This window comes from Aquarana catesbeiana, linkage group LG01 (assembly GCF_042186555.1).
Source record: "Aquarana catesbeiana isolate 2022-GZ linkage group LG01, ASM4218655v1, whole genome shotgun sequence".
NCBI lineage: Eukaryota > Metazoa > Chordata > Amphibia > Anura > Ranidae > Aquarana > Aquarana catesbeiana.
In genome coordinates, this window is record NC_133324.1 from 819,759,864 (window position 1) to 819,831,952 (window position 72,089).

General features: G+C 44.0%; 1 protein-coding gene across 1 annotated transcript; it reads right to left on the minus strand.

Annotated features, from left to right (window-relative positions):
- Positions 1 to 11,387: 11,387 nt before the first annotated feature.
- TMEM165 (transmembrane protein 165) lies at positions 11,388 to 33,807 on the minus strand. Its single transcript, XM_073608432.1, has 6 exons — positions 33,505 to 33,807; positions 21,308 to 21,533; positions 20,721 to 20,896; positions 18,836 to 19,018; positions 18,185 to 18,290; positions 11,388 to 13,590 (listed from the first exon to the last, which is right to left on the minus strand). The coding sequence occupies exons 1-6, from the start codon at positions 33,646 to 33,648 to the stop codon at positions 13,514 to 13,516; spliced, it is 912 nt and encodes a 303-aa protein (XP_073464533.1). The 5' UTR covers positions 33,649 to 33,807; the 3' UTR covers positions 11,388 to 13,513.
- Positions 33,808 to 72,089: the final 38,282 nt, after the last annotated feature.

The window sequence follows — 72,089 nt, forward strand, 5'->3', positions numbered from 1 at the left end:
GAGTGAGGTAAATTCTTGCAAAGAGTTTTTACAGGAATACGATGATAAAGTTAAACCATTATTTGATTTCCTGAAACAAAAAGATGTTGTGTTTGATGAATGGTCTCAAACCCATACAGATGTTTTTGAAATGTTGAAAAAAGATTTGCAGAATGCTGTTTCATTGCATACAATCGAAATTGGAATATCTATGCCTGTTTTATTGTCTACTAAGGTATCTGAGAATTCCATCTCAGTAATTTTATTTCAGGTAAAAGATGGTGAACCGAAAATAATAGGTTTTTTCTCCAGAGGTTTGACAAATATGGAAAAGACTTTTGACACAAATATGAAGCAATTGTTAAGTGTTTATTTTGCAGTCAAAGTAACAGAAAAGATTGTGAGATCTAGGATGATCATATTACGGACACCTGATCTGTCATTAAAAATTCTTTTTAAGAGAATTCATTCAGGAGAATTATATGACAAATATTGCCCATTTTTTAAAACTTTAAAATCTAAACCCATAGAGGTAGATGTGATAACAGAACATTCTCAGCTAAATTTATTCAGAAAGCCTATAAATGGGATTGTTAGAACAAGTGCTGAGAGATGCTTTGAGACAGGATTTGTCAATAATATTAAGAATTGTTCAACAGGTCTTTCTAGGTGTTACCCAAAGAATGGTTATACTATTCAGCAAAAATTCTACAGAAAATGCTGAATTGAAAATGTTAGAAGTACAGTACAGCACGCATTACTCTGAAATATTATAGAGGAGAAGTGAATGGATAAACAATTCGCTTTTGTCTTCTGGGGTAATTTAAAATCTTTTATTTGGTTTATGAAAACAAGATTTTATATTATGACTAAAAAAAGAGAAATTGCGTCCTGTCGTTTAAATACACAGAATAATAAATTAGAGTATAGGTAATTTTAAGAAAAATAGAGCAAAGTAAGGGAATTAGAAATGTTATTAAAATATGGTTTGTATGTCATAATAAAATATTAGAATTTTGGTATGTAAAATGAATAAGTAAATGAAGGTATATTTTGCATGTATTTAAATTCTCAATAATGATACTGCATTCTTTTTTAGGATCTGACTTGTAAGTCACCAAAAGAAAGAAATGTAATATTTCTAGACCTTCCAGATGGGAACAAAATCTTGAAGTTTAAGAATATCAGTTCCTGGGAGAAGAATTGACAGAAGAGATTCATTCGTTATAATTATTGTTGTCATTTTAATGTTCAATAAAGTTTTTCCAACTTCACAGAGTGCAGGAAGAAGAAGAAAAATTCTCGAGAACCTCTGATAAGAGAGGACATTCTAAAAACAATGGACTTTTTAGTTTTTTTTGACTACTGATGAAATCATTTATCCATCAGATATATTGCAGTTTTTATATATCATTTTTATGTGACAGGACATGTTTATTATATCAAGATGAGATATTTTTTACACATCATTTTTACACTCATATATAGTGTATTTTCAGAGTTGAAAGTGTTAAACATCCCTACAATAGAGTCATTCTAGTTAGAGGGAACATCTGGTGTTAATTAAGACAGAGTACATTTTTCTTAAAGGTACATAAACAAGATAGGATTAATTTTACATTGTAATATGTATTTAGTTTTGAAATCATCTCACTTATATGAACAAACTGAAGTTAAGAACATATTTTAGGTTTAATTTTGACAAGGTTATTAGAAAGGTTTTATGGATTATAGATTTATGTTAAACACAATTTGGAGGGAAAATATGAAACAAATTTCTGAAGTGATATCTATATTTCAAAGTATTGTACAACAATGTTACATTTATGAATCATGAAATTAAGGGGATTGATTTATTTGGTAAAAGAAAAAGAAAATAAGGGTGAAAATATTTTTTATGGTATATGAAGATGAAGTGTTATGAATTCACTTTTCCTTATACAGAATCAAATTTGAAAATATATATTTAAATCAATTATCTTAAAATCTTTGAGGATGAATGAATACGAATGTGATGCGTTTGAGGTATAAATGGATTTAGAGTTAGATTCAGATTTATTTAGATTTAAAATGATAAGATTGGTTAATCAATCATTTTGAGAGGGAAATGTTAGAATATCAGAATTTATGAATGGTTGAGTTCTTGTGATAATTGAATTATATATATATAAATATATATATCTTCTGTGTATGGAAAAGGTGAAGTTATATAGGTTTTTATACTCATGAAAGTTTATGCTGGTATAGGCTTAGTATGCATTTCTTGGGAGAGATTCAACTCACATATGGATGCAATTTAGTGTCGACTAATTCACCTCCCCCATCGTAAGAGATAAAGTTACAATCTTTCCAAAGACACAAAGTTCCAATATGTTAAGAATATAAGCTGTTTCTTTACATTACTATATTTCTTGATTAGGATATTATTAAGAACACTGCATTTTACATATATGTATACTGATATGTAGGATTTTATATGTTTAAAGGAAATGTATATATTGTAAGTTAAATGATTCTTAAACGATAGCTTTTCTCACATAGTTCATAGCCCCACCCTTAGGAATGTTGGAAGGAGTAATTCAAATTTCCCGGTCTTTTCTATGGGACTATAACGAATCTTTTTTAAGCCAGCCTCTTTGGGAAAGGTGGGGGTTAATTAAAGGAGTACAGACAGGCTGTGGGGAGAGGGACACTTGCACTGCAGCTCTCCATGAAGACACACACACAGACACACATCTCAAGACATACACACAGACATATCTGATTTAAACTTCATTTTAAGAATAATCTATTTTTGTATTCTACATTTTGACATTGTTTTTGTAACATTTTGCTAATTGATCATTAAATCAATTTTGGAGGTTTTACACGAGAACTTAACGGATTTTTCTTGGAACTTTTCTCATCAATATGAATTATTGAAATATAGTTATTAATACAGTAATAACTCAATTTCTACAACTCGCCAGTTTTAGTAAAGCAACCCCTCTGTGTCATAGTTTGTAATTGAACTTCTTTACCATTCCCAAACGAAATGGAGGAGGCTGTAAATCACTGTGATAATCTGCTGCATACACTGTACATGCAGTGAGAACTGCGCTGTTCTGGCTTATGTGTGAGTGACTTCCCTTCTGCACCCTTAACGCAAGGGGTTGCTCACCCAACACCTATGCCATTCATAGCAAAAGACAAGGTGTTCTATAAATGAGGGGGATGCCACATGAGCAAAACCCTGTGTTCAGTGTGCAGAGGGAAAGCCACTCACATAGAAACCAGATGATCACGGCTAGGACACTGATTAACAGCATCCCCAGCGCCCATATGGATATCAGATATGGATACTTACACTGAGCTATGCTAGCCTAATGTAGGCATGCAAAAAACATCATTCTTGCAGCTCAGCTTTAAATCATATTGTATTACTTCATATTTTGCTAATTAATATAACGTACATACTAAAGAATTCTATGATTGTTTGCTATGCAGATATGACCAAAGGTATGGAAGATTTCAGCAAAAAGGCTGGGTTCATATGTGAACCGAATGCGGTCACAGCAGGGGTCCAGCGTGTCCTGGTTCACCATTTCAGCCCGAATTTTGGGCTGAATTCGGACCTGAAATGGACCAAAAGACGCACAGTGTTTTTGTGCAAAATGCACTGGACCCGCTGCGGAGATATGTGATCCAGCTCCAGAGAGAGCCGGTCAAAATCTCCTGCGATTGCGAATTGGATGTGGAAAATCTGCATCCAATTCGCAATGGTATGAACCCAGCCTCAACATCATACTAAACTGTGCCTCTCCTCCTGAGCTAATGGGGTGAGGAGGGGAGGAATTACTTTAGCTCTAGAGGGTTAAGACAGAATGAATAAAATTAAATGTTTGTACCCATCATAAAATCTTTTTCACTGAGTAAGTTAAGGGACACAGTTTAATGAAAATTAAGCAACCTAGGGTTACACTGCTGCCTACATGAGAAATGGATGCTAGGCACATGAAGGCCAAATCACTTGAGACTATAACGCCTCACATCTGCTCAGTTGTAGCAAGTGGCCCAAAGAGAAAGTGATAACATGAGGGGAGAGAGCTGTGTCTCAATGAACTCTGTGAAGGCGATTTTCTAGTGCGTACAAAAATCCTATTTACTTTGTCATACAGGACACAGGACCTTTTTACTCTTTACTAGGGGCTACAAGCAGCTAACTTCATGTGCTTGGACATCCCCTATATAACAAACCCCCACCTTATCGCCCTTGTAGAGTATAATCCTGTGGTCGATATCCCAGTGGACAAGCGGCTAGAAGCCCTCCTTAAAGCATATCTATAGGCAGGGCTTTTTTTCTCAGACAATAGGTGCAGGAACTCCCCTTTTCCGAGTCACCCCTTTTCCCCGCCCACCTCCGAGCACCGTCTCTTGGTTCCATCCCCTACCCACCTCCCAGTACCACCCATTTTATACAATATAGAACCAAGTATCATTTTGTGGTGCTAAGTAATTTGTATGGAATTTGGTAATGATAGCAAGAAAAGCAGTAAAATGGATCTCCTTCATCCAGCAACAATAGATCCCCCTAACATCAATGTACCACCCACAACAAAATCCCCCCCCCCCCCCGCAACAATAGACTCCCGGCAGCATCAACAGATCTCCGCACAGCCAACATTAATAGACTCTCTGGCAGCCATTAACAATAGACCCCTCCCCTAGCAGTAGATCTCCTTCAGCAACAACTGACTCCCAGCAACATAAGACCCACCCCTAGCAACAATAGGTCCCCCACCAGCAATAATAGACATCCTCACCAACAATAGATCCCCAGCAGTGAGCATCAATATCCTGCAGCACACCCCAGTACCCCTTGCCATTACATACAGTCAGTCCAGGGGGTGCCGGAACTGCGTTCCCCCTGAAAAAAAAAGCCCTGTAGGGAAAGGAGAAAAAAAAATGCTCACTGGCAGCTCCAGCACTGCAATGGTTAATTGCTTGTTTAGGTCTGGCAGACAGCAAAGAGCTGATTCTCCTCTTCCCTGGCAGTCAGTGCTCTCCTCTACTTCCCTACACTCTGCCAGTAGAATATCCTTGTGTCCTCGCATCCACTGCAGGCCTCTGGGCTCTTCATTGTACTTGATGATAGCACAGGTCCTGTGACTGCTGGAGTGTAGGGGAGAAAAGGCTTTGGGAACCAGTTTTACAGTCCAGAGGCAGGCTGTGTGATTAAAAGTGCTGTCCTAATTGTACAGAATTGTAATTGATTCTTAGACCATGAGTGATACAGTGAGGGGGGGAAAAAAAAAAAAAAAAAAAGTATTTGATCCCCTGCTGATTTTGTACGTTTGCCCACTGACAAAGAAATGATCAGTCTATATTTTAATGGTAGGTTCATTTTAACAGTGAGAGACAGTATAACAACAAAAATATCCAGAAAAACGCATTCAAAAAAGTTATAAATTAATTTGCATTTTAATGAGTGAAATAAGTATTTCATCCCTATCAATCAGCAAGAGTTCTGGCTCCCAGGTGTTTTCTATACAGGTAACGAGCTGAGATTAGGAGCACTCTCTTAAAGGGAGTGTGCCTAATCTCAGCTTGTTACCTGTATAAAAGACACCTGTCCACAGAAGCAATAAATCAGATTCCAATCTCTGCACCATGGCCAAGACCAAGGATGTCAGGGATAAGATTCTAGACCTGCACAAGGCTGGAATGGGCTACAAGACCATCGCCAAGCAGCTTGGTGAGAGGGTGACAACAGTTGGTGTGATTATTCGCAAATGAAAGAAACAAAATAACTGTCAATCTCCCTCGGTCTGGGGCTCTGTGCAAGATCTCACCTCGTGGAGTTTCAATGATCAAGAGAATGGTGAGGAATCAGCCCAGAACTACACGGGAGAATCCCCCAATGATCTCAAGGCAGCTGGGACCATAATAGCCAAGAAAACAATTGGTAACCTACTACGCTGTGAAGGACTGAAATACTGCAGCACCCACAAGGACCCCCTGCTCAAGAAAGCACATGTACAGGCCCGGCTAAAGTTTGCTAATGAACATCTGAATGATTCAGAGAACTGGGTGAAAGTGTTGTGGTCAGCTGGGACTAAAATCGAGCTCTTTGGCATCAACTCAACTTGCCAGGTTTGGAGGAGGAGGAATGCTGCCTATGACACCAAGAACACCATCCCCACCATTAAACATGGAGGTGGAAACATTATGCTTTGGGGGCGTTCTTTTGCTAAGGGGCTGGGACAACTTCACTGCATCAAAGGGACAAAGGATGGGGCCATGTACCATCAAATCTTGCGTGAGAACCTCTTTCCTTTAGCCAGGGCATTGAAAATGGGTCATGGATGGGTATTCCAGCATGACAATGTCCCGAAACACACAGCCAAGGCAACAAAGAAGTGGCTCAAGAAGAAGCACATTAAGGTCCTGGAGTGGCCTAGCCAGTGTTCAGACCTTAATCCCATAGAAAATACGTGGAGGGAGCTGAAGGTTCGAGTCACCAAACGTCAGCCTCAAAAGAGGAGTGGGCCAAAATCCCTCCTGAGATGTGTGCAAATCTGGTGGCCAACTACAGTTTTATGCTAGTGGCCTTAAGTGTAGGGCTGCAACTAACGATTATTTTCATAATCGATTAGTTGACCGATTGTTTTGATTAATCAGATAAAAACCTCAAAAAAAAAAGCGTGGCGTATAACTTGGTTAAAACTTGCCGACCAGCCGCCGTAATTATACTGCGGCAGGTCGGCACGATCCCGTGAACCGTCATAGCTGTATGTCGGTCCCTTTAAGTGGGACAGCAGACGCGCGCCTGCTGCACAACGGGGGTGCCGATGCTTGTGAGCGGTGGTCACAATGACCGCCGGCCACGAGAGGCAGAACAGGGACGCGTGTGTGTGTGTATAAACACACAAATCCCTGTTCTGTGAGATGAGGAGAGAGAGAGAGAAAGAGAGATCGTGAGTTCCTACGAGCTGGGAACCACGATCTTTCATCTCCTATAGTCAGTCCCATCCCCTACAGTTAGAACACACACATAGGGAACACAGTTAACCCCTTGATCGCCCCCTAGTGTTAACCCCTTCCCTGCCAGTAAATTTATACAGTAATCAGTGCATTTTCATAGCACTGATCACTGTATAATGAACCCAAAAATGTGTCAAAAGTGTCTGCCGTAATGTCGCAGTATCGATAAAAAAAAATAAATAAATAAATAAATATCGCAGATCGCCGCCATTACTAGTAAAAAAAAAAAAAATAATAATAATCCCTTTCATGACTAAGCCTATTTCTGACATTTAGTGTTTACAAGTTAAAATTCATATTTTCATATTTTTTGCTAGAATATTACTTAGAACCCCCAAACATTTTATATATATATATATATATATATATATATATATTAGCAGAGAATCTAGAGAATAAAATGGCGATTGTTGCAATATTTTATGTCACACGGTATTAGTGCAGCGGTGTTTTAAACTTAACTTTTTGGAAAAAAAGACACTTAAATGAATTAAAAAAAAAAAATGAAACAGTAAAGTTACCCCAATTTTTTTGTTATGTGAAAGATGATGTTACGCCGTGTAAATAGATACCAAACATGTCATTCTTTATAATTGCACGCACTCATGGAATGGCGACAAACTACAGTACCTAAAAATCTCCATAGGTAACGCTTTAAAAATGTTTTACGGTTACCAGGTTAGAGTTACAGAGGAGGTCTAGTTCTAGAATTATTACTTTTGCTCTGATGATCGTGGCGATACCTCACATGTGATATTTGAACACCGTTTACATATGCGGGCACAACTTCCATATCCGTTTTCTTTGCTGCGCTTTAAAAATTTTTTTTTCTTATTTATTTTTATATAATTAAATTGTGTTTTCAGGGAAAAAAAATTTGATCATTTTTATTGCTGTCACGAGGAATGTAAGCATCCCTTGTAATAGGTGGTGACAGGTACTCTTTATGGAGGGATCGGGGGTCTAAAAGACCCCAAATCCCCCCTTTGCACTTCAAAGTATCTTTGCCAACAACCTCATGCAAAGTCGAATGGAAGGATTCTTCTTTGCCTTGACCACCTGAATCAGTTCCTTTATGGCACTGATCTTTGCCTGGGGCAAGAATACATTTTCCTGGGCTGTATCTATGATCTGACTCAAGTATTCTAATCTTCTTGATGGTTTTAAGGAGGATTGCTCTAGGTTGAGAATCCAGCCTAGGTATTCCAGGTAGTTGACTGTGGTGATCATACTTTGGTCTAAGCGGGCTACCGACTGGTCTATCAAGAGTAGATCGTCTAGGTATGCTATAATCGTTATACCTTGGGCCCTTAATCTGGCTAAAGGAGGGGCCAGGACCTTTGTAAACATTTGAAGGTGCAGTAGCTAGACCGAAAGGCAGAGCTACAAATTGAAAATGAAGATTTTCTACCTTGAAGCGTAGATATTTCTGGTGAGCAGGGAAAATCGGCACATGGAGGTATGCATCCTTGATGTCGATTGGCGCCAGAAGTTCTCCTTGTGGGATGGAGACTACTGATCAGATTGACTTCATGCGGAAAGAGCAGATATTCAGGAACCGGTTTAGATTCTTGAGATCCAGAATGGGTCTGACATCTCCATTTGGTTTTGGCACCGTGAAAAGGTTTGAATAAAACCCCAATCCCTGCTCTTGCATGGGGACCACCGAGATCACTTTTTGAGACAAAAGACGGTCCAATGCTTGAAAGAGAGACTTCTTTTTCTCTGGATCCTTGAGAACATTTGATCTGAGAAAACGAGGAGACGGGGACCAACCCGTCATGGCTGCAGAAAAAAAAACCTCTTCAGTAATATAGGCAGGGGCTGCAGTGTTGGAAACAGTTGCAACATTTGACAGCCCTGATGGCTCACTCTGACCAGCCACCTCAGATCTCACAGGGGAGGATGCTATTGTAGAGATGCGTTTAGGCTTTTTAGCGTTTGAAGGAGTCCCTCTTGAGCCCTTTTTTGGGGTGTTTCTACCCTCCCTTCTGACCATAGCCCGATGCACAAATGCAGAGGTACTACCAGAAGAAATCGCACCCACTGCTTGAGCAAATAGTCTAGCAATTGCCGCTGCTATTAGTGCTCAGCCTGGTGCTTTAGTTTAGTTTGTGTCCCTCCAACAGTTTCAGACAGCAAAATTGAGCTTTTTAAAAGTTCTCCTGCGCTGGACGTTGCTGCACGCCAATGCCGCGATAAGCCACGCCTCCTCCATATACCCACCACGCCCCCCTCTCCTCTTTTTAAAAAAGAGCATTTCCCATGCGAGCGCGGGCCTGAGATCCGACAGGATCGGCGTGTGTGGGGTGGGGGGGGTGGCAAGGAGGCTGTGACAAACCGCCGTGCAGGCGGTGGAAAATGGAGCAGCATTGTTTCTGGCTTCTCCCTCTATCCAGAGAGTGGGGGAAAGCTTCTGTCCAGGTGGGGGGTGTTTTTAGGAAAAAATCCTCCAACACCTTACCGGAGGCCTGGGACTGCACGCCGGAGGGAAGTCTGCAGCTTCTGCTGAGTACAGAGTGATCTGAGGAAAGCATGAAAGGTACGTGCTCTATACACCTGCCAGTGGTGACTTTTAGGCATGACATTTACTTTTTAAAAGGAGACAATTCATAAGAGAATTTAAAATTCCGTAGAAATCTCCACTTACCTTTCCCGCTGCAGGGATTCTGTGGTAAAACCAACAGACCCAATCTTCACTCCTCACAGTGGGCTCCATTAAAAAACCTTCAGGAACCGGGGCCCCTTTTTATCAGGGGATCCACACTCTTGGACCCATAAAGCACCCCGCCAGGAAAACTTTATGGCTGAAAAAACCAAAGCACTGGATCCCGTGGTCCAGCTCTCTAAAAAGAGAAGCGTTACGGGCTAAACCTCGTTTCTTCCGATACGAGGCTCGGGTACCATTCAATTTGGCCTGAAAAGACACTTTGAATGGATCTGGTTGCATAGCCTGCCCCAGCAAGGAATATTCCAGTGGAGCTCAGCACAGCACATCTTTACCCGTGACCAACACTTGATACTGGCGAAAAAACTGAGGTACTCCCAGTAGTGGGAGGGGTTATATAGGGAGTGGACTTCTTGTCTTAGGGTGTGCAAGTGTCCATCACCTGAAAGGTGACTTAAAACCCACATAGTAACTACTATGGCTCTGTGTCCCGTGATGTACGATAAAGAAAAAAAGTGTACTTTTTTTCTAAATGTACAGAATATCGGCAGACAATATCAGCCTGAGAGGTGGCTGAAATATCGGTATCATAATAGCACCGAAAAACGATATTGGTTGATCCCTTCTCTTGACCATGTTCCTTGAACTGTCAAGGACTGGAGGCCCTGCCTGACAGACTAGCACCTGTTATACGAGCATTCCAGTGGTAAGGAAGGATGGACAGACTTCCCCCACTGACAGATCTGGTGTGGTGATCCATCAAGATAAGGAAGTTCTTTTATGGCTGGATAGAAGCATGGGCAAAGTCATGGGAAAGACCACTTTTCCATGCTGTTGGAGAGTTCTTGAATGAAACTGGGCAAAAGGAACTGCCTCAAAAGGTGGCATTTGTTAGGCCTATAACTCTCATGGCGAGAGGTGCCTTCCTACTCTTAGAAGTGAGGGCGCCCCTTCATTGGTAAAGTCGACTTTTGGGAAAGGCTTGATTATTTTTGTAGGCCAAGCCTTGTGCCAAAAGGAAAGGCTATACATAGGTTTAAAAGCCTGATTAAAGTGTACAGGTGCTCTGCATTTAGAAGAGCTGGCAGTCCCTGAGGAGGGTGGTTTGGGGAATGAAAGCCCTCCCACTTGTGACCCCTTTGATCAAGTACCTCAAACAGATGTCTTCCTTGAAAGGACATTTTGCAGGCAGCTTCAGCTGTCCAAGCTTTTTACCTATAATAGTCTGTGCATGTGAAGACTATTCTGCAATTTTGTCTCATGATATGTTCTAACACATCCACACAGTGTTGTGTTGATTAGAGTTCTAAGAAAAATAATAAAGAAAAATACTGGTAAAGCTTATTTCTACACAAAGGAGAAGGGATCCATTACCTTGGCTCTGTAAAGCTTTGCCAGTGTCCGATCATCTGAAGGTACACGCCTATAACCCATGGTGTAGAAATACGCCGTCTGCATCTTGTACTCCAAATTTGCAAACATAATTTTTTTTTTATGCTATACTACTGTATTTAGAATATTGTTAAGGACATACAAGGTTTTTATTTGAGATAATGTAATGGGAAAAAAACCCTGCTCTTACTTTTGGACTGATAAATGTGCAAAAATGTAAAACAAATCCATTTCTAATTTGTTTTCTATTACAATCACAATTCCAAAAAAAGTTGATACGCTGTGTAAAATCTACATTAAAAAACAGACTGCAGTGATTTGCAAATCTCATAAATCCATATTTTATTCACAATAGAAAACATATCAAATGTTTAAACTGAGAAAAACGTACCATTTTAAGAAAACTATTAGACATCATCTGGATGAGAGCATATGTTGCTCTAAAACCTGGATATATCTTTCAGAATTGATGTGCAAGCTGCCCATTCCATTTGCAGTAATGTACCCCCATACCATCAGAGATACAGGCTTTTGAACTGAGCGCTGATAACAAGCCAGAAGGTCCTTCTCCTCTTTAGTGCGGAGTACGCCCATGGTTGCATGTCAGGTTTCAATTCGTGTGATTACAGAACAGTTTTCCACTTTGCAACAAGACCATTTTCAATGAGCTATGGGCCAGAGAAGATGGCAACATTTTGGATCATGTTCAGAAATGGCTTCTGCTTTTCATGATAGAGCTTCACCTTGCATTTTTGGATGGCACAGAAAACTGTGTTCAGACAGTGATATTTGGAATTATTCCTGAGCCCACACAGTGATGTCCATTGCAGAATCATGCTTGTTTTTAATGCAGTGCCGGCTGCGGGCCTGAAGATCACATACATCCATTATTGCATTTCAGCCTTGTCCCTTGCATGGAGAGATTCTCAGAACCCCGATTTGCTCATGGTTATCTGTGGAGACCGCAGCGGCCACTGCGCAAATTGTTGGCTGCTGGTTTTGAAAGGGGGTACGTTTATTAATGTATCCCCATACATGAATAGCAAATGGTTAACAAGATTAATTCTCTACAGAAGAAAAAAGAACATCTTACAATAATTTAAATATGTCCAATGAACCAGGTCCCATGCAAGCTAATTAAGTGATTGAACCAACTGGCATCCAACCAAAACCAATTTTAGCCAGACCTACACTTACAGCTTTGTTATATTGGGCACCTTTGGTGATATGACTGACAATTCTTGAATTAAACAGCCAAATACAATTTTTAAATATGTTTATTTCCTACAGTGAAATAAAAATGTCTTCCATTCAGGAGCTTTCCCAGTATCACCAAATCTGAGCAGACATGTCAAATATTGACAACATATTTGTTGACTACTGTGCACATTAAAGGCACAATAGTAAAAGAGGAGTCACTGGGGGTGGCGGAGAACTAAAGCTTAAAGGCTATCTCCATCTTTAAAAAGCAACTCCATGCTAATCCTTCATATTGAGGCAGTTGTGGAAAGTAGGTAAGCGACATCCAAATTACTGTCAAAGATTCACAACTTGAAAATCCCAATGGTAATTACTCTGAAGTATGGATACTACAGAAAGCTCTAGGAAATAGCTCAATCTCCTCAAAAGTTTAAACAGGGAGCTTTCCTAATGCTACAGAATAACCAGATAACCAAACAAAAACTGATAAAGTGGTTTTCACAGACCATCAATACAGCAAGGTGGAAGTAGGTCCTTTGCAGCCCCTACTCTGGCATTTAGGACTTGGTAAATATCTCTTACATGGTATATGTGCTATACAATTTCTGTAGTCTAGTCTAAAGTGACTGAATCATTATGGAATACTAGTTTTCAAAAACCTAAGTCTTCTGAACCTGGAGGGGGCAGAGGCTGTGCGTTTTTAGGTTCATTATTTCTAGTTAAAATATGCAAGTACTTGTAACTAGGGATTCAGATTGCAGAATCATATAGCCAATACCATTCCAAAATAAGAGTGACAGACAGCGCCTAAAAGTTTGTTAGACCAGGACTTTCAAGCGATAAATCACCAGTTTGTAAAATTTTCTTACTTTCCTCCAAGCCATTAATTCCCACACTTACAGTACTGTGGAGCTGTCCTCTAATACTGCATATGTCCGGCCTGAATACTTCATTCTTTAAATATACGGTGGCCACGACAGAGGGGAATTAAGGTTTTGAATACAAATAATGCTGTAAAAACATTAAAGGTGGAAATAGCCTTTTCAGAAGTCTTACTAAATTCACAAAAGAAACAAACAAATGGCCCTATACAGTCAATACCTTAGCACTTAGAACATAAAAAGTCACTTGGATTGAGCAATGCTGTACAGCAGACATCTCCCCTTGCTACAATTTGTACATTATATACACACCATTACAGTACAAAAAAGGAGTCTTTTTCCATGATTTCTTATTTAACAGAGAAAAGAGCTAAAAACCAGAATCTGGACTTATAAATAAAGCAGAGAAAGCAAAAGCCAGGAACACCACTCCACCGATGATTGTCACTGAAAAATAAAAATGACAGTGTCAGAACCAAAGTTTAAGCTCTATATACTCATGCTGCATGCTTGTCACTGTTACAAAACAAAACAGAACTGAACTAGTCTTAAAAGAAATCTGTGCAAATCATGGAAGTTTCCAGCTGTTAAAATCCAAAAAAAAAAAAAAAACCCCACACACAACCACAGGAAGGACTGCTATGAAAAAAATCCACAAATTGCTCCTGGTCTACCTACTGGATGCAAGAAGTATTCCTTTTCAAGATGGCTGCTTCTGCTACCTCATGAAATGATGGTACATGTTTGCCAATATTCCTTTCATCAAAAGAATTTTTTTCCCTATACTGAGAGCAATACAGAAGTGGTCATGGCTGACTACCTTAAAAACAAATGCTAGCTGCCTCTTGCTTTATTTTTTCCTAATATGCAGACTTGATCCGGTCAGTACTCTTAATCTGCATACCTGTTCTGGGTCAGTGACAAAAGTATTAAAGTAATTGTATCAGCAATCTCAACCAGGAAAACATTTTCAAGAGGCATCAATAGCTGCCATATTATTTTACTCACTAAAAGTAAATACAAGTTTAATCCCATATATGATTGAAGGAACAACATGGATATGTGTAGAAAATCCTGTGCATGCAAATATAATCCAGCACTCCTACTTGTAAGGCGAGTATAATGCCTGAGAACATGGTACCTGAAGTGAACCTACAGTGGATATAAAAAATCTACACACTCCTGTTAAAAAGATCAGGTTTCTATGATGTAAAAAAATTACACAAAGATAAATAATTTCAGAACTTTTTCTACCTTTAAGTGTGACCTATAAACTGTACAACTCAAATGAAAAACAAACTGAAATCCTTGGGGGTGGGGTGGAGTAAAAATAAAATAAAAAACTAAAATGTGGTTGCAGAAGTGTGCATACCCACTTATAACTGGGGATGTAGCTGTGTTCAGAATTAAGAAATCACATTTAAAACTCATGTTAAATAGGAGTCAGTACACACCTGCCATCAAAGTGCCTCTGATTAACCCCAAAAATAGTTCAGCTGTTCTAGTAGGTCTTTCGTGGCATTTTCTTAGTCGCATCCTACAGCGAAAGCCATGGTCCGCAGAGAGCTTCCAAAGCATCAGAGGGATATCATTGTTAAAAGGTAACAGTCAGAAGAAGGGTACAAAAGAATTTCCAAGGTATTAGATATACCATGGAAAACAGTGAAGACATTCGTCATCAAGTGGAGAAAATATGGCACAACAGTGACATTTCCAAGAACTGGACATCCTTCAAAAATTGATGAAAAGATGAGACAAAAACTGGTCAGGTAGGCTGCTAAGAGGTCTAAAGCAACATTAAAGGAGCTGCAGGAATATCTGGCTGTGTGGTATATGTGACAACAATCTCCCGTATTCTTCATGTTTGGGCTATGGGGTAGAGTGGCAAGACAGAAGCCTTTTCCTACAACTAAAAACATTCAAGCCCGGCTAAACTTTGCAAAAACACATCTGAAGTCTCCCAAAAGCATGCGGAAAAATGTGTTGTGGTCTGAGGAAACTATGGTTGAACTTTTTGGCCATAATGCCAAAAGATATGGTTGGCACAAAAACACTGCACGCCCCCAAAAGAACACTATACCCGCTGTGAAGCATGGTGGTGGCAGCATCATGCTTTGGGGCTGGAACAGGGGTCTTAGTCAAGGTAGAGGGAATTATGAACAGTTTCAAATACCAGTCAATATTAGCACAAAACCTTCAGGCTTCTGCTAGAAAGCTGAACATGAAGAGGAACTTCATATTTCAGCATGACAACGACCCAAAGCATACATCCAAATCAAAGGAATAGCTTCACCAGAAGAAGATTAAAGTTTTGGAATGGCCCAGCCAGAGCCCAGACCTGAATCCGATTGAAATTCTGTGGGGTGATCTGAAGAGGACTGGGCACAGGAGATGCCCTAACAGATTTGGAGTGTTAATGCAAAGAAGAGTGGGCAAATATTGCCAAGATGTGCCATGCTGATAGACTCATACCCAAAAAAACTGAGTGCTGTAATAAATTCAAAAAGGTGCTTTAACAAAAGTATTAGTTTAAGGGTGTGCACACTTACGCAACATGACATTTTATTTTTACTTCCCTCCACCTAAAAGATTTCAGTTTGTTGTTCAACTGAGTTGTACAGTTTATAGGTCACATTAAAAAAAGGTGGAAAACGTTCTAAAAATGATTTACCTCTGTATAATTTTTTTTACGTCACAGAAACCTGACATTTTAACAGGGGTGTCTAGATTTTTTATATTCACTTTACAGGGAGCGAAAAAGGTATTTGATCCCCTGCTGATTTTGTATGTTTGCCCACTGACAAAGAAATGAGTCTAGAATTTTAATGGTAGATTTATTTTAACAGTAAGAGATAGAATAAAAATATCCAGAAAAATGCATTTCAAAAAAGTCATAAATTGATTTGCATTTTGATGAAAGACACCTGTCCACAGAATCAGATTCCAATCTCTCCATCATGGCCAAGACCAAAGAGCTGTCCAAGGATGTCAGGGACAAGATTGTAGCCCTACTCAAGGCTGAAATGAGCTTCAAGACCATCGCCAAGCAGCTTGGCAAGAGGGTGACAACAGTTGGTGCGATTATTCACAAATGGAAGAAACAAAATAACTGTCAATCTCCCTAGGTCTGGGGCTTCATGGAAGATCTCACCTCGTGGCGTTTCAATGATCAAGAGAACGGTGACGAATCAGCCCAGAACTACAGGGGAGAATCTTGTCAATGATCTCAAGGCAGCTGGGACCATAGTCACCAAGAAAACAATTGGTAACAGAGGCTGCAAGGTCCCCCTGCTCAAGAAAGCACATGTACAGGCCCGTCTGAAGTTTGCTAATGAACATCTGAATGATTCAGAGGAGAACTGGGTGAAAGTGTTGTGGTCAGATGAGACAAAAATCAAGCTCTATGGCATCAACTCAACTCGCCCTGTTTGGAGGAGATGGAATGCCGCCTATGACCCCAAGAACACCATCCCCACCATCAAACATGGAGGTGGAAACATTATGCTTTGGGGGCGTTTTTCTGCTAAGGACAGGACAACTTCTCTGCTTCAAAGAAACGATGGACAGGGCCATGTAACGTCAAATCTTGGGCGAGAATCTCCTTCCCTCAGCCAGGGCACTGAAAATGTGTCGTGGATGGGTATTCCAGTATGACAATGACCCAAAACACACAGCCAAGGCAACAAAGGTGTGGCTCAAGAAGAAGCACATTAAGGTCCTGGAGTGGCCTAGCCAGTCAGACCTTAATACCATAGAAAATATGAAGAGGGAGCTGAAGGTTCGAGTTACCAAATGTCAGCCTTGAAACCTTAAGGACTTGGAGAGGATCTGCAAAGAGGAGTGGGACAAAATCCCTCCCGAGAGAGGTGTGCAAACCTGGTGGCCAACTACTAGAAACGTCTGACCTCTGATTGCCAACAAGGGTTTTGCCATCAAGTACTAAGTCATGTTTTGCAAAGGGGTCAAAGACTTATTTCAGTCATTAAAGTGCAAATCAATTTATAACTTTTTTGAAATGCGTTTTTATGGATTTTTTTTGTTATTCTGTCTCTCACTGTTAAAATAAACTTACCATGAAAATTATATACTGATCATTTTTGTCAGTGGGCAAACATACAAAATCAGCAGGGGATCAAATACTTTTTTCCCCCTCACTGTATCAGGGGGTTAACAAAACCTAAAGGGTTTGCAAAGGAATTTATTTTCCTTTTTAAATAAACAGGTTATACTAACCTGCTCTGTACAGTGGGGTTTTGCACAGAGCAGACCTGATCCTCCTCTTCTCAGATATCCTGCCAGCACTCTGGGCCTCTCATCCTTGCTGAGCATCCCCATAGTAAGCTGCACTCATGCATGCACACTCCCGAGCCAGCTCTCTGTGACCATGAGACACAGAAAGCACAGCTCACCCCTGCCCCTCCTCACTGGCTGCGATTTACAGCGGGAGCCAATGTCTCCTTCATCTCAGCCAGTAAGGAGGGAGAGACCCAAGAAAGCCTGTGCTCTTGTGCACATCGCTGGATCGGGAATGGGCTCAGGTAAGTATTAGGGGGGGGGCTGTTGCACACAAGGTTTACCTGCCTGCAAAGAATGCAGGCAGGTAAAAAATCTTCAGTCTTTAGAACCACTTTAAAAAAGGTAGCACACTGATGAACCTGCCTGTCCGTCAGCCCATTTGCTAAAATCTTCACTCTAGATCAGGGATATGCAATTAGTGGACCTCCAGCTGTTGCAAAACTACAAGTCCCATCATGCCTCTGCCTCTGGGTGTCATGCTTGTGGCTGTCAGTCTTGCTATGCCTCATGGGACTTGTAGTTCTGCAACAGCTGGAGGTCCGCTAATTGCGTATCCCTGCTCTAGATCAAGGACAGAGCAGCCCACTTTAAATTTACTTCTATTGCTTACCACATTTTCAGTATGCTTTAAGTTTTTCACAGGCAAGAAACAACAAAACTGTAGGCTGTAATGTTTTTGCCAGCAGCTAAAGTTTGCACACTACAAATATACAGGGTGGTAAATCGGGATACTGATATTACTTACCAGTCCGCACTGAAATTTTTTGTGCAATCATCCTCCCTCCAATAACCGCTAATCCAGTGCATAAACAATGACCTATGGTTCCTCCAACAGCAACACCAAAAGGGTCCTGCAGCAAGGGAAAAACATTAAAAGTCCCTCCAAAGAATTCCCCCGAAAGACAGTGAATTTTTTTTTATTTATTTATATCAGGAAACTGGTCCGCAAAAGACCACAACAAAATAATCGAAATAACATTTGTACAAATAGAGGTACATATGCATGTAACACACATTTACATTATTGATTTAGGATGGAACTTTTTCCTGAGTAGGCGTGTCTGTGGGTACAGTGCAGGTGTGGAAGTGTTCCCGAGTATATCTTCGCATGGGGATGGTCCATGTGTGGGAAGTAGTAGTTCCATCTATACATCTATCTATCTATATCTATATATAAGGAATAGGCTAGAATATCGTAGCCCTGCGGGTCCAGTTCCCTTTCCTTTTCAAAATATTTTAGAATTAGAAAATGGGCAGTGCCCTACAGTGTAGAAAAAATGTAATAGTAAAAGAGTGTAAGTATGATAGCAGAGGTTAAGCGAGTGAGGGGGAAAGGGATGGGGGGGGGGGGATCCATGAACAATAGACAGTGAATTTAAGGCAGACAAACACTCACCTCTCTAGCTGCCAAGACAATGGTTGTTAGCTGTGATCGATCTCCCCATTCTGCCAAGAAGGTCAAGGTAAATGCCTGGACAAAGATTGGAGAGATGAAGTTCATCCATCTCTTTTTTGGAACAATGGGTCCCCCTCCTGTTTCCACATCTCCAGGTCCATTCAGGAGTTTAGATCTCTGAAGCTGATGGGAAAAAAGCCAACAACCAATAAAACTATTTGTAACTGTGCTAAAAAGTTATGGCTACGTGGATACTCTCACACCTCCTAGAATTATTTACGTAGCAGACGGCCCATCAGGGAAAAAAAACTTAAATACTTAACCACTTCAGCCCCAGAAGGATTTACCCCATTCCTGACCAAGCCCTTTTTTGTGATACGGCACTGCGTCGATTTAACTGGCAATTGCGCAGTCGTGCGACGTTGTACCCTAAGAAAATTGACGTCCTTTTTTTCCCCACAAATAGAGCTTTTTCTTTTGGTGGTATTTGATCACCTCTGTGGTTTTTATTTTTTGTACTATAAACAAAAAAGCGAACTTTTTTTTTGGAAAAAAAAAAAAAAAAAAAAATCGCAAAAGGCGTATATTGATTTGCGCAAAAGTTATCGCATTTACAAAATAGGGGATAGATTTGTGGCATTTTTATTATATATTTTTTTCTTTTATTAGTAATGGTGGCAATCTGCGATTTTTATCGTGACTGAGACATTGCGGCGGACAGATCGGACACTTGACACTATTTTGGGGCCATTGGCATTTATACAGCGATCAGTGTGATTAAAAATGCATTGATAACTGTGTAATTGTCACTGGCTGGGAAGGGGTAAAACACTAGAGGGTGACCAACGGTTTAACTGTGTTCCCTGGGGGTGTTCTAACTGTAGGGGGGATGGGCTCACTAGAACATGACAGATCACTGCTCCCGATCACTGGGAGCAGTAGATCTCTGTCATGCTGCTAAGCAGAACAGGGAAATGCCTTGTTTACATAGGCATCTCCCCATTCTGCCTCTCCGTGACGCGATCACAGGCCACCGCCAGACAGAGTCAGCGGGCACGCACCCGCCAGCCACCGATGACGCAGCGATGTACGGGTACGTTGTTTTGCACACCTGTGCCACTTTTCCGAAGTATAACGACATGAGCCAGTCGGAAAGTGGTTAAAGGGCTTCAACTGCCCAGATGTTGCACACAGGACGCTTAAAAAAAAAAAAAAAAAAAAAAAAGCGCCAGCGCTACTGCAGTACTAAAATTGCCCATTTTCTTCATTAGCTTTTTTTGCATTTTTGGGCGTTTTTTAATGAAAACACTATAATATAAAAACGCCTAAAAACGTCAAACGCGGCTTGACGCATTTAGCCGCGTTTTTCATTTTTACAGCTCGTTTTAACTGCTCCTGGAAGCACAGGCTGTTTTTTTACTGCCACTAAACACTTATGCCTTCAAACGACTGACAGTTTGTGTGCATGGACACATAGGGGGTTATTTACTAAAGGCAAATCCACTTTGCACTGCAAGTGCATTTGGTTGGAAGTGCAGTCGCTGTAGATCTGAGGGAGACACACAAGGAAAATAAAAAACAGCATTTTAGCTTGCACGATAAAAGCAGAGCTTCCCCTCATTTTATATCTTCCTCTCAGATCTACAGCGACTGCACTTCAAAGTACACTTGTAGCGCAAAGTGGATTTGCCTTTAGTAAATCAACCCCATAGGCTAACATGGAGGGGCTTTTGGAGGTAGAAAAAAAAAAAAAAAACCCCACCATGGTAAATGCCCCCAACAGCAGCTGTAAAAATGTCCTGTGTGCATGAGCCCTTATAAAAGAAACAATACATGAAGAAATTCATCAGTTTGCAACTCAAGACAAGGAATTGTTGATACTTACTTCTTCATCTTTTTTTTTAATTTCTGCTTGCACTTCCTCTAGCTCCTCCTGACCTTCGTCAGGACTCATCTTTAATCCCTCCCTTAACATTCGAATTCCAAATATAGCGAAGAGTGCAGTGGACACATAGTATGTATATACCCTGGGGATGACTGTGGTAGCATATCCAAACAGAACTGTGGGAAACATGAGAAGCACTATGACGACAGACTATTTTTTTTATGAGTGAAGAACTTGTATATATCAACCTTTCTACCCAATCTGATATTACAAGGCAGCACAATATATAATTAAATAAGTTTGCATATCACATTTTGTTATAACTGCAGATACACAAGACTGTATTTAATGACTGTTCTATACTATATGCAAATCTTACAGAGCAATCCCAGCTCAGAGAGTCCATAGCTGAAATTATACAGCATAGAGATCCACTGTAATTTATAAATCTATTGTTGGGAGTTCAAGATACAACAGTCTGCTGAGCAAGTGACTTCAGTCCGTGCAAACCACATACATACATAAAATGGCAGAAATAATATTCAAGCTGTAGAAATAAGGAATACTGCCAAAAAAGAGCTACTTACCTGATAAACAAGTCATCAGTCCTAACGCGAGCATAGCTCCAGCCAGCACAGTCAGGCGATTATAACGCATTGCCATTATGGCAGCAATAAAAAAGGTCTTATCTCCCAGCTCTGAAACAATGATCACAGATATAGCAGCTACAAAGGCATGGATAAATCCCAAGTTAGCAGAAGAAGTAAATGCCATGTTCTGTTCATGTACAGCAGGGGGCAGACTTGGTATTTTCTGTGAAAAAGAACAAATAAAATCAGAATTAAAAAAAGGAGAAATTAAAATCTGTGTCAGACTGTAAAACCAATGCAAAAAAATTATCACCTTTGAGTAATAGAATACTTGAGTAAAGCCAACTGTACCCAAAACTGATATTACTGTTTTACCTTTTATATAAATTCTTTTTTTTTTTTTTTTTTTTTTTTTAAACAAACACCACACACATGTAAACACAAACTGCACTTATTACAAAGGATTAACTGAATAATACAGATTTCCTAAAGAAAGCGCTGACACTTTTACCTTTCAAATGCTATCTCTTGTCCTCTGCAGACCCCCTCTGGACATAGGAATGAAAGGTGGGATTAGTCACTGCTCTAACACGTTAGATTGCGTGTGTAAATTCCAGCTTGAGCTATTGAGTTCTGCAAACATGCTTTTTGTGTTTAGCATATAGCTAACAAACATAATACCAGTGGCTGCCAGAGCTGCTCCTACCAGAGAAAAAGATGCCTTAAAGTCCTCTAACCTCTTATACCTTGCACCTTTAAAAGATAACGACCTTTTGGAGCATGTTACAGCGGGCAGGGAATCCTCCCCCCACTCACACGCTTAAAAAAATAAAAATAAAAAAACCAGCGGGGTGCTGCAATCTGTGAATAAATGAACTACAAGTTCAGTCTGCCATCATGACAGATGGCTTGTAGTTCTTAGTGAACTGCAAGGGCGATGATCAGCGTCCTCATAGTTCATTGGCACTACTGTCTGCCAGTATGGAGGTAGGGGCAGGTAAGCTGGAGGCGGTGTCTGCAGGAACTGTACAATGCACCTGTGCTCTGATTTTGGGTGCAATATTCCGCAGGCTTCCTCTCACGGAGAGGAAGAATGGCGAAATGCTGATGTAAACAAGCATTCCCCCGTTCTGCCTAGTGACAGGACACTGACCACAGCTTCCCGTAATCAGGAGCGGTGATCAGTGTTGTGTTACACATAGCCCCTCCCCCCCACAGTTAGAACACACCCCTAGGACACACTTAACCCCTGCAGCGCCCCCTCCTGGTTAACCTCTTTACTGCCAGTGATATTTACACAGTAATCAATGCATTTTTAATCGCACTGAACGCTGTATAAATGTGAATGATCCCAAAATAGCGCCAAAAAAAGTGTCCGATCTGTCCGCCATGTCGCAGTTAAGCTAAAAATCGCTGATCGCCGCCATTACTAGTAAAAACAAAGAAAAAAAAATTATTAATAAAAATGCCATAAAACTATCCTCTATTTTGTAGATGCTATAACTTTTGCGCAAACCAAACGGTTATTGCGTTTTGTTTTTTTTTACTACAAATATGTAGAAGAATACATATCTGCCTAAACGGAGGAAAAAAATGTTTTTTTTTATATTTTTTGGGGATATTTATTATAGCAAAAAGTAAAAAATATTGCTTTTAAATTGTCGCTCTTTTTTTGTTTATAGCGCAAAAATTAAAAACCGCAGAGATGATCAAATACCACCAAAAGAATGCTCTATTTGTGGGGAAAAAAGGACGTCAATTTTGTTTGGGACCCACGTCGCATGACTGCGCAATTGATAGTTAATTTTTGTAGACTTTCTTCTCCATGGGGTACTGGTGAACAAAATACCTTTTCTGGGTGAGCCCAATAACTGCTATGGGCTGCACAGTAAGTGTGAAAAACAAAATGGCAGTCAAAAAGATCTTAAAAAGCCATCAAGAGGAACCAACACAGGAAAGGCAGCCTTGGAAGTTAAAGGATAAGTTCAGAATCCATTCACATCTGTGTGTTTCCTAACACATGGCAAACCACACATATGGAGCCTCATTGCTCTTGTGTAAACAAACCAATTTTTTTACATTTAGGCGCCATTCACACTTAGCGTAGTGGAAGCGCACATTTTTCCTGTGACACGCATAGGGAAGCCCATTGAGTTCAGTGGGCTGTCTTACACGTGGCAAAGTACTTCATGGGACATTTTGGCTTGTCGCACTTTTTTTTTTTACTGTACGCTTTGCTGCATTTTTTGCTCATTTTCTCACGTGGCAAAAAAAAAAATGTGTGTTTGCTTCTGTGGTTGGTGTGCTGGTAACAATGGCACCAAAAGTGCAACTAGTTAATTTTAGGTGTAAAAAAAGGTGGCCATACATTATACAATCTCCTTTAGATTTACCAAAACTTTATAATAGGAGGACACACCAATCACACTGTATCCAATCAGGCAGAACTAAAAGAGAATCAGATTGTATAGTGTATGGTGAGCTTTACAGAACCCAGGACATACTTCTCCGGTTTCCAATTTTACAGCTGTATCAACATAGGCTGTTATCTGATTGCTAGCTCCCACACACTCTGCCAAGTGAACGATCTATGGCTGTGTATTTAATAAGAACGATATTCACCAATTGTATAGAAAAAACGTGCAGCTGATAAGGTGTGATAGAGATGTGCTGCAGTAGGAGGGCAGGTAAAGCAGCCTGCTCTTCCAAATATAGTAGAATGAAGACCATCTGCCTAAAGCAGAGAACAAATGGACCGAACACCGGCCAAAATAAGCTGGTTTAGTAGAGACTGGCTGATTTTAGGGCCGTATGAACAGTTCCCTGTCTGACAGAAGCTGATCTCATGACTAGCTTCTGTCGAGCAGCCATGCTGGAAAACTAACATCAGATCAGCACTGCCAGCCAATGGTCCCCCTGTCAAAACACATAGGCAAAGTTTCACAGGCAGGATCACTAGAGTCAGTAAAGTCCTCTTCCCTGCCTGCAATTCCTGGCAGCCTTCCATAATATATCAGCAGCCCCATCTCTTCATTTATACTCCGCCACTATCAACCAAAATGCAATGACCTGACTCATCAACCTGCACAGGCTGTAGAAAAAAAAAAAATAACAAACAAACTACAATGTTACTGGCTCCTAACGTCTTAAAATAGGCATCAACAGCCATGGCCAAACGTTTGAGAATGACACAAATATTCATTTTCACAAAGTCTGCTGCTTCATTTTTTATGATGGCAATTTGCATATACTCCAGAATGTTATGAAAAGTGATCAGATGAATTGCAATTATAAAGTCCCTCTTTGCCATGAAAATTAACTTAATCCAATAAAAAAAAATCCACTGCATTTGTGAAGGAGGCTTCAGGGTGCCCAAGAAAGTCCAGCAAGCACCAGGACCATCTACAGTTGATTCAGCTGCGGGATCGGGACACCAGCAGTGCTGAGATTGTTCAGGAATGGCAGCAGGTGGGTGTGAGTACATCTGCACACACAGTGAGGCGAAGAGGGCCTGGTGTCAAGAAGGGCAGCAAAGAAGCCACTTCTCTCCTGGAAAAACACCAGGGACAGACTGATATTCTGCAAAAGGTACAGGGGTTGGACTGTTGAGGACTGGGGTAAAGTCATTTTCTCTGAAGAATCCCCTTTACAATTGTTTGTGGCATACCGAAAAAAATACTTGTCCGGAGAAGAAAAGGTGAGTACTACCATCAGTCCTGTGTCATGTGAACAGTAAAGGATCCTGAGACCATTCATGTGTGGGGTTGCTTCTCAGCCAAGGGAGTGGGCTCACTTACGATTTTGCAGAACAAAGCCATGAATAAAGAATGGTACAAAAAGATCCTCGAGAGCAACTTCTCCCAACCATCCAAGAACAGTTTGGTGATGAACAATGTCTTTTCCAGAATGATGGAGCACCTTGCCATAAGACAAAATGGATACCAAAGTGTCTTGGGGAACAAAACCTCAACATTTTGGGTCCATGGCGAAGAAACTCTCCAGACTTTAATCCCATTTAGAGCTTGTGGTCAATACTCAAGAGGCGGGTGAACAAAAAAAAAAGATCCCCACAAATTCTGACAAACTCCAAGCATTGATTATGCAAGAATGGACTGCCATCAGTCAGGATGTGGCCTGACTGATATATATATATATATATATATATATATATATATCTCAACAACAAAACACAATCTTCTTTAACCCCCACACAGATACAGTATCTCTCTCCTCACAGATGCTCTCAGAAGAAAGATACATAGGAGGTGTCTTATGGGCTTCCCGATCATGTTATCACTGCAATTTGGCTCTCAGTGATCACATGATCTGGAGGCTGTCCTACCATGACCTTACTGGTACTCTGTAATCAGGAGTGGCAAAAACATAAGGGCACCACAAAAAAAGTCCACCTTCATAGCCCTGCATATAGGTCTGATGGCAGTGGGAAGGGGTGAACGATGTACTGTCTGCACACTGGTGAGCCAGACCACTGCTTTTACACAGAGCACAGGGATCCAGGTCTCAAGTGACCCAAAATGCCCTCTGCATAGAACTCCAACAATTTTCAGGCTCCCAGAGCAGCAACGTTGGGGGAAGGGGGGCACTGGACCGAGAGCAGTAGCCCAGGACAACTAAGTGCAGTGTTACGCATGAACACATAAAATGCCTGACTACATACCAAGTAAAAAAGTACTTCAATTTAAAGTGGTTGTAAAGGCAGAAGTGTTTTTTTTTTTTTTATCTTAATGCATTAAGATAAAAAGCCTTCTGTGTGCAGCAGCCCCCTAATACTTACCTGAGCCCCATCTAGATCCAGCGATGATGCAGGAGTGTCTCAGCTGCCTAGGACTCCCCTCATTGGGTGAGGCAGCAGTGCGGCACTATTGGCTCCCGCTACTGTCAAAGTCAATCAGGCAACCAATGAGGAGAGAAAGAGGGCAGGGCCGAACCGCGTCTCCGTATCTGAATGGACACAGGGAGCGGTGGGTCGGCTACTGTGTTTCCATAGCAAACAGCTTGCTGTGGGGGCACTCAACAGGAGGGAGGGGCCAGGAGAGCCAAAGAGGGACCCAAGAAGGAGGAGGATCCGGGCTGCTCTGTGCAAAATCCCTGCGCAGAGCGAGTAAGAATAACATGTTTGTTTGTTAGGGCTCTTTCACCCGTCTGTCCGTTTTCACGGACTCCGCTTGATCAGCAGGGATTGATCTGCTGATCCCCGCTGAGCAGGCAGAAGACAGGTCTGTCACTGTGCAGAGACAGACCTGTCAGAGCCCGCTCTCCTCTATAGGAGAATCGGATGAAAACAGACCTGCCTGTCCGTTTTCATCCGATCGATGGATGGAAAATAGGGTTTCTATCCATCTGGATTTAACAGAGCAAATCAGACATGTCACTGCTGACATCCGTCGCTCTATAGAGCTACATGGAGTGTCCGTTCAGGTCCGCCTGAAAAACAAAGGTCCACATGTGTGAAAGAGCCCTTATTTTTAACAAAAAAAACTTTAGTACTTTAAGTATAAACAAAGAGCTTATACTGTAGTCGCTTTCATAAGTGTACAATTAAGATATTTGTTATGGCATTATCTGTGAAAATTAAGGCCACATGCACTTCACTGTTCTGTGAATTTTTTTCCAATAAAATGACCTTAAATGTTTCCACTAAAGTGAAAGAATTCTGGTAAATCTGTCCAAAAACACATACAGAACAATCTGAAGGAGCTGTATGGTCCCTGGCAGATTAGCCAGGTCACGGCACAATTACAGCGATGACTCCACACTGGGAACCGTAGTCATCATCCAAACCAGTTCTTCCATTTCCAGATAATCTCTGAACATTCCTAACTTGAAATGCATTGTAAATGTCACCATCTAGCTATATACAGTATATTAAAAATGTAAAGCTTCTCCTCTGGCCTTCCACTTGCACTGTTGCTAACATGCCATGTGTGATAGATACGTGTTCTCTGTAGTGCTGATAGACACACACATACAGGACTAAAGAAATCCAAAGTCAAGTCAGGGAACTGGTGCACAGCCCTTTAATAGAAGAAGAGATATCCTGAAGCAGGAGGTGTTTGTGCTACATATAAAGCTGGTTGCTGAGCGACACACACAGATTATTTAAACAGACTTGTGCCAAGAAAATAATAGTGGAAAATGAAATAAGTGAATGAGGAAGTGTTTCTGTATGTGACAACAAAAAGCTTCACAAGAATTGTATGTCAAATGTACACATATCTTTTCATGTGACAACACTAGCAAAGTGTCATTTCTTCAATGTAAAGTAGTGAGTGTACAGCTTGTATAACAGTGTACATTTGCTGTCCCTTAAAATAACTTAACACACAGCCATTAATATCTAAACCGCTGGCAACAAAAGTGAGAACACCACTAAGCAAAAATGTCAATATTTTATGTGACCACCATTATTTTCCAGCACTGCCTTAACCCTCTTGGGCATGGAGTTCACCAGAGCATCACAGGTTGCCACTGGAGTCCTCTTCCACTCCTTCATGACGACATCACGGAGCTGGTGGATGTTAGAGACCTTGCGCTCCTCCACCTTCCGTATGAGGATGCCCCACAGATGCTCAATAGGGTTTAGGTCTGGAGACATGCTTTGCCAGTCCATCACCTTTACCCTCAGCTTCTTTAGCAAGGCAATGGTCATCTTGGTGTGTTTGGGGTTGTTATGTTGGAATACTGCCCTGTGGCCCAGTCTCTGAAGGGAAGGGAGGGGGATCATGCTCTGCTTCAGTATGTCACAGTACATGTTGGTATTCATGGTTCCCTCAATAAACTGTAGCTCCCCAGTGTCAGCAGCACTCATGCAGCCCCAGACCATGATACTCCCACCACCATGCTTAACTGTAGGCAAGACACACTTGTCTTTGTACTCCTCACCTGGTCCCCACACACGCTTTACACCATCTGAACCAAATAAGTTTATCTTGGTCTCATCAGACCACAGGACATGGTTCCAGTAATCCATGTCCTTAGTCTGCTTGTCTTCAGGAAACTGTTTGCAGGCTTTCTTTTGCATCATCTTTAGAAGAGGCTTCCTTCTGGGAAGACAGCCATGCAGACCAATTAGATGTAGTGTGAGGCATATGGTCTGAGCACTGACAGGCTGACCCCCACCCGTTCAACCTCTGCAGCAATGCTGGCAGCACTCAAATGTCTATTTCCCACAGACAACCTCTGGATATGACGCTGAGCACGTGCACTCAACTTCTTTGGTCAACCATGGCGAGGCCTGTTCTGAGTGGAATCTGTCCTGTTAAACCGCTGTATGGTCTTTGCCACCGTGCTTCTGCTCAGTTTCAGGTCTTGGCAATCTTATAGCCTAGGCCAGCTTTATGTAGAGCAACAATTCTTTTTTCAGATCCTCAGAGAGTTATTTGCCATGAGGTGCCATGTTGAACTTCCAGTGACCAGTATGAGAGAGTGAGAGCGATAACAGCAAATTTAACACATCTGCTCCCCATTCACACCTGAGACTTTGTAACACTAACGAGTCACATGACACTGGGAGGGAAAAATGGTTAATTGGGCCCAATTTGGACATTTTCACTTAGGGGGTGTACTCACTTTTGTTGCCAGCGGTTTAGACATTAATGGCTGTGTGTTGAGTTATTTTGAGGGGACAGCAAATTTACACTGTTGTACAAGCTGTACACTCACTACTTTACATTGTAGCAAAGTGTCATTTCTTCAGTGTTGTCACATGAAAAGATAGAATAAAATATTTACAAAAATGTGAGAGGTGTACTCACCTGTGAGCTACCGTATATCTATCTATCTGGGAACAGTTTAGTGTTAAAGAGCACACCTCTCAGGAGGAGCCTTGACTTGTCAGTTTGGCTTCTGCATCTGTTTGTAAATGTACAAAACCTGTTTTAACCTGAGTAGTTAGAACAGATTAGTTTAATTTTGTGCTCTAACTAGCTTTGAAGTGTGCCGAAGACCTCCTTTGTACTGCTGTGTATAGTGTTCTGCCCAGGTACACTTGTCCCATTTTTGCTAGTTTCTAACAGATCAGAGTGGCTGCCATTGTTGCTTTTCTGGCCAGGAACTGCGGACATATCATGCCTAGTACACACGTTTAGAAAATCAGGCAAAAGATAGCGCTTTCGGAGCAATTGTCCAATAATCTGATCATTAGTACACAGCTTTCAAGAACCGATCACAACAGTTCATGTGAAATTATCCAAAAGGAGAAGCAAAAACATTTTTCTTGTATGATAACATAATTAATGTTTTATGTTTAATCAGAACAGGATTGATCCATAAAAAATTCTGCGACCAAGACTGCACATGTTTGGAAACAAAAGAATACATTGCATTGTAATACAATACATCATGGAAAGTTGTATTCTGTCATACTAGAATTTTCGAAAGTTTAGTAAGCTATTAGTTTTCAGTATGAGTCTAGCATGCAAAAAAGAAAAAAAAAAAAAAAAAAAAAAAAAAAAAAACAAAGGGACATTTCCTATCGACTGTCCAGCAGAGAAGTCTTCTATTGACTGTCCAGCAGAGAAGTCTTCTAGGGATCCAGAGGAGTCATGTCATTGCATGGGAACTGGTTTGTGAGGGACCATCTGCATCACTGGAGGGGTGGCAAGGGATGAATATACCTCCCTTCACCAGCTAGGAATAATAAAACCTTGCAGGACTGGTTTGAGGGGGAGGGGATAATATTTTGTCTGGAGGAAAGATTTAAAGTGGCTGTAAAGGCTCCAAGTGTTTCACCCTCATACATTCTATGCATGAAGTTGAAAAACCTGTGTGCAGCATTCCCCCTCAAGTTCTCGTGTACACTACAGCTTCTAAACTTGAGCTTAGGAGCTTTTGGCGTTTTTTTGGCCAAAGCTCCTAAACTCAACTCCATGTATACAGGCTTTTACAAGAGTTTAGAAGCTGCTGTGGTTAGGGGAGGTTCAACCTCCCTCTCCTTAACGGGGAAGAATTGCGTTCAGGATAGGAACATTTTGACCGCCAGCAGTCAACCTAGTCTGTGTCTACATGAGCCCGAATACTTACCTGAGCTTCATCACGATCCAGCGATGTGTACAAGAGCCTCGACTCTCCAGGGACTTTCCCTCCTCAATGGGTGAGACAGCAGCAGGAGACATTGGTTCCTGCTGCTGTCAATCACAGCCAGTGAGCCAATTAGAAGAGAAAGGGGGTTGGGCCAAGCCACGGCTCTGTGTGAATGGACACACAGGGTAACAGCTCAAGAGCAAGCCTGCTCGGGTGCCCCCACAGCAAACGTCTTGCTCTGGGGGCACTAGGCAGGAGGGAGGGGCCAGGAGCGCCAGTGGGGGACCTGAGAAGAGGAGGATCGGGGCTGCACTGTGCAAAATTACTGTACAGAGCAGGTAAGTATGACATGTTAAAAGAAAAAAAATTGCCTTCATTATCACTTTAACCCTTTACGCTGCAGTAACCCATATATAAGCAATAAGCTGGGCTTTAATGCCCGCATGCTGCACATATACATCGCTGGGCGGGCAATGTTCATGTCCTGGGAGAGCGCTCCCAACACAAAGACCAAACTGCTGAAAACGCCTCTCAGTCCAGAGAAGTCATTGGTAGCTGGTGGGACTGGCTTCATATAATGTGGCCACTGTGACAGCGAAGCACAGTGGTCACATGATTGCTAAACATTCCTGCCCTCTGGACGTTAAGTAATTTTAACCACTTCAATACCAGTCACCTTCCTGCCCAGACCAATTTTCAGCACTGTCACACTTTCAATTACAATTGTGAGGGGCATCATTTATTTTATTTTTTTGACAAATTGAGCTTTCTTTTGGTGGTATTTAACCACTTAAAGTGACTGTAAAGGCTTGTTTTTTTTTTTTTAAATAACAAACATATCATACTTCCCTCCACTGTGCAGTTCGTTTTGCACAGAGTGGCCCCGAACCTCATCTACTTCTGGGGTCCCCTGGCAGCGATAACCCCATAGGAGAAGCAATCTCCGGGGGGGGGGTTACCTTGAGGGGGCGCTTCCAAGTCCAGCATTTGGGTCCATAGACACGAATGCCGGACTCAGCACAACCCCCGTGTCATTGGATTTGATTGACAGCAGCGGAAGCCAATGGCTGTGCTACTATCAATCTATCCAATCAAGAGCCCTGAGAGATGATGTTACGCTGAGGAAATTGATACCCAACATGTCACGCTTCAAAATTGCACCCACTCGTGGAATGGCAACAAACTTTTACTCTTAAAAATCTCCATAGGCAAAGTTTAAAAAATTCTACAGGTTGCATGTTTTGAGTTACAGAGGAGGTCTAGGGCTAGAATTATTGTTCTCTCTACCGATCGTGGCGATACCTCACATGTGTAGTTTGAACTCCATTTACATATGTGGGTGCTACTCACGTATGCGTTTGCTTCTGCATGCAAGCTCGTCAGGATTGGGTGCATTTTTTTTCTTATTTATTTTACTTTTTATTCTTTTTTACTGTCCTTTTAACAAAAATGTGTCACTTTTATTCCTATTACAAGGGATGTAAACATCCCTTGTAATAGAAAAAAAGCATGACAGGGCCTCCTAAATATGAGATCTGGAGTCAAAAAGACCTCAGATCTCATATTTACACTAAAATGCAATAAAAAAAAAGTAGTTTGAAAAAATAATTTTAAAAAAAACGTCTCTTTAAGAGCTATGAGCTGGGGCCATCTTCCCCTCACTCAGCTCCATACCACACAAGGAGAAGAATCCGATTGCCTCCGCCACTGGGCACCGGAGCGTGGCGGGAAGGGGGGGGGATTTGTGCCTCTCCCACCACTGATAAAAGTGATTTTGTGGCAAAAACCGCCGCTGAGACCACTTATCTGAAAGCCGACCGTCTGCTGAAGAAGATACCGGGGTTATGGAAGCTAGCTGCTGCCATAACAACGATATTCCAATTACGATGTATAACGGCCGGTGGGCGGCAAGTGGTTAGTCACCACTGGGGTTTTTATTTTTTGCTAAACAAAAAAATGAATTTTCTTTGCTTCTGTTGTACAATTTTGCAAATAAGTATTTTTTTCTTCACTGATGTGCATTGATGATGCTGTGCTGACAGGGCAGCATTGACATGCTGCACTGGTGGGCACTGATAAGGCGGCATTGATGAGGCTGCACTGGTGGGCACTGATAAGGGGGCACTGATGAGGCTGCACTGCATGCAGGCACACATGAGCAGCAAGGATGGGAGGACATCATGTGACGTCCTCTGAGAACAATAGCGGTCCCACCCAACAGTCTTACAATACGGCAGGCTGGAAGCAGTTAAAGGGGGCAGAAAGGGGTTAAAGCCCCACTCTGGCACAGCTGTTTTTTTTCAACCGTCGTATCTGCTGAAAACAGATGTACTTACTTAGACCGAAGCTCACACTGGGAACTGCATGTAAATTGCACCACATTCCTGTGCAAATCACATGCGATTCTGTGTGGTGTCATTTGAGCCCATTCATTTTCATATTGCACCGCATCCACATCAAAAAGGTGCAGGCGCTTTTTTTTTCTCTGCACTGGAATCAGATCACACGGTGTTTATACACCACTGTGTTTGCTCCCAGCTTTTTGTGTTGTTACGTTTTGACACCGTCAGCAGATCTCAGAAAGCGGTGTGGGAATGCACAGGATTTGCTGCGTTTCCTGCACCACATCAGGGCTCAAGGAGGAACTAAAGGCAGCAATACCCACCTTTCTACCAACCGTCCCTCGCCAGCATCTTCTTCTGTGTGCCGCTCCTCATTGGGCGGTGTGGGATGGTGGCACTCCAGTACAGCGGGATCGGGATGACAGTTTACATGCCAGTCTTCTATAATAAAAACACCTGTCTGCTCACAGCGATCAACATGACAACTTTACATCCACTTTAAGGACCACCTACCCATATATGTGAGCGGATGGTGGGAAAAGGTTATGAAGGGCATTGAGTTGGGTTTTTTTTTGTTAAATAAAAGTATCAGTTGGGGGGGGGGTCTCAGAGTGCAGGTTGAGGGTGAACACCCAGACATCACAGCCCCCAACGTGACACCCACCGGCCCTGCTGATAGGTCACTCTCTCTGGGATCTGGAATGTCAGTGGTCCTCTTACACCCCGGAAGTTGTAATATTTACGGGGTCACTATGAGGATGATGCTCTCACTATCCCTGAGCCCAGACCGGCAGAATATTGTCCTCTCACCTCCGCCCGGACCACCGGCTCCGGTCTCTGCGGCAGCGGCGGCTCCCTGTGTGTTCCTTCATCTTCCTGCACGGCCCGGCTCAGTCCTGGGAGAGCACACAGGAAGAGCAGCGCCGCCAGCACTGGGAGAGGCGGCCTCGCCATGGAGCCGGGCGCTGAGAACAAGAGCACAGGAAGGAGGGAGTACGGCTGCCGGCTACTCGGTGTTCTTCTTCCCGTCTCAGCACCGAGATCACACACTCCACGTCACTGTCATCGTCAGCTGCAAAGGATCGCTCCGCCCCCTCAGCAACCACGACATACAGCAGCCCCCCGCTGATTGGTCAGACCGCCGCTGGGCGGGGAAGGATGTGCGTCAGATAACGTACAAGGAGGTGCTCTCTGCAGGACGCGTTCATGAGCGAAGGAAAGGAGGCGGGGCTGACACCTTTCTGACTATCATGTACCTGAACACCGTTCCGTCAGATTAGGAGACCCTTCAGAATTTGTAACGGAAGTGACGTTTCGTCGCCGCCGCCGCCATCTTGCTACACCCCGAATTCTTCCACAATAAGGCTACAGAGAGAAGGCGACAAGCGGACATCTTGTTACACCCACCGGAGTTTTGCATTCCACACTTATTTTTAAGAGTAAAGTGAGATTATATAGTGAAATGCAGTATTTAAAAACCAATCTGACTGTTTAGATGTTGAATTTTAAAAGCAGCGGCAAGCCTGCTGATCTCACAGGTTTACTAATCTGACAGAACACCGCTGCTTTGAAAAATACACATCTAAACAGCCTCAGGGATTTCAAAATACTGTGCTATAGTGAAATACAAGCTCAGTTTATTGTTAAAAATATGTACAATGCAAGACGCCGGTGGGTGTAACAAGATGTCTGCTCACCACCTTCTCACTGTATCCTTACTATGGAGCAGTGCGGGGTGTACCAAGATGGCAACGACGAAACATCACTTCCGTTACAAATTCTAATGGGTCGCTTAACCACCTCACATCCGCGCTATGGCCGAATGACGGCCACAGCGCAGACCTGAATTCCCGGAAGGCCGTCATATGACGGCCTCCCCCGTGCATGCTCCCTGCAGGGGGCGCGCTGTGATCACCGAGTCACTGAGACTCGGGTGATCACCGATCTAAGTAAGGGGCCGGTCCCGGCCCCTTACCATGTGATCAGCTGTCAGCCAATGACAGCTGATCACATGATGTAAACAAAAGATCGGTTCCGAAGTGGAAGAGGCACATCTGCCTCATCAGTGCCACCTAATAGTGCCACCTAACAGTGCCACCTAAAAGTGCCCACAAGTGCCACCTAACAGTGCCCACAAGTGCCACCTATCAATGCCCGCCTGTAGTGCCAATCAGTGCTGCCCATCACTGCCACCCATCAGTGCCCATCACTGCCGCCTCATCAGCATACATCAATGAAGGAGAAAAATGACCTGTTCTAAATTTTTTATAAAAAAATAAAAAATTTTTTTTTTTTTTAAATTCAGTTTTTTACTTCTTTTTAACAAAAAGTAAAAACTGCAGAAGTGATCAAATACCACCAAAAGAAAGCTCTATTTGTGGTGAAAAAATAATAAAAATTTCATTTGTTGTATGACCGCGCAATTGTCATTCAAAGTGCGTCAGCGCTGAAAGCTCAAAATTGGTCTGGGTAGGAGGGGGGTTTAAGTGCCCAGTAAGCAAGTGGTTAATCTGACGAAATGCCACTGTTTCGTCAGATTAGGCGACCTGTCAGATTTTGTAACGGTAGTGAAGTTCCCTTCACGGCCATCTTGGTACACCCCGCAGTCGTCCACAGTAAGGTTACAGTGAGAAGGCGGCAAGTGGACATCTTTGTGAGGTTGAAAAAAGTCCATCAAGTCCAATCTATGTGTGTGTGATTATATGTCAGTATTACATTACAAGGAGAAAATATTACTGGGTATGCTATAGGCCCCCTAACCTGAGGGAGGAGGGGGAGACGGATCTCCTATCACAAGTTGGATTAGCAGCAAGGATGGGAAGTGTTATCATAATGGGGGATTTTAATTATCCAGACATAGACTGGGCGAAGGGAACCAGGCATTCGTTTAAGGCTCGCTAGTTCCTAAAAGTCTTGCAGGACAATTTCATGGTTCAGATGGTAGACACATCAACTAGAGATAAAGCGTTACTGGATCTACAGATTACCAACAATACAGACCTGATCACAGATGTGGAAATACGGGGCAATTTAGGAAACAGCGATCACAGGTCAATTGGCTTCAGGATAAATCACACAAATAGGAAACATAAGGGGAACACAAAAGACACTGAATTTCAAAAGAGCCAACTTACCTAAACTACGAACCTTGCTAGAAGGCATGAATTGGGATAAAATCTTAGGAACAAAAAACACAGGGGAGAGATGGGTTTGCTTTAAAAGCATATTAATTAAGTTCATTAGCCAATGCATCCCATTGGGTAATACATTTTAAATAGCAAACAAAAGTCCTGGATGGCTTAACTTCAATGTAAAAATGCATATAAAAGCAAAGGAGAAGGCCTTCAAAAAATACAAGGTTGAGGGATCATCAGCATTCAGACTTTATAAAGAATGCAACAAGAAATGTAAGGGTGCAATTAGGGCGGCTAAGATAGAACACGAAAGACACATAGCAGAGGAGACTGAAAAAAATCCCAAGAAATTCTTTAAGTATGTAAACAGTAAAAAAGGGAGGACAGACCATATTGGCCCCATAAAGAATGAGGAAGGACATCTGGTTACAAAGGATGGGGATATGGCAAAGGTATTGAATTTATTCTTCTCAGTTTTCACAAGGGAATCGGGGGGCTTCAGTAACCAAACCTGCAGTGTTTATCCTTATGACACATCACAGGAAGCACCTCCATGGTTAACAGAGGACAAAATTAAAATTAGACTTGGGAAACATCATTACTTACAGAACTCAATCAAGTAATTGCCAGACCATTGTTCCTAATTTTTACTGACAGTCTACTGACTAGAATGGTACCAGCTGATTGGAGAAAAGCCAATGTAGCACCAATATTTAAAAAGGGCCCAAAATACATCCCTGGGATTTACAGACCAGTTAGCCTAACATCAATAGTATGTAAACTCTTGGAGGGGATGATAAGGGACTATATACAAGATTTTAGTAATGAGAATGGTATCATTAGCAGTAATCAGCATGGATTCATGAAGAATCATTCTTGCCAAACCAATCTATTAACCTTCTATGAGGAGGTGAGTTGCCATCTAGATAAAGGAAGGCCCGTAGACGTGGTGTATCTGGATTTTGCAAAAGCATTTGACACAGTTCCCTGTAAATGTTTACTGTACAAAATAAGGTCCGTTGCCATGGACCATAGGGTGAGTACATGGATTGAAAACTGGCTACAAGGGCGAGTTCAGAGGGTGGTGATAAATGGGGAGTACTCGGAATGGTCAGAGGTGGGTAGTGGGGTCCCCCAGGGTTCTGTGCTGGGACCAGTCCTATTTATTTTATTCATAAACGACCTGGAGGATGGGGTAAATAGTTCAATCTCTGTATTTGCTGACGATACTAAGCTAAGCAGGGCAATAACTTCTCCGCAGGATGTGGAAACCTTGCAAAAAGATCTGAACATATTAATGGGATGGGCAACTACGTGGCAAATGAGGTTTAATGTAGAAAAATTTTAAATAATGCATTTGGGTGGCAAAAATATGAATGCAATCTATACACTGGGGGGAGAACCTCTGGGGGACTCTAGGATGGAAAAGGACCTGGGGGTCCTAGTAGATGATAGGCTCAGCAATGGCATGCACTGCCAAGCTGCTGCTAACAAAGCAAACAGAATATTGGCATGCATTAAAAAGGGGATCAACTCCAGAGATAAAACGATAATTCTCCCACTCTACAAGACTCTGGTCCAGCCGCACCTGGAGTATGCTGTCCAGTTCGGGGCACCAGTCCTCAGGAAGGATGTACTGGAAATGGAGCGAGTACAAAGAAGGGCAACAAAGCTAATAAAGGGTCTGGAGGATATTAGTTATGAGGAAAGGTTGTGAGCACTGAACTTATTCTCTCTGGAGAAGAGACGATTGAGAGGAGATATGATTTAAATTTATAAATACCGTACTGGTGACCCCACAATAGGGATAAAACTTTTTCCCAGAAGGGAATTTAACAAGACATGTGGCCACTCATTGAAATTCTAAGAAAAGAGGTTTAACCTTAAAACTACAGAGAGGGTTCTTCACTGTAAGAGCGGCAAGGATGTGGAATTCCCTTCCACAGGTGGTGGTCTCAGCGGGGAGCATCGATAGTTTCAAGAAACTATTAGATAAGCACCTGAACGACCACAACATACAGGGATATGCAATGTAATACTGACATATAATCACACACATAGGTTGGACTCGATGGACTTTCTTCAACCTTATCTACTATGTAATGATGTATATCCCCGTATGTTGTGGTCATTCAGGTGCTAATCTAATAGTTTTTTGAAACTATTGATGCCCCCACTGAGACCACTGCCTGTGGAAGGGAATTCCACATCCTTGCCGCTCTTACAGTAAAGAACCCTCTACGTAGTTTAAGGTTAAACCTCTTTTCTTCTAATTGTAATAAGTGGCCACGTGTCTAGTTAAACTCCCTTCCGCAAGCACATTTTATCCCTATTGTGGGGTCACCAGTATGGTATTTGTAAATTGAAATCATATCCCCTCTCAAGCATCTCTTCTCCAGAGAGAATAAGTTCAGTGCTCGCAACCTTTCCTCATTACTAATATCCTCCAGACCCTTTATTAGCTTTGTTGCCCTTCTTTGTACTCGCTCCATTTAGAGTAAATCCTTCCCGAGGACTGGTGCCCAGAACAGGACAGCATACTCTAGGTGCGGCTGGACCAGAGTCTTGTAGAGTGGGAGAATTATCGTTTTATCTCTGGAGTTGATCCCCTTTTTAATGCATGCCAATATTCTGTTTGCTTTGTTAGTAGCAGCTTGGCACTGCATGCCATTGCTGAGCCTATCATCTACTAGGACCCCCAGGTCCTTTTCCATCCTAGACTCCAATGGTTCTCCCCCCAGTGTATAGATTTCATTCATATTTTTGCCACCCAAATGCATTATTTTACATTTTTCTACATTAAACCTCATTTGTCATGTAGTTGCCCAGCCCATTAATTTGTTCAGATCTTCTTTCAAGGTTTCTACCTTGCAAGTTAGTAAGATGTCCACTGCCGCCTTCTGACTGCAGGTGTTTTTTCAGATTAGCAAACCTGGTAGCGGTGGAACGCAATGCCCAGCTGACGGAACGTTACATTATCTGATGGGTTCTCTGATCTGATAGAACACCGGTGTTCTGCCAAAACCTCCAACCATGTCACTTCCGGTAATTCTGCAGCATCAATAACTGGAGATTTGGACGAGTTGGCTGTTTTGACAGAACAGCGGCAGCGTATACACTACGGTACACCATATAATGAGTGGACGTTGTCAGTCCGCCCGATACTAATCAAGAACATGGCCGCCTCCAAGGCGACTTTTTTCCTCCTTACCTGGTGTTCTGTCAAAACGGCCAACTCATTGTGTACTGTACTGTATACCAATGCTTCTCAACTCCAGTCCTCAAGTACCCCCAACCGGTCATGTTTTCAGGCTCAACATTATTTTGCACAGGTGATTTGATCAGTTTCACTGCCTTAGTAATTACCACAGCCGTTTCATCTGAGAGAAATCCTGAAAACATGACCTGTTGGGGGTACTTGACGACTGGAGTTGAGAAACATTGCTGTATACGCTGCCGCTGTTCTGTGAAATTTCATCAAAATCTCCAAATATTGCTACTGGAGAGTCACTGGAAGTGACTTGGTTGGAGATTTTGGTGAGTTGGAGTTTTCGGCAGAACACCCAGTGTTCTATCAGATTACCACTACCCATCAGATTGTGTAACAGAAGTGACGTTCCAACCAAAAAATACTTACTGGCATGCGCTATGCGTTCCAACGTGTGTTCCACACACTTCTCCAATTTACTACCAACAGAGCCCATCAGATTGTTCTATAACAGCATCAGCGGACATCTTAATACACCCCTGGGTACCTGGGTGTACTAAGAAGTCCACTCCCGCTGTTTCATCAGATTACCGCTACCCATCAGAACATGAAGTGTTTGGAGCGCATATCGCCGTGGAAGGTATGTTGGAACGCATAGCGCGTGCGCAATATGTATTTTTTTGGTCGGAACGTCACTTTCGTCACACAATCTGATGGGTAACGGTAATCTGATAGAACACCTGTGATATATCCCCGATGGGCAAAATATATGTAATGCTACAGGTAATGGAGGCAGAGCAGTTGGCTGCATTTTGGACTGCACTCCAACTGCATAGACGGTCCAAAATCAAGGTAATCCCATGGGCATCAGTGCAGTGCAGTTATCAAAAAAGTAGAGCATTCTGCATTTTTCCACACCGCAAACGTGTAAAAGTGCACATGGCCCAGGGAAAAAAGGGACCTCACTGGACAAATGCAGATACAAAAAATGCACGTCAGCTGCATGTAAAATGCACATCAAATGCATGTATAAGTGCAAGAAAATCAGTAGATATGCAGTTTCTAGTGTGAGCCTAAGCCTAATGCCGCGTACACACGATCGGACTTTCTGGCATACTTGGTCCGGCAGACTTTCCAACGGACTTTGTCCGCCAGGTGCGCCGGACTTAAAAACGGACGGACTTGCCCACACACGACCGGACTTTCCGGCGGGCTAGGTCCACCCATCTTTCCGATGGACTTTCGCCGGAGTTACGGCAGACTTTCAGAATGAACGGACACACACGGACAAGTCCGTTCATTTTGAACGTGACTCAGGTACGACGGGACTAGAAAAGGAAGTCAATCTTGCCGCTTTTATCTGTGAGATTGACACCTTGCGAGCACCGTCGCAGGTCATACCAGGCCCTTAGGTCTGGTATGGATTATAAAGGGAAGCACCTACGCCGAAAAAACAGCGTGGGGTCCCCCCTAAAATCCATACCAGACCCCGATCCGAGCACGCAGCCCGGCCGGTCAGGAAAGGGGGTGGGAATGAGCGAGCGGCCCCCCCTCCTGAACCGTACCAGGCCGCATGCCCTCAACATGCGGGGCCCCCCCACCCCAAAGCACCTTGTCCCCATGTTGATGAGGACAAGGGCCTCTTCCCGACAACCATGGCCGTTGGTTGTCGGGGTCTGCAGGCGGGGGGCTTATCGGAATCCGGGAGCCCCCTATAATAAGAGGGCCCCCAGATCCCGGCCCCCCACCCTATGTGAATGAGTATGGGGTACATGGTACCCCTACCCATTCACCTAGGGAAAAAGTGTCAATAATAAAACACACTACACAGGTTTTTAAGATAATTTATTAAACAGCTCTGGGGGGGGGGTCTTCCTCCGGCTTCGGGGGTCTTCCTCCGGCTTCGGGGGTCCCTCCGTTTCCTCTTCTCCTGGCGTCCAGTTGGTTCTTCTCCGCTCTCTCTGGCCTCTTCTCCTGGTGTTCCAGTTCTTTTGCCGGCTCCTCCACTGTCTTCATGCCGCTCTTTTGCCAGTGGAGGTCCGGACTTCTGGGCTTCTTGTCTTCTTCCCTCTTCTCTTCTCCAGATGTTGACACGACGTTCTCTCCGGCTGGACTGCTCTCTGAGCGCTCTGCTGTGACTTATATAGGCGGAGACCCTGCCCCCTTATGACATCACAGTCCCTGGGCATGCTGGGACTGTGACGTTTTAGCCCAGAAGTCCGGACCTCCGCTGGCAAAAGAGCGGCATGAAGACAGCGGAGGAGCCGGCAGAAGAACTGGAACACCGGGAGAAGAGGCCAGAGAGAGCGGAGAAGAACCAACCGGACGCCGGGAGAAGAGGAATCGGAGGGACCCCCCGAAGCCGGAAGAAGACCCCCGAAGCCGGAGGAAGACCCCCCCCGAGCTGTTTAATAAAGTATTTTAAAAACCTGTGTAGTGTGTTTTATTATTGACACTTTTTCCCTAGGTGAATGGGTAGCCCCCCGTACCCCATGCTCATTCACATAGGGTGGGGGGCCGGGATCTGGGGGCCCTCTTATTATAGGGGGCTCCTGGATTCCGATAAGCCCCCCGCCCGCAGACCCCGACCACCAACGGCCAGGGTTGTCGGGAAGAGGCCCTTGTCCTCAACATGGGGACAAGGTGCTTTGGGGTGGGGGCCCCGCAGGGCACCCCCTCCCCCAAAGCACCCACCCCTCTATGTTGAGGGCATGTGGCCTGGTACGGTTCTGGAGGGGTGGCGTTCACTCGTCCCCACCCCTTTCCTGACCGGCCGGGCTGCGTGCTCGGATCGGGGTCTGGTATGGATTTTAGGGGGACCCCACGCCGTTTTTTCGGCATAGGGGCATCCCTTTAAAATCCATACCAGACCTAAGGGCCTGGTATGCCCCGCGCTCGCCGCAATAGGAAAATTTGTTTTTCCTATTGCAGCGAGCACGAAATGCAATGTCCATTGGACCAGCATACAGACGAGCGGGCTTTCCGTCGGACCAGCACACAGACGAGCGGACTTTCCGTCAGAAACTGAGTCCGACGGAAAGATTTAAAACATGTTTCAAATCTAGGTCCAGCGGACTTTTGGGAAAAAGTCCGCCGGAGCCTACACACGGACGGATTGTCCGGCGGACTCTGGTCCGCTGGACAAAGTATGCCGGAAAGTCCGCTCGTGTGTACGCGGCATAAGGGTTCTTTCACACCAAACACAGTTGGACGCATTTTGAGTTGCACTCCAACTACATAGACAGCCCAAAATCAAGGTAATCCTATGCGCATAGTTCACATCATTGCAGTGCAGTTCAGCGCAGTTAAGGCTCCATTCACATATGATCGCCGGTGGAATTGCGCAATTCCGCTCCACGATTTCAAATGGCTGCAAAATGTGGGATGCGTTTGCCATGCCAATTTTGCTGTGATTGTCGTGCAAGCCAAATCGCGGGACACGTAGCACCCAAAAGAAGTTCTTCTTTATTTAGATATGCATCTGGTGATACAGAAACCTCAACTATATTAAACATACATTGGATCTTCTCCGCATACAAGATCCCGTACCCATACATCCCTTTGGCATCAATGGTATAAACACATGGAATGTAGCTCAAGCAGTTGGCTTCGAGGGCTAGGAAGTCTCCGTATCCCGCACAGTTTTTTTTTTTTAAACGGTTTATATAGAGAATAGAGAGATCAGGAAAACCCAGAGGGACCATACAGCAAGAGAGAACAAAAGCAATAGTATAGTAATAGAGGAGAAAAGAAAGAAGGGTGGGTTGGAGGGGGGAATGGGTGGGGGTGGACCACCACCGGCCAGTTCCACAATCCATATCTGGGGGAGCCTTTCCTCAGGACCCGTCTCTTAGGAGAGTTAGGTCACCAATTCGACATGCTCCTCGGAATAAACAAACTCGTGCCAATAATACCATTTTTTTTTTTAATTCCTCTTGGAGGCCCCTATCCGCGCCCACCAGATCCTCCATTGCATCGATTTTGGCCACCTTTCTAAGCCATATAGCCACACTCGGCGGCTGTGTCTGCTTCCAGCACAGCGGAATGCAGCTCTTCGCCCCTGTGAGCAGGAGAGGCAAGATGAATTTCCTATATATCTTGCTTGGAATCTCGTGGTGATGTAGGAGGAAGAATGCGGGGGTCCAAGGTAGCTCGCGATCTGTAAATTCCAGAGCAATGTGGTGAACCTCGGTCCAGTAAGGGCACAAAAGGTGACAAGACCAGAAGGTGTGCAGAGAGACCCCGATTCCTCCCCACATCTCCAGCATAGCTCTAAGCTTTGAGGGAACATCCTGTGGATCTTCTCTGGTGTATAGTACCACCTCGTCAGTACCTTGTAACCTGCTTCCTGATGGTTAGCACACACAGAGGTTTTGCTGGTAAAGAGAAAAATTCTCTCCACTTGCCTCTCCGTGAACTGGATTCCCAAGTCCTGTTCCCACCTAGATATGTAGGAAGCTGGAACTTCTTTTGGGTGACACACGTCCCACAATTTTTTTACGCAAAAATCAAGGTGCGATTGGGGTGCCATTAGAAGTAATGGCATCGCAAACATGTCTTGCAGCCATTTGGAACTACAGCGATTCCGCCCGCGATCATATGTGAATGGAGCCTTAGAAAAGTAGAGTCTGCTGCATTTTTCTGCACTGCAAATGTAGGTAACATGCTACAAATATGATACATATGCACTTTAAATGCACCGCACCATTCATGCCCTTTTAAGCTGAGAAAGCCAAGCCCAGAAACCTATAGAAAGATTCACTGCAAACACAGCACAAACGCATACAAGCGTGTGGCAGGCACATATCAAGCGCTCTTCAGATGCATGTAAACATGCAGTCAAAAATGCACAGTTATGTGTAGTTTCTGGTATGAATGGGCCCTAAAACTACATGTCTAGGGATTATAGAGAATCAGGGAAGAGTACAGAGCTTGGTGACTAATATGTGTCTGGGCATTACTACAAATCAGGACGAGTACAGAGATATGTGACTAGTGAAGAGGAAGGCAGAAGTGGTGTGTCCCTGGGCCTGGGCTCTTGTTATAATGGGCTCCTGTTTTAGCACCATGTTGCACATACAGATAATAATATTGTATTATGAAAAATAATGTTCTTGGCCTTGACCACTTGCTGACCGCGATATAGCCGAACGATGGCTACAGCTCAGTCAGCCAGTTCTGGAAGGGTGTCATAAGATGTCCTCCCGTGATTGCGCCCACTGCGGCGCGCTCTGTGATCGCTGTGTCCTTGGGCCCTTTACCAAGTGATCAGCTGTTTCCAATGACAGCTGATAAGGATATGAACACAAGCTGGTTATTGGCACTCCTTTCCTCATGCTGACAGTGTGAGTAGAGCTGATAACTGACTTGTGTGAAAGGGACATCTACATTGATAATCAAAGCACTGATAATCAGTGTCCTGATTATCAGTGCATTTCCAACAGTGCCTACCACTGCTACCAATCAGTGCCTCCTCATCAGTGTCACCTATTAGTGATGCCTGTCAGTGCTGCCTATCAGTGCTGCCTACGAGTGCCCATCAGAGCAGCCTCATCAGTACCGCCCATCAGTGCTGCCTCATCAGCGCACATCAATGCAGGAGAAAAATTACCTGTTTTCAAAATTTTATAACAAACTATGAAAAACGTTTTTTATTTTATTTTTTGGACTTTTTTTTAATTATTTAGCAAAAAATAAAGAAACCAGTGGTAAATAAATACCACCAAAAGAAAGCTCTATTTGTGTGCAAAAACATAAAAATGTCATATGGGTACAGTGTTGCATGACCACGCAATTGCCATTCAAAGTGCGACAGCATTGAAAGCTGAAAATTGGCCTGGGCAGGAAGGGGGGAAGTGCCCAGTAGGCAAGTGGTTAAAGCGTATCTTCACTCACAAGGGCAAGTTTTGTTTGTTCCTCCCCCCGCTCCTCTTTAACAATTGGTGATTTTTTTGGGAGAGGGGAGGGGGGACAAGTACCTGGTTTTGACAGGTAGTTGTTACCACTTCTGCTTGGATTGCCTAGGGCAGGGGTGTCCAAACTTTTTTCAAAGAGGGCCAGATTTGATGAAATGAACATGCGTGAGGGCCGACCATTTTGCCTGACATTCTTTGAGCCATTAAAATTTGGTCTATGTGTGTTTGTCGGAGCACTAATACACTGCCCAACAAGAATTCTCTTCCCTTTGTGGCTGTGTGTGGTGAAGAGATGAGCTCGGGCGTGTTATTTGGATATATATATATCCTAAATAAATATCCCCAATGAATCCTCGAGTGCCGCTCAGGACTAAGTATGAGCTTGGGCGTGTTATTTGGATATACGGAATTTATCAGCGTATAACATCAACCTTCCCTTTAAGAGGGAAGTTTCAGGAAAAAAAAATCATTTTAAATAAAGAACTGTGGAGCAAAAGAAGGGTCAGTGCCCATCAATGCAGTCTAATCAGTGCCCATCTGCAGCCTCACTATTGCCATGAATGTAGCCTCACCAGTGCCATGAATGCAGCCTCACCATTGCCATTAATTCAGCCTGACCAGTGCCATGAATGCAGCCTCACCAATGCCACGAATGCAGCCTCACCAATGCCACGAATGCAGCCTCACCAATGCCACGAATGCAGCCTCACCATTGCCATGAATGCAGACTCAACAGTGCCATGAATGCAGCCTCACCATTGCCATCAGTGGAGCCTGATCTATGCCCATCTGCAGACCCGGAGGGGACAGGGAGGGGGCGGGACAAGCATCAACAGATTACATACAGGAGAATCTCCTGTTTACTTGGCGGCCTCTTTGATACAAAGTCCCGCCTCCTATGATAGACAGAACAGTCGTCCAATGGCAGCCCAGGAGATGGGACTTCCTATTAGAGGCTGCCGAGTAAACCAGAGATTCTCCCGTATGCAATCTGTCTGGCACTCGCCCTGCCCCCTCCCTGTCCCCTCCGAGGCGTTGCTAGGTCTGCAAAAGATCTGGGGCTAGAGCCCATAGCAGCGGTCACCAACCTTTTTACAGGCCTGGGGGAGGGGTGGTAAGCAATTTTTCCAGGGTGATTGAAGCGCATTGTTTCTATTATTACATTGTAATATAAAACGAAATAGTTCAACTCACCATAATGCAGAATCAGTGGGAGCCCTGGGCGTGTCACTTGCCCCATCTCCTGCCACCAGATGCAGTGTGTCACTTGCCACCGTAGCCTGTCACCAGATGCAGCTTGTTACTTGCCACCATCACCTGCCACTAGAAGTGGATTGTCACCTGGCATCAGATGTGGCTTGTCACTTGCCACGTCACCTGCCACCATTTGCAGATTGCCACGTCACCTGCCACCATTTGCAGATTGTCACTTGCCATGTCACCTGCCACCTGATGCGGATTGTCACTTGCCACGTCACCTGCCACCTGATGTGGATTGTCACTTGCCACATCACCTGTCACCATATGCAGATTGCCGCGTCACCTGCCACCATTTGCAGATTGTCACTTACCACGTCACCTGCCATGATTTTCAGATTGTCACTTGCCATGTCACCTGCCACCTGATGCAGATTGTCACTAGCCATGTTGCCTGGCACCAGATGTGGGTTGTCACTTGCTATGAGCCAACCCACATCTGATTGTCACTTGCCATGCCAGCCAGTGCCACTAAATGTGCATTGTCACTGCATTGGTGGCAGGCTGACAGCACTGGTCCATTTAGTGACGTCAGTAGAGCGGTGATGCATGGCGGAGGTGAGAGATGATGTCATCTCACTGCTTCCTTGCCGCACCTCCGACATTGAAGAGGCCCACGCTGTGAGGGTGGAAGAGCACTGATGTGTGGCGGGCAGTGAGCAATGATGTCATCTCTCTGCTCCCCACCGCACCTCACTCCCACATTGAAGAGGCCCGGCTGTGAGAGCAGAAGAGGGGTGATGTGAAGTTGGCAAAGAGAGATGCTGTCATCTCTGCTGGTCCGCCCACTCGCTTCTCTCCTCTTATCTGCCTCTCTCATGCAGCTTGCCCACCCGCTGCAGCCACGACCCGCTGGTTAGGCAGGGACCCTGTGGCAAGAGACTCGGGGCTATGGGCCCCAGATTCGGGGCTATAGCCCCAATAGCCACCCCCTAGTGACGCCCCTGAATACGGGTATATATCTTTTGTGACAAATCAAAAATGGGAAACTCAAGCGCTAATATGAATATAAAGCTAATAATAACAGCATACTGTCACTAGTACTGGCCAATCATCTGTGGCCGAGGCACTCCCCACTTTGACCAGCACATATACACTCCTTCTATATACATGTGAGGGAATGCCCCGGTCGCAAATTATTGGCCAGTACAGGTGACAGCTTCCTAGTGGGCCCACAAACATGGGTCGGACCGACTGGCCTGTACAGGTGACAGCTTCCTGGCGCGTTCTCATACATGGGTTGGATCTAGGGTCATCCCATTAAGCCTGAACACATATGAATTCCATAGGTTCTGTGTCTGATTAAGGTGGTAATTAAACTCACTCGGTGCCTTACCTGCATTAAATTGGCCTCAGAACCTGTGTAATTCATATGTGTTTGGGTTTAAAGGGATGAGGTGGCAACTCTAGTTGGATCCTAGTCCAAACATGCTCAAACTCATAGGGATTGATTCTCCACCAGGGAATGTTTGGTGTCACACTAACTGATTTATAGATGGAGCCCTATGTCCCTTCTGCAGTAAAGGATGTTCACCTACCATTTCGCAGTCATTTTGAGAACATACAAACATGGACTCTTGCCATCTGCATGAATGAATGAATATGCTCCCATGCGAAAATTGGATTATCCAGGTGTGGCCAGTAAAGACAGCTGAGGATCCTGGAAGAAGACCAGGCAAAGATGTCATCGAGGAGAGGATTAAAACACCTTATGTTTTTTTGCCATCTGTGTCTCATTGGGGAGTTTTCACTTCCTGTCCTGTAGATACAAAGGACCCATTCACAATTACTGCGTGCAGCGCTATAAAAATGCATCTTGCATGATTTTCAATTTGTTGGGATGCATTGGGCAGCCCATTCAGGGGAAAGAGCATACAGATGAGGTGCTTTTCACAGGCAACATCAGCTGTCCAGACTTTGAGCCACAAGATTTTGCACATGTGAATGGAGATCAGAGCTATTCTGGAAATTTGTCTCAGCACATGTTCTAGAGAATCCACACAAAAATGCAGAGCAGAAAGTAATTGCTATAATTGCTCTGTTAAAGCACAATCCTAAAAAACAGGATCGTGTTGGTCGTTCGTTGTCCTAGTCCCCTAGTCAGAGACTGGGGACATGGTACAGGAGATGGTCAGAGACTGGGGACATGGTACAGGAGATGGTCAGAGACTGGGGACATGGTACAGGAGATGGTCAGAGAGTGCAGACACATTACAGGAGATGGTCAGAGACTGGGGACATGGTACAGGAGATGGTTAGAGACTGGGGACATGGTACAGGAGATTGTCAGTGATTGCAGACACATTACAGGAGATGATCAGAGACTGGGGACATAGTACATTAGATTGTCAGAGACTGGGGACATGGTACAGGAGATGGTCAGAGACTGCAGACACATTACAGGAGATGGTCAGAGACTGGGGACATGGTACAGGAGATGGTCAGAGACTGGGGACATGGTACAGGAGATGGTCAGAGACTGCAGACGTGGTACAGGAGATCAATGCAGCCTCACCAGTGTCCATCAAATGCAGCTTCACAAGTGCCTGTCAGATGCAGCCTACCAGTCAGTTGTAGCAGCCTGTCTGTGCCCGTCATGCAGCCTCACCAGTGCCTGTGTCCATATGTAGCAGCCCGCCAGTGCCCATGCCATGCAGCCTCACCAATGCCCGTGCCCATCAGATGCAGCAGCCCGCCAGTGCCCATGGCATGCAGCCCACCTGTGCCCATGGCTTGCAGCCCACCAGTGCCATCATGTACAGCCTGCCGTGCCCATGTAATGCAGCCTGCCAGTGCCCATGTTATGCAGCCTGCCAGTGCCCATCATGTACAGCCTGCCAGTGCCCATGTTATGCAGCCTGCCAGTGCCCATGTTATGCAGCCTGCCAGTGCCCATGACATGCAGCCCGCCAGTGCCCATCATGTACAGCCTGCCAGTGCCCATGTTATGCAGCCTGCCAGTGCCCGTGACATGCAGCCCGCTAGTGCCCATCATGTACAGCCTGCCAGTGCCCATGACATGCAGCCCGCCAGTGCCCATCATGTACAGCCTGCCAGTGCCCATGGTATGCAGCCTGCCAGTGCCCATGTTATGCAGCCTGCCAGTGCCCATCATGTACAGCCTGCCAGTGCCCATGTTATACAGCCTGCCAGTGACCATCATGTGCAGCCTGCCAGTGCCCATGAGGTACAGCCTCCCCAGTGCCTGGTAATGCGATGTCACGCTGTGTGTCAGAGCTGGATCTAAATCACCGTGCATCCAGTTTCATCCCAGTACGCCCCTCAGAGTCTCCCCTCCCTTCTCCTTCTCCTCTCACTTCTGTCCTACACAGCCTCCCCAGTGCTTGATAATGAATGCCACGCTCACACGCTGTGTGTCAGAGCTGGATCTGAATCGCCGTGCAGTCGATGTCCCGCCTCCTATGACACACGGCACAATGATTCCTAGCATTGGATCAGAGTGCCGTCTATCACAAGAGGCGGTCTAGGAGGTGGGACATAGTTACATCGGCTGCACGGCGATTCAGATCCAGCTCCGACACACAGTGTGTGAGCGTAACATTCATTACCAAGCACTGGGGAGGCTGTGTAGGACAGGAGTGAGAGGAGGAGGAAGAGGGAGGGGAGACTCTGAGGGGCGCGCCGGGATGAAACATGTGCGGCACCCAGCGGGATGGCACCGCCCCTTTTTTCGGCGCCATTATCGGCAACATTTCTCTTTCAGCAAATTGCCGAAAAGGCCATTTTCGGCCGATATGTTTTGCTGGCCGAAATTTCGGTGCATCCCTATTTAAAGGGGTTGTAAAGGTAAAAGTTTTTTCACCTTAATGCATTCTATGCATTAAGGTGAAAAAACATCCGACAATACCGCCCCCCCCCAGCCCCCCCGCTTTACTTACCTGACCCCTCGAAAGTCCCGCGCTCGCTCCCGACATCCTCTTCGCCGCTCAGCCTGGCCGTTGATTGGCTAGAGTGTATGGATTGGCTCGCTCTGCTGTCAATCATATCCAATGATGTGGCGCGCCGGGGGGCGGGGCTGAGTGATACAGTGAGCGACTATGGCCACCAGCTGTATCACGGGAGCGCGCCCGCAAGCACTCAACACCATGCGAGGGAACTCACATGAAGGTGTTGAGTCCTTGCAGGGGGAGCCGAGACAGCCGCCGAGGGACCCTAGAAGACCAGGTTCGGGGCCACTCTGTGCAAAACGAGCTGCACAGTGGAGGTAAGTATAACATGTTTGTTATTTAAAAAAAAAAAATAGCTTTAGTGATCCTTTAAGAGCATCTCAAACATCCTATCTGTAGAATCTTTGAATGAAGAAACATCTTCAAATGGTGCAGTGAGATGTTTGTTTAAGACTGAGATAACAGGGACTACAAGGCCAAATCACTTTTTAGTGAACTCTTTTTCCATTGAATAGAGGTTGACAAAATTTTTTGGAGGAGTGAAAATCTTTTCTGGAATGATCCGTCATAGAATGTCCATTCCATCTGTTCATGAACAAGGAGTGTCTATAAATTGTATAGGTCTTTTTGCAAGGGGCTTGGCTAAAGGGAGCAAAACCAAGTTCCACAGGGCTTTTTGCGTATAGCAACATTGAGCTTATCCACATTAGCAGGCATGATGCATGAAGCTCCCTCTTCAGGTGTAAAAGAGTATAGGGGGAGAAAAATCTGCAGCCTCCTCTAATACTGCTTCAACATCCTCATCATTCCCTTCTGTGATAGCCTCACATAGGGCAGGCATTATGGGATCCAACTCAGGTAAAGACGGAGGAGCTAGAGATGGGGTGTGGCGTTTTGTAGCCCTGGACAAAGATAGCTGTATTAAAGGTATTGTAAAGTCTCCAGGTTTTTCACCTTAACCTTCTGTGCCACAGCTGCCCCAGAACCCACCCCCCATTCTTACCTGAGCCCATCCATTCCAGCTATGTGCATGAGCCCAGCGGCTCCAGCCGCTCTCTGTCCTCATTGGATATATTGATAGCAACGGGAGCCATTGGCTCCCGCTGCTGTCAATCAAATCCAGTGACACGGGCGGGGCCAAGTCCCACTGTCTGTGTCAATGGACGCAGCAGTGGGACTCGGGAGCATGCCCTCACAGGTGCCCCCATGGAAAGGGGCTCCCTGTGGAGGGCACCCAATGAAGGGGGAGGAGCCAGAAGCAGCCTACCTGACCAAAGCAGAATTTTATGAGTCTGTCAAATTTCTCTGACTGAACCCCCCCGCCGCTGCCACTGACTAAACCCCCCCACCACTGCTGCCTCTGACTGAACCTCCCCACATCGCTGCCTCTGACTGAACCCCCCATCACCACATCTGCCTCTGACTGAACCCCTCCATCACATCTGTCTCTGACTGAACCCCTCCATCACATCTGTCTCTGACTGAACCTCCCCCATCACCACATCTGCCTCTAAATGAACCCCCCCCCCATCACCACTGTTTCTGACTGAACCCCCCCACCACCACCATCACTGCTGCCTCTGTCTGAACACCCCCCACCACCGCTCACCTGGAAGTGGGGAAGGGTACCTGTCAAAAACAGCTACCTGTTTCCGCTCCCCCCCCCCCCCGAAAGGTGCCAAATGTGGTACTGGAGGGGGGGAGGAAGTATATAAGCAGAGGTTCCACTTTTGGGTGGAACTCCACTTTAAGTGCTTCTAAACAAAATGAGTTGACTTAAAGCGGAGGTCCGCCCAAAAAAAAAAAAAATAAAAGCCAGCAGCTACACATACTGCAGCTGCTGGCTTTTAATAATCGGACACTTACCTGTCCTGGAGTCCAGCGATGTTGACACCACAGCTGATGTTTCCATCAGCTGTCGGGTGCTGCCACCGCCATTGCGAGTAAGGGAACCCAGCAGTGTAGCCTTACAACTTCTCGCCGATAACCCTACTGCGCATGCGCGAGGTCCTGCTCCTCTCTCCTACTGGCCAGGCGACAGGGGGAGGAGGAGGGAGCCCAGCGGTGATGTCATGGGCCAGGGCATGGACTCCCGGAAGTGGGAACAGGATACCTGTCAAAGGTGCCAATTGTGGCACCGGAGGGGGAGAGGAGACAAATGAGCGGAAGTTCTACTTTTATGTGGAACTCCGCTTTATTGATAGCAAGAAAGAATGTTCTGACAAATGATTTTTCTATAAACAAAAATCTAACTGTAGTTGGCCAGCTTTATTCTGACTGTGGTCTTATATTCTCTTAACATTCCAAACCCAAAATATACTTTTTATATCCACTACTTTGATGGTCATTGGTGCAACATGAGATAACATTTTGACCGTGCATTTAAAAAAAAAAAAGCCACAAGGCACCTCTATGGGGGCAGTGTTTATCTCAAATTGTCCAGAAAGGCATGAAAGTGATGAATGAATCATCTGTAGATAATCTGCAGTGAGCTGCAACGAATACCAGTGAAATGCTTTACACCATGTAGGAATCTGCACACACCTGTGGCACTGTGACAAATGACAACATATGAATGCTCCAAAGATTCTTTTCTCTTTGGTAAGAAGACAGATATTTCATTAGAATAGATCCTAATCTGGCAAATAGCTCTAGCTGTAAAATGGCAAACACAAAGGTCAATAACATTTAAACTAGTGGATTGAAAATGAGAATAAATGTTTACTTGAATTATATGAATGCACAATGATAATGTCACATGTGACTAACATATTTTCTTTTTGGATTATGAGATTAAAATCAGCCAACAAAAAGAACTTTAAGGATAGCTATGATCCCCCTGAAAGTCTAACAGGTAGACATTGTTCTGTAAAACTGTAATTGGCAGACACACCCCATTCAAGGAGGCAGTGTGACTTTGGACAGCTTGGGCAGGGCAAGGATGAACAGTGTATACATTTCTAAAAGGCCTTGATGCTGTATAGTTTGGACACACATTTCTGAATGATTATTTGGTGCTGTATATTTTAATGCGACAAAGACCTTATTTACTGAACTGCAAATTAACATGGCCAGTATGGCCTATCAAATGCCTCTGAAAAGAGATCCACTGCAGATCGCTTTTAAGAGGGGCATCAATGATGGCTGGAATGACTGTGCTATGATCAGCCTAATAGTATTCTTAATAGTCATTATCATATTCTCTATGTTAGATTAGGGGTTTCTTTACTTTAAAGTACTCTTGCCACAAAAAAAAAAAGAAAAAAAAAAGAAGGGGGGCTGCCATTGCGAGCTCACTTCTGAAAGTTCTATCTGTCTAGCTGTTTTGTTGGCTTGCTGGCCTCAATACTCTGTGTAACTTACCTGAAAGAATTATTCAGCAGTGTAAGAAGTCCTTATATTTATACACATTATGAGCCAGTATTTCAATGTATTAAAGCAATGGGGTCAGCATAAGAGTCAGAAAGCTAGCATATTCAAATGGAGTGGTGAGAAATGTTGCTAGCTTGCTAGATTTTGATTTTTTTTTTCTCACTGTACAACAAAGTAAAACATTTCTGTTTCTGATTTCAACTTACCGTAACTGTCAAGGGAGGAAGCTTCAGGATAGGACATAGTCACATGACAGGTCACAATAATGAGAATAGACCTGCAAAATATCATAAAGAACATTGATAAATCAAAGAGATATATACATCCATTGGACAAAGTTATGGTCAAAGATCCACATTTCAAAGATATATTTAAAAGACATAAAATATAACCTTTTGAATGAGATTATTTTGGAAAATATAAACACTATACATGTATAAACTTACTAAAAATCTTCACAAAGGTAGAAGAAAACCTTCAAAAAAGGGTCCACAACAAGGCCAACAATACCTTCAACTTTTTAAGAAGTTAAAACTATTTCACACATTTAACTTTGTTGTATATATGTATATACTGTATATTAGCATGGTTTATTGAAACTAGCATGCATTCAACTTAACTGGTTAGTTTAACTTGGAACCAAGCATGCAAGGTTCAACCATAAAAATAGATTAGTGGCGCTTTTGGATCAGAATATTCACTCTGGTCTATTCAGTGAAAGGACAAAATCTACCTAAAAATCCTAAGACGGTGCTGTTTGCGGACCTGCTGGACGAGATCCCTAGACATCTCCGAACTCTCATCTTCTTTATTTTATAAGCAGTTAAAATTACAATATCGTGAGCATGGAAAACCCCAGTGGTCAGTCTTGCACTAGTAAAGCATAAACGTTCTTGGATCATGGTCAATGAAAAATTGACCAGCATCCTTAGAGACAGACAAGCCAGATTCGACAGAGTGTGGTCCTCCTGGATTAAGTACCTCCAAACTCCATAATTTCCAGAACTGGATAGTAGGGGGCCTAGGCTTAGGACAATGACTCCTGCTTTGGATTTCTGACCTTTATTCTTCTCATTTTCTCTCCTTTCCTTCTCCCCCCCTTTTTTATCTTATTTTATTTATCTTTATTTTTTTTTCTCTTCTTTTTCCCTTTTCTTTTCTCTTTTATGTTCAATGATTTACCTTATGGATGCAAATGCAGAGTCCTGGAGCCTCTCATTTCTTGGTGTCAATGTGGGAGCTATATAAAATAACTCTTAAGTACCTGATGAACTTTGGTGATAAGGGCCCCGATCTGGAGCTATATTAATGGCACTACAGCTTGATCTAATGTTGCGAGAAGTTATAATTATTCAGTTCAGGCCCAAGCGGGCAGTAACCTAATTCAACTGTATTTACCATTATAATTGTTTTACATTACAGCCATATGGATCAGACACTTGGTCGCCGTTTGAGAGTGCATGGATCTTTCTGTACTGATATACTATTTGTATCCTAAAAAAATGTGTTAAACTTTTGAATAAAAACCTATTGCAAATAAAAATAGATTTGTGTAACTGGTAACAAAACTGAAAAAGTGTTTAGGGCAGCCATTCTCAACAAAGGTTCAGAGGAACCCTAGAATTTCTACAGAGGTTTATTAGGGGTTTGATGAGCTGCGGCTGATTGACCTCCTATCTGATGGCATCTGCTTTGATCCAGGGCAATTTGATCTATTTAGCTAAATCAAATAAATGATTGTGTATGCGCTAAAAAGATGAACTAATAACGTGATATGAAACAATAAATCAAATCAAAAATAAATATATGCACTAGCGTAAAATCTATAAATCACATTAGAATATGCAATTTTCAATAATAAATGTTATAAACAGTAATCAGTGCCAATCATCTGTGAAAAAAATGAACAAAATATATAAATATATCGACATGCAACATGCAAAACGTGAAAAAAAAAAAAAAAAAATCCAAGTGTTGATTAAAAAATACAGTGTCCAACAACTAAAATAAAAATCTATTCATAAAAAATGAAAAAATGAAAAAATAAAGTGCAGAAATTAGTGTCCAAAAAATATATGGGCATTCCTCATGTTCTTCCTATATGGTGTGCAAATAACGGCATGCTCCAGTGCCCTCCAGTGACCCCCAATTGTTGTTGCGCTCACCTCTGAGTGTGTGACACAGTGGTTAAACCGTGTCTAAACACGCATTAGAGCCACTCCTGGGCTCATATAGGATCTGCTGGGAATGATCTGCACCTCGCTCAAACAACCATCAGTGGCAACATGTATAGAAAAGAAGGAGACTCCATAGCATAATAACGTCAGGGATTTATTAAACAATTTAAAACCAATTCCCTTCAGGAGGGTACTCACAATGTGTGGGTGCGTCAGTGCACCATCCTTTCTGAGTATAGTATGCAGGAATACAGGGAAAAACGTATGGCGTGCGGTGCGGTGTATATTTCTCTGCTTGTCTGTGTGTTGGTAGCTCCGTCCTGCCCCTACCCTACGCATCTTAGGCACAGGAAACACGTGCCTTTATCTGGGGGATCTATTTAGCTGTCTGAAAGGTGGCATTCTGATCACCACTGTAATAAAGACATTGTTCCCACTGACCACTTATGTAGACTTCATTCCTCCCATTGACCCCTGATGGATAGGTTTTAGTAAAAGTTCCCCAAGACCTGAAAATTTATTAAAGGGTTCCTCTGGGGTAAAAAGGTTGAGAAAGGCTGGTTTAGTGTAACTTGTAACAGAACAGATATAACTGCAAACTTACTACGGTCCTTAAAAGTTACAATGCCTTGCTTTTGCTTCAGAAAAGTCCTCTACAGTGCTTTCAATGTTGAATCTTCTAGCTCTCTCATTTTCTATGCTTAACAAAGTAAGTCCAGTGAGTTTTTGTTGAGACAGGGTGTTTTTCAAATAATTTTTAATTAGTTTTAATTTTGAAAATTACCTTTCTGCAGTTGCTACGGTTACTGGGAGTGTGAGGAACAGCAGTAATGCTATGCAGACATATGGGACAGTAGAAGACAGTGCACTATTTTCAACGAGTAGTAGGTGAGCAACATCCATTACAGTGGAACAACTGTGAACCTCTTCTTGAAACGCTGCATGGAATGAAAGAAGCTGCCCAGGAAAATCTAGTAATAGATCCTCTTTGTAAAATTCATGCAGTTTTGATGCTTCTGCAATCAAACTGTCATCAGATTGAGAAGCAAGAATGGCAGGCTGAACTATTTCTAATCTATAAAGGACTGTATTCATTCCTGTAAATCGGTCTGACAGCTGGTTTATAATCATATTCAAACATCTATAAAATACATTTGTTTTAATGCGTTCCTCTGGATCAGATAATCTTTCATCCATGCACAGCTCATCAAAGTGGAGCCTTACTTTTTTAAATCTTTTATTTGTAAACTTTACTTCAATTCCCCACTTTTTTGCAAGTGTCACTGCGGTTTCATTGGCTTCCTCAAAATGATCCCTGTAGCTGGAAAGGGCTGTAACAGCATTCTGAATGAGCTGCACTGCTCCAGACAGTTCCATGTCTTTTGATTGCAAGGCTTTAGAAATTGCATTTACATGTTTCAAGATTTTAGTTTGCAGGGCGACAAGCAGTCCATTAACCGCTTGCCAACCAGCCGCCGTCATTTTACTGCGGCAGGTTGGAACGATTTTGCGAGGCCATTGTAGCTATACATCGGCTCACGAGATTGGGATAGCAGGCGAGCGCCCGCTGTACAGCGGGGTACTGATGCTCGTGGCCGATGGTCGCGATGACTGCCGGCCACGAGCGATTGCGGGCACGAGAGGCAGAACAGGGACGTGTGTGTATGTAAACACATAAATCCCTGTTCTGTTCTGTGAGGCGTGACAGATTGTGAGTTCCTATTATCTAGGAACCATGATCTGTCATTTTCTCTAGGTCAGTCCCCTCCCCCCTACAGTTAGAAATACACATAGGGAACAGTTAACCCCTTGATCGCCCCCTAGTGTTAACCCCTTCCCTGCCAGTGACTTTTGTACAGTAATCAGTGCATTTTTATTTATTGGCTGTATAAATGCCAATGGTCCAAAAAACGTGTCAAAAGTGTCCGATGTGTCCGCCATAATGTCGCAGTCCCAATGAAAAATCGCAGATCGCCGCCATTACTAGTAAAAAAAAAAAATAAATAATAAAAATGCTATAAATCTATCCCCCTATTTTGTAGACGCTATAACTTTTGCGCAAACCAATCAATATACACTTATTGCGATTTTTTTTTTACCAAAAATATGTAGAAGTATACATATCGGCCTAAACTGAGAAAAAAAATAGTTTTTTTTTTGTTTTTTTTTTTAAAAGGGGAATATTTATTATAGCAAAAGTACAAAGTATTGTGTTTTTTCAAAATTGTCGCTCTTTGTTTATAGCGCAAAAAATAAAAACCGCAGAGGTGATCAAATACCACCAAAAGAAAGCTCTATTTGTAGGAAAAAAAGGACGTCAATTTTGTTTGGGTGCAGCGTCGCATGACCGCGCAATTGTCAGTTAAAGCGGCGCAGTGCCGAATCACAAAAAACTGGTCGGTCATTCAGCAGCCAAATCTTCCGGGGCTGAAGTGGTTAAGGGCGCACAACGCCGCCCCCTATGTGTAGTATGGATAGATTCATGCATCGCATGAATCTATCCATGGCTGCTGCCGCAACCCCCTATTCAGGCGTCCGGTCCCTTTTCGGACGCCGGGCGCCTGAATTACAGCGGTGGGGGGGGGGTGTTTTTGAAGCACCTGATTAGAGCCATAGGCTTCAAAAAAGGTTAGCTGCGAGCGCAAATGAATATTTGGCTGCATATTATTGGCACAGAGGCTGCATATTATTGGCACAGACGCTGCAATTGATGGGGCACAGTTGGCTGCATTTGCTGGGCACAGTTGCTGCAATTGATGGGGCGCAGTTGGCTGCATTTGCTGGGCACAGTGGCTGCATATTATGGGAACAGAGGCTGCAATTGATGGGCACAGCTGGCTGCATTTGCTGGGCACAAGAAGCACAAACTCAAAAGATTCAATTTTCTTTTTTAGAGCAGCGTCATCTCTTTCTTTTGGTTTTGATGAAAGAAGGATTATTTTTGACAAAGCTTGCATGATGTCTAGAAAACGGAAAGTAAGTGCAAGCAGGGAATCATGTCTAGAAGACCACCGTGTAGGACAAAGCCGTTTCAGTGTGACAGAGGATTCAGATTTCAACGATGAGAGAAAAGCCCATCTGCGTATGCTTTCCCAAAAGAAGGTTTACAAATTATGCACCACATCAAAGAATCCAGAAACTTCCGGTATGTCAGAAACAGCATCCTGAATGACAAGATTTAGATTATGTGCTGCACAATGAACATAGAGGGTATTCTTTTCCATCTTTGCTATCCGAGCCTGCACACCAGAATAATCACTACTCATTGTTGCTGCACCATCATACATCTGACCATGACACTTTGATATTTCAAGGCCCTTGCTCTCTATGCAGGCAACAATATTGCTAGCAATCTGTGCTGCACTCTGATCTTCAATGGCATGGAACCCTAAGAAAGCCTAATTTATTGTTATACTGCAGGTTTGCCAATTCGTATCTCTTTCCACAGACACATATCGAAATCTGACTCATCTGATCTACTCTGAATATGTCCTGGGTTGTGTCCATTATTTTAGAATAAAATTGTGTTTTTTTTAATTTCAGAAACAATTTTACTTTGCACTTTATTGGACAGAATTTCTATTAACTCATTTTGTATTTTGGGGCTCAAATATTTAAATGTGTCTTAGGGTAGCTGGAGAAGTTCATATTGGATCATATTCAGCAAGTAGCTTTATGATTGAGAGAAAGTTTCCATTGTTAACCTCTCCCAGGTGTTCTTTGTGACCACGAAAGCCTAGATTAGCCATTGCCATTGTTAATGTTACATTAACAATTCTTTGTAGGACCTACCTCCAAAAGTTTTTTTCCCCGTCTTGTTTTTAATTTTCCTCATCAATTGTTTTATTATGCCTCCACTGATCATAAAGTACATATGCTTCCATATGAGTTTGTGAAGACTCATGGATCTGAATTTTAGCAGGCAGCCTCTGCTAATTCTGGATCCCTTTTGCCCATGCAGGTTCAAATCCTACTTTTTTACGGTCTGCAAACAATCATCATGATTCACAATATGCTGCATTAAGAGCTTTGGAGAGTAACAAAGCCACATTAAAAGGTAGTTTAAGCCCTGTCCTGGTGACTTGCTCATAATAACTTTTAGAAAAGCATCTTTTTTAGTATCATTATCACGGGGGGATAGGTCCTGGAGGTCTGCATGGGTCATGAGCTAATATAAACCTTTTAACATTTGGATCTGTTATTGTGACTGGGTAATGTCCCTAATAAGTCACATATTTCTCACCAACAATACTACTTTCAATAGCACCACCTGAAGATGCTCTACTGCTCACCAAATCTAAATCTTCATCAGTACTTGTGGTGGTGCCAAGAGGTTGGTCTTGTATTGTGCTACAGCCTTCAAGTGGATTACTGCTGTCATCTTCTAGTGAAAATTCAGTAGAGCAAGTTTCTTCACAGACTTGGACGGGTGATCTGTCTATCAAAGTGCCCGGACAAAGAGAAGGGGCTAAAAAAGAAAAACTGCGCTGGACAGAAACTAAACTAAAAATAGCTGCAACACCAAGTGAAATACACACAAATACAAATAAAAAACAAAAATAGTTGCGCTCTAAATTCCAAAACGTGATAAATAAATGTTCAGTGAATGAAATTTATAACTGGTCCCACAAATAGATAATAATAAACTCTGTAGGTGTTCAGTGACAGTGTAGATGAGTACCAAAAAGAAGTCACACAAGTTTCATTAGACAACCGATGATGAATGGTGCTTAGGTCAACTTGTGATCAAATCCAGAAATCAATGTGACTTTACTTGAAAAACCCACCACCATAAGAAGGGTGCGCTTACCAGCTGCACAGACAGATTATGCCTGTGGCTAACACCCAGCCAGGGCCTTTTCATCAATTGGATTGATCGTCACATCTATGAGGGGTCCTCTGGTCAGAGTTTAAGACAGCACGAATCCTCCGCTGGAAGCTTGTTGCAAATCCCCTGCAGCAAACTTTTTGCAACTTGTCCTTTGGGAGGAGCAAAGTACTGACGTCACCGAGCGCTATGTCCCGTTGTTTGTAGCACGGGCGTGTGTATTGCAGCCAGCCAGCCGCACATTTTATCTGTTTTAGCTTAATTCATTTTGGGCGTTTGTGTTTTACTATCTTTAATAAAAGTACCCAGGGGGTTTTACCTATGGCCATATTTTTCTTTGAGCCACAATTGCACCAACATCTGTTGTATTGCAACAAGTTTCCAGCGGAGGATTTGCAACAAGCTTCCAGCGGAGGATTCGTGCTGTCTTAAACTCCGACCAGAGGACCCCTCATAGATGTGACGATCAATCCAATTGATGAAAAGGCCCTGGCTGGATGTTAGCCACAGGCATAATCTGTCTGTGCAGTTGGTAAGCGCACCCTTCTTATGGTGGTGGGTTTGTCAAGTAAAGTCACATTGATTTTCTGGATTTGATCACAAATTGACCACCATTCATCATCGGTTGACTATTGAAACTTGATTGGCTTTTTTTTGGTACTCATCTACACTGTCACTGAACACCTACAGAGTTTATTATTATTTATTTGTGGGACCAATTATAAATTTCATTCACTGAACATTTATTTATCACATTTTGGAATTTAGAGCGCAACTATTTTTGTTTTTTAAAGAGGAAGGGCTGTATGTGACGGCGTGGCAGGGAACACACAGCTATTGTTCCCCCCTGCAACCAGGTGGCGGCTCTCCTCTCTCTTCCCCTGCACAGGCTGGCTGCACTGAGGACACAGGCTGGCTGGCTGGCTGCACTGGGGACACAGGCTGGCTGCACTGGGGACACAGGCAGGCTTCATCTGACGGGCACTGGTGAGGCTGCATTGATCTTTTGTATCATGTCTCCAGTCTCTGAACATCTCCTGTACCATGTCTCCAGTCTCTGAACATCTCCTGTACCATGTCTGCAGTCTCTGACCATCTCCTGTACCATATCCGCAGACTCTGACCATCTCCTGTACCATGTCCCCAGCCTCTGACCATCTCCTGTACCATGTCCCCAGCCTCTGACCATCTCCTGTACCATGTCCCCAGCCTATGACCATCTCCTGTACCATGTCCCCAGCCTCTGACCATCTCCTGTACCATGTCCCCAGTCTCTGACCATCTCCTGTACCATGTCTGCAGTCTCTGACCATCTCCTGTACCATGTCCCTAGTCCCTGACCATCTTCTGTACCATGTCCGCAGTCTCTGACCATCTCCTGTACCATGTCCCCAGTCTCTGACCATTTCCTACATCATGTCCCCAGTCTCTGACCATCTCCTGCACCATGTCCCCAGTCTCTGTCCATCTCCTGCTCCATGTCCCCAGTCTCTGACCATCTCCTGTAACATGCCCCCAGTCCAGACCATCGAGTATAAAAATATTTAAAAAAAAAATAAGTTTCGTATCGGTCATTTTCGGTATCGGTTTTCGTCCTAGTGTATTTTTCATTTTCGGTATCGGTTTCGGCACCAAAAAACTCATTCGGTGCACCCATAGTTGTAATGTATTTGTATGGAATTTTCGAACAACAACTGTACTGATTAAACGAAAATCGTACGAACTGGTATTGTACGACAAAAAAATTTCATGCATGTCCAATTGGATAATATTGGATGAACTGTCATGATCGGCTCTCGAAAGCTCTGTACTAACGATCTGATTATCATACGATCGCTTAGAAAGTGGTATTTTTCATATGATTTTCTGATCGTGTTTACTGGGCTTTAGTCTTATGCTACGTACACACGGTCGGACTTTCCGGCGGACTTGGTCCGGCACACTTTCTGACGGACTTTGTCCGCCAGGTGCGCCGGACTTTAAAACGGACGGACTTGCCCACACACGACCGGACTTTTCCGGCGGGCTAAGTCCGCCCGTCTTTCCGACGGACTTTCGCCGGAGGTACGGCGGACTTTCAGAATGAACGGACTTGCCCACACACGGACAAGTCCGTTCATTTTGAACGTGACTCATGTGCGACGGGACTAGAAAAGGAAATCAATCTTGCCGCTTTTATCAGCAAGATTGACACCTTGCGAGCCCCGTCGCGGGGCATACCAGGCCCTTAGGTCTGGTATAGATTATAAAGGGGAACCCCCTACGCCGAAAAAAACGGCGTGGGGTTCCCCCAAAGATCCATACCAGACCCCGATCCGAGCACGCAGCCCGGCCGGTCAGGAAAGGGGGTGGGGAAGAGCGAGCGCCCCCCCCCTCCTAAACCGTACCAGGCCGCATGCCCTCAACATGGGGGGGTGGTTTGGGGGAGGGGGGCGCCCTGCGGGGCCCCCCACCCCAAAGCACCTTGTCCCCATGTTGATGAGGACAAGGGCCTCTTCCCGACAACCCTGGCCGTTGGTTGTCGGGGTCTGCGGGCGGGGGGCTTATCGGAATCCAGGAGCCCCCTTTGATAAGAGGGCCCCCAGATCCTGCCCCCCCACCCTATGTGAATGAGTATGGGGTACATGGTACCCCTACCCATTCACCTAGGGAAAAAGTGTCAATAATAAAACACACTACACAGGTTTTTAAAATAATTTATTAAACAGCTCCGGGGGGGGGTCTTCCTCCGGCTTCGGGGGTTCCTCTTCTCCCGGCGTCCGGTTGGTTCTTCTCCGCTCTCTTCTCCCGGTGTTCCAGTTCTTCGGCCGGCTCCTCTGCTGTCTTCAGGTAGCTCTCTTGCCAGCAGAGGTCCGGGCTTCTGGGCTTCTTGGCTTCTTCCCTCTTCTCTTCTCCAGATGTTGACACGACGCTCTCTCCGGCTGGACTGCTCTCTGAGGGCTCCGTTGTGACTTATATAGGCGGAGACCCCGCCCCCTAATGATGTCACAGTCCCTGGGCATGCTGGGACTGTGACGTTTTAGGGGGCGTGGTCAACATCGCCCGGTGACCACGCCCCCTAAAACGTCACAGTCCCAGCATGCCCAGGGACTGTGACATCATTAGGGGGCGGGGTCTCCGCCTATATAAGTCACAACGGAGCCCTCAGAGAGCAGTCCAGCCGGAGAGAGCGTCGTGTCAACATCTGGAGAAGAGAAGAGGGAAGAAGCCAAGAAGCCCAGAAGCCCGGACCTCTGCTGGCAAGAGAGCTACCTGAAGACAGCAGAGGAGCCGGCCGAAGAACTGGAACACCGGGAGAAGAGAGCGGAGAAGAACCAACCGGGCGCCGGGAGAAGAGGAACCCCCGAAGCCGGAGGAAGACCCCCCCGGAGCTGTTTAATAAATTATTTTAAAAACCTGTGTAGTGTGTTTTATTATTGACACTTTTTCCCTAGGTGAATGGGTAGGGGTACCATGTACCCCATACTCATTCACATAGGGTGGGGGGGCGGGATCTGGGGGCCCTCTTATCAAAGGGGGCTCCCGGATTCCGATAAGCCCCCCGCCCGCAGACCCCGACAACCAACGGCCAGGGTTGTCGGGAAGAGGCCCTTGTCCTCATCAACATGGGGACAAGGTGCTTTGGGGTGGGGGGCCCCGCAGGGCGCCCCCCTCCCCCAAACCACCCCCCCATGTTGAGGGCATGCGGCCTGGTACGGTTTAGGAGGGGGGGGCGCTCGCTCTTCCCCACCCCCTTTCCTGACCAGCCGGGCTGCGTGCTCGGATTGGGGGTCTGGTATGGATTTTAGGGGGGACCCCACGCCGTTTTTTCGGCGTAGGGGGTTCCCCTTCATAATCCATACCAGACCTAAGGACCTGGTATGCCCCGCGCTCACCGCAATAGGAAAATCTGTTTTTCCTATTGCAGCGAGCGCGAGATGCAATACCCTGCCCTCGCGTCGTATCTGGTCCGTCGGACCAGCATACACACGAGCGGGCTTTCTGTCGGACCAGCACACAGACGAGCGGACTTTCCGCCCGAAACTGAGTCCGGCGGATAAATTTAAAACAGGTTTCAAATCTTGGTCCGGCGGACTTTGGGGAAAAAGTCCGCCGGAAAGTCCGCTGGTGCCTACACAGGGGCGGATTGTCCGGCACACTCTGGTCCGCCGGACCAAGTCTGCCGGAAAGTCCGACCGTGTGTACGCGGCATTAGGCAGGCCATAGACTGTTTTAATCCTGGCTGGTTCAGCTGGGACTGGATGAGATTTGAATGGGCAGCCCGAATGTACCAAGTTGATCGATCGATCAACTTGAGTACAACCAGCCTGCTGAATTCTTTTCCAATTATCTCTAACGGCTGCTATAGCCTCTAGCAATAATCACTGTCTTGTCCTGCCTGCCCCTAGCCCCCCCCCTCCAGCCGAGAGAAGACAATTACTCGGCAGGAGGGTGGTCCCATTCCCTCCTCCCCACCAGCACTGCCACTGATCCCGACCCTCCTCCCCACCAGCACTGTTACTGATCCCATTCCCCAGGTCAGATTTAATTGATCCTATGATTGCTTCATAGGATCAGCAACCAATGTATTGCTTCCTTTATGTGAAATCTGGTGATATGGCCAGTCCCTCTGATTTCCTATCAAAAACTGACCACACTAGGCAGGAGCGCACAGCATGGTCAGTCAACTCCGTGTGCTCTCCTTCAATGATGTACAGGTTCTAATACAGTGCAGACAGTGTACACAGTATATAATACAGTGTGTACAGTTTCTAATACACTTCAGGTGGTGTACACAGTATATAATACAGTGCAGCCGGTATACAGTTTCTAATACAGTGCAGGCAGTGTACACAGTATATAATACAGTGCAGCCGGTGTACAGTTTTGAATACAGTGCAAGCGGTGTACACAGTATATAATACAGTGTGTACAGTTTCTAATACACTTCAGGCGGTGTACACAGTATATAATACAGTGTGTACAGTTTCTAATACACTTCAGGTGGTGTACACAGAATATAATACAGTGCAGCCGGTGTGCAGTTTCTAATGCAGTGCAGGCAGTGTACATAGTATATAATACAGTGCAGCCGGTGTACAGTTTTGAATACAGTGCAGGCGGTATACACAGTATATAATACAGTGTGTACAGTTTCTAATACACTTCAGGTGGTGTACACAGTATATAATACAGTGCAGCCAGTGTCGGTTTCTAATACAGTGCAGGCGGTGTATACAGTATATAATAGTGTGTACAGTTTCTAATACACTTCAGGTGGTGTACACGGTATATAATACAGTGCAGCCAACAGGTTCTAATTCAGTGCAAGCATTGTACACAGTATATAAGACGGTGTGTACAGTTTCTAATACACTTTAGGCAATGTACACAGTATATAATACAGTGTGTACAGTTTCTAATACACTTCAGGTGGTGTACACAGTATATAATACAGTGCAGCCGGTGTACAGTTTCTAATATAGAGCAGGCGGTGTACACAGTATATAATACAGTGTGTAAAGTTTCTAATACACTTCTGGCAGTGTACACAGTATTTAATACAGTGTAGTGCAGTGTTAAAAAAAAAATTCCATCATGCCAGGAAGGCCACCAAGGAGAGGCAAATGTTCACAGGCCACTAAAAGAGGGCAAGCAGCCTCTGTGTCTACAGTGAACAGAGGTGGTCGTGGACATAGTGCATCCTCTGCAGGTGGCCGTGGGGCATGCTTGTTCATTTTTTCTGCTGCTGCCCATGTTATTGAGCCACAACATGCAGAAGAGTTGGTGGAGTGGATAACGGAGCCATTCTCATCTTCTGTCACCCAGGCTAATAGTAGTTTGCCTTCCAACACAGCTGCCAAAGCGGCCTATTCCATCGGTTTCTTGTCCACAGTTACTCCTTCCGTAGCCCCACCATCATGCACGGAGGAGTCACCACAATTATTCGACCATAGTGTCGGTTACATGCTGCTGGCGGATGCACAGCAATTTGAAGGCTCTGATGTTGGTTCCCAGGTTGAGGAAGGGAGTAACGTAAGCCTAGAGAGAGGGGGTGCCCAAGAAGGACAAGAAACTGGCAGTCATGTTCCCCCAGCTGCAGCATACTGCCAAGTTTGCTCCAGTGATGAGAAGGGAAGGGATGATGAGGTCACTGACTGTACTTGGGTGCCTGAGAGAAGGGGAACCCTATGACATAATTAAGAAAAAAAATGGCATGAGCCCCCCCCCCCCAGTCCATACCAGGCCCTTTGGATCTGGTATAGATTTTAAGGGGAACTTCACAGCAAAAAAAAAAAAAAAATGGCGTAGGGTCCCCCCCAAAATCCATACCAGGCTCTTATCCGAGCAAGCAGGGATAGGGAGGGGACAAGAAAAAAGAAAAAAAATGTCCTGCAATGTCCATCGATCTTCAATCACAACGCTGATGGACCCTAAAAATAGAAAAGAGAAACGCCCTCCACCTCGATGGGAGGTGTCCTGTCGACTGCTGTCTTTTTGCTGTGACAGCTGTTATATAGGCAAGGGCGAGGCCACCCGGTGATGTAATCGAGTGACCCTGCCCTTTCCGACGTCATGTGCCGTCATACTTTGTACCCCTATCCATTCACCAAAAAAAGTATCAAAAAGTAAATACCACAAAAGACAATATTTGAGAAGTCCTTTATTAAAAAAAAAAAAAAGGCCCGCGATGTCCATCCATCATCAATCACGGCACCGACGGACCCAAAAAATAGAAAAAAAAAAGAAAATACTCCGCCTCCATGGGAGGCGTCCCGCCGACTGCTGTCTTTTCACTGTGACAGCTCTTATATAGGCAAGGGCGGGGCCACCCACTGACCTAACCGGATGACCCCGCCCTTGCCTATATAAGAGCTGTCACAGTGAAAAAAAGACAGCAGTCGGCGGGACGCCTCCTATGGCGGTGGAGTATTTTCTTTTTTTTTTTCTATTTTTCGTGTCCATCGGTGCCGCGATTGATAATGGATGGACATCGCGGGACTCTTTTTTTTAATAAAGGACTTTTCAAATACTGTCTTTTGTGGTATTTACTTTTTAACACTTTTTTTGGTGAATGGGTAGGGATACAATGTACCCCATACCCATTCACATGGGGGGGGGGGGCCCGAGATCTGGGGGCCCCCTTGTTAAAGGTGGCTTCCAGATTCCGATAAGCCCCCCGCCTGCAGATCCTCCACAACCAATGGCCAGGGTTGTGCTCCTGAAAAAACACGTTTTGAAAACTTTTTTTTTGCATTGATACATGTCCCCTGCAGTACCCGGGTCCTCATACACTTTTTATGGCAATAACTGGCATATCAGCCTTTAAAATTAACACTTTTTATTTTTCACGTTTGTGTCCCATAGACTTTAACGGTGTTCGCATATTTGCACTAATGTTTTGTCTGTTCGCATGTTCTGGTGCGAACCGAAGCGAAGGGTGTTCGGCTGATCCCTAAAGGTGTGTATTATGGTATCCAAAGAGTTCAATTTTGACCTTATCTCACAAGACTATATTCTCCTGGTATTTCACAGGCTTGTCTAAATCTCGCAAAGAGCACCTGGTCATGGCCGGTTTATGGTGAAATTATGTTCTTTCCACTTCCAGATTATGGCCCCAACAGTGCTCACAGGAACATTCAGAAATTTAGAAATCCTTCTGTAGCCAATGCCATCAGTTTGTTTTGCAACAATAAGGTTGCGATGGTCTTGAGAGAGCTCTTTGCTTTTACCCATCATGAGATGTTTCTTGTGTGACACCTTTATATAGGCCATCAGTTGAGACTGAACCAGCTGACATTATTTGCACTGACATTTTAATTTTACCCAAATTATACATATAGAACACACACACGGTACCTTGAAAGAGTATTCATATCCCTTGAAAACTTTCCACATTTTGTCATGTTACAACCCAATAAAAATACATTTATGTTCTTGAATTTTATGCGATAGACCAACACAAAGTGGCACATAACTGTGAAGTGGAAAGAAAATGAGAAATGGTTTTGCATTTTTTTTTACAAATAAATAATAATAAATAATAAAAAGTGTGGCGTGCATTTGTATTCAGCCCCCTTTACTCTGATACCCCTAACAAAAATCTATTGGAACCATTTGCCTTCAGAAGTCACCTAATTAGTAAATACAGTCCACCTGTGTGTAATTTAATCTCAGTATAAATACAGCTGTTCTGTGAAGCCCTCAGAGGTTTGTTAGAGAATATTTGTGAATAAACAGCATCATGAAGGCCAAGGAACAACATGACAGGTCAGGGATAAAGTTGTGGAGAAGTTTAAAACAGGGTTAGGTTATAAAAAAAATATCCCAAGCTTTGAACATCAGCTGCAAACCTACCGAGAAATGGCCGTCCACCTAAATTGACAGGCCGGGCAAGGAGAGCATTGATCAGAGAAGCAGCCAAGAGGCCCATGGTAACTCTGGAGGAGCTGCAAAGATCCACAGCTCAGGTGGGAGAATCTGTTCACAGGACAACTATTAGACATGCACTCCACAAATCTGGTCTTTATGGAAGAGTGGCAAAAAGAAAGTCATTGTTGAAAAAAAGCCATAAGAAGTTCTGTTTGCAGGTTGCGAGAAGCCATGTGGGGGACACAGCAAACATGCAGAAGAAGGTTCTCTGGTCAAAATGGTGGAAAACTAACACTGCACATCACCCTGAACACACCATCCCCACCATGAAACATGGCGGTGGTAGCATCATACTTTTGGGATGCTTTTCTTCAGCAGGGACAAGGATGCTAGTCAGAGTTGATAGGAAGATGGATGGAGCCAAATACAGGGCAATCTTAGAAGAAAATCTGTTAGAGTCTACAAAAGACTTGAGACTGGGGCGGAGGTTCACCTTCCAGCAGGGCAACAACCCTAAACATACAGCCAGAGCTACAATGGATTGGCTTAGATCAAAGCATATTCATGTGTTAGTGGTCCTGTCAAAGTCCAGACCTAAATCCAATTGAGAATTTGTGGCAAGACTTGAAAAATGCTTTTCACAGACACTCTCCGTCCAATCTGACAGAGCTTGAGATATTTTGCAAAGAAGAATGGGAAAAAATGTCACTCTCTGGATGTGCAAAACTGGTAGAGACATCCCCAAAAAGACCTGCAACTGTAATTGCAGCAAAAGGTGGTTCTACAAAGTATTGACTCAGGGGGCTGAACACAAACGCACGCCACACTTTTCACATATTTATTTGTGTAGCGCACCACCCCCGTAGGAGCTGCTGGGTAGTTCATTCTTTTCTGTAGTGTGTTTCCGTTACCCCCTTCCCTTCATAGATTGACACAGCAGACAGTCCAAAACATTTAATTTTATTTCTTTCTGGCACTCATTGCGGTAGTGCATTACAGAGTCACTCTGAATAACTCTTACAGATTCAGCATTAACCACTTAAGGACCAGCCTCGTTTTGGATTTTAGGTGTTTACATGTTTAAAACAGGTTTTTCTGCTAGAAAATTACTTAGAACCCCGAAACATTATATATGGTTTTTCTTCTAACACCCTAGAGAATACAATGGCGGTCATTGCAATACTTTTTTTTGCACCGTATTTGCGCAGCGGTCTTATAAGCGCACTTTTTTTGGAAAAAATTCACTTTTTTGAATAAAAAAATAAAACAACAGTAAAGTTATCCCAATTTTTTTTATTTTGTGAAATATAATGTTACGCCAAGTAAATTGATACCCAACATGTCATGCTTGAAAATTGCGCCTGCTCGTGGAATGGCGTCAAACTTTTACCCTCAAAAATCTCCATAGGCGACGTTTAAAAAATTCTACAGGTTGCATATTTTGCGCTACAGAGGAGGTCTAGGGCTAGAATTATTGCTCTCGCTCTACCGGTCGCGGCGATACCTCACATGTGTGGTTTGACCACCGTTTTCATATGCGGGCGCTACTCGCGTATGCGTTCGCTTCTGCGCGCGAGCTCGTCGGGACAGGGGGGGTTTTAAAATTTTTTTTTTTAATTTTTATTATTTATTTTACAATATTTTATTTATTTTTACACTGTTTAAAAAAAAAAAATTGTGTCACTTTTATTCCTATTACAAGGAATGTAAACATCCCTTGTAATAGAAAAAAGCATGGCAGGACCTCTTAAATATGAGATCTGGGGTCAAAAAGACCTCAGATCTCATATTTACACTAAAATGCAATAAAAAAAAAAAAAAAAAGTCATTTAGAAAAATGACATTTGAAAAAATATGCCTTTAAGAGGCGTGGACGGAAGTGACGTTTTGACGTCGCTTCCGCCCAGCAATGTCATGGAAATGAGTGAGCGCCATCTTGGCCTCACTCGTCTCCAGACACACCACGGCACAGGACGCGATCGCCTCCACCGCTACCGACGGCTCCGGTAAGCGGCGGAGGGCACCGGATCGCGGCGGGAGGGGGGGGGGCCCTCTCCCGCCACTGATAAAAGTGATCTCGCGGTGAATCCGCCGCAGGGACCACTTTTATCTGAAAGCCGGCCGCCGCACGAAAACGGGGATACCGGGGTTATGGCAGCTAGCTGCTGCCATAACAACGATATCCCCGTTCAAACTTAGGACGTACATAGTCGTGCGGCGGTCGGGAAGTGGTTAACTTTGCAGCTTTCCTTCCTCCTGTTAGTTACTACTTCCTGACCATACAGCACTTCCAAGTTATACCCAAAGAACAATACTCTGAATAAAGTCCTTTGAGCTGACTGATTGGATTTATCCAGGTATTAATTCTCTAAGGCCCAACTCCTTTAGAACAGACTCCTGTATTGACCCGCAAACCAATGCTCTTTGCGAGGTATTGATTCTCTAAGGCCCAAGATCTGTACCTCTTTCTCCAAGACCCGCACTTCAACACCTTTAAAGTCTCTTAGAAGCACTGTTTCCCTGGGTTTCCACTCACGTGTGCTCCTGAGCAACCGTCCATGCTTGCCATAGAGGGTCCTCTCCCAGTCTTCCTTCTGTCAGTAATAGCAGCTTCCTCCTGATGTCTCCTCCATCTCTCCTCTCCACATGGTACGTTCCCCTCCCCCGAAGGAGAGAGCACCTAAACTGCACCAGCCCCTACATGCTGTCTTCTTCTTCCAAAATCCAGACTCCCCCTGAAGCATGTGACCTTCACTTTTATAGTAGTCCCGCCTCTGCCCAAGCAAAAACAATGATTGGTTCAGAGGGGTCTCCAAAACTACCTGCCACTTTTCTCCTTTAATCCACCCACTTTCCAGAACATGTCAGAAAAAGTGATGGAGATCTTACAGGGCAGAGTGTAGGTGGCCACACCCTCCTCTACTCTAACAAACCTCCCGACCACATTAACCAACCAGCTTACACCAACAGAGTAAAACACTGATAATTTAGCCTAGCATTAATCCTAACTGCCTACTCTTTTGTAAAAAAATTTTTGAAAAGCATTTATCATTTTTCTTCCACTTGACAATTATGTGCCACTTTGTGTTGGTCTATCACATAAATTCCCAATAAAATATATTTACAAAACTGAAGATCTTATAGCCTAGGCCAGGGATCCTCAATCTACGGCCCTCCAGCTGTTGCGGAACTACACATCCCATGAGGCATTGTAAAACTCTGACATTCACAGACATGGCTAGGC

Bases quoted from the DNA above. Each gene is read 5' to 3' on its own strand.
- TMEM165 (XM_073608432.1), bottom strand. From the start codon at position 33,648: ATGGCGAGGCCGCCTCTCCCAGTGCTGGCGGCGCTGCTCTTCCTGTGT. The intron at 21,534-33,504 runs GTGAGAGGACAA...TCTTTTTCACAG, and splicing joins AGCCGGTGGTCCGGGCGGAG to AAAATACCAAGTCTGCCCCC. The intron at 20,897-21,307 runs GTAAGTAGCTCT...TGTTTCCCACAG, and splicing joins ACTGATGACTTGTTTATCAG to TTCTGTTTGGATATGCTACC.